At 43.8% G+C, this 72,089-nt stretch overlaps 2 protein-coding genes across 4 annotated transcripts in view; one reads left to right on the top strand and one right to left on the bottom strand.

Moving 5' to 3' along the window:
- Positions 1-12,654, top strand: part of LOC310800117 (ankyrin repeat and IBR domain-containing protein 1-like) — a gene marked incomplete at both ends in the record, with an annotated part of 84,905 nt that extends 72,251 nt beyond the window's left edge. Inside the window, 6 exons of one of the 3 annotated variants that reach the window (XM_083662689.1) lie at positions 1,384-1,529; positions 2,949-3,127; positions 4,488-4,539; positions 7,669-7,780; positions 11,010-11,044; positions 11,722-12,654. In XM_083662689.1, the coding sequence (XP_083518815.1) occupies positions 1,384-1,529; positions 2,949-3,127; positions 4,488-4,539; positions 7,669-7,780; positions 11,010-11,044; positions 11,722-12,654 (1,457 nt within the window). Of the gene's footprint in view, positions 1-1,383; positions 1,530-2,948; positions 3,128-4,487; positions 4,540-7,668; positions 7,820-11,009; positions 11,045-11,701 lie in introns of all 3 variants that reach the window. The other 2 variants (XM_083662690.1, XM_083662688.1) reach the window with 2 other exon arrangements.
- A 15,970-nt stretch (positions 12,655-28,624) lies between these two features.
- LOC310800115 (protein lifeguard 1) lies at positions 28,625-50,425 on the bottom strand (the record flags this gene model as incomplete). The annotated part of the gene is made up of 10 exons (XM_083662686.1): positions 28,625-28,777; positions 31,259-31,306; positions 36,370-36,459; positions 42,963-43,050; positions 43,521-43,558; positions 45,688-45,778; positions 46,511-46,564; positions 48,182-48,260; positions 49,501-49,672; positions 50,318-50,425. The coding sequence occupies 10 exons, from the start codon at positions 50,423-50,425 to the stop codon at positions 28,625-28,627; spliced, it is 921 nt and encodes a 306-aa protein (XP_083518812.1).
- Between the last annotated feature and the right edge of the window lie 21,664 nt (positions 50,426-72,089).

Below are 72,089 nucleotides of genomic sequence, written 5' to 3'. Positions count from 1 at the left end.
GAAGCTCCCGCGGAAGAAGAAGCTGCTTGCTAGCTGTAGCAGTTAGCTAGCTTATCTCGTCTCGTTACCAGCGGCATCACAAACAGACAAAAATGACTAGTGGCAGGGGACAAACGTGGAGTCTGTAATGTTTACTGTTCTATTGACATATAATTGTCTAAAATAAACAGACATAAATTGACTGGTTAAACGACGTGCGTCCATCTTTATTTTCTGAAATGGAGTAACTGGGTGTCGCATAGTGACACGTCATCAACAATGGCCGATGGCCTCAACGTAAACTGGATATTACAGAGTCGGGAGGAAGTCAGTATGGCCAATAACAGAAGGAGATTTCTGCCCACGTGACTTTGGTTGGTGTGGGCAGGACTAGTGGATTTTGGCCTTGTGAACGCAAACCCAACCAGCTGAAAAACAAAACAATGTATCATCCTCTTCTCTGGCCCGAACCAAGGACCCGGACTGAACCAAGGACCCGGACTGAACCAAGGACCCGGACTTTCTGGTGTGAACCCGCCCTTAGACTGCATTCGGTTGATGTTGTTTTTATTGTGTGGAGGAAGCCGCTTTGTCTAGAACTCTTTAAACCCTCTTGTACATAAAAGTATAACCTCGTTAGCATAGCCAAGCTTTGCTCTAATATATTACCGGTATATAAAAAAAAATCCTGTTTTTTTCACTAGATTCTGAGGATTCGAGTGCCATCAAATAATTTATATCATGCTTAGGGATGTTCATTTTGAAAAATTTCCATAATCGAAAATCGGGAAAATTAACGATCAATTATCGATTATCGATCATATTAATAATATTTTTTTAATAAATAAATATATATATATATATATATATATATTTTACAAAATGAATGCCTATGGCAGAAAATACGAAAGACGTGTTCTCCTCAATTAACTCTTTATTTCAATGTGTCTCCTCTCCAACACTCTGCTGTCCCCGGCGCATGCCCAGCCAGAAAACTAGACTATATGAAGCGCCACCTCACGTTAGTCGACTGTGCAATGGAGTGGGGCGAGGAGGAACGAATTCCACCCAAATCTACCTGTCAAAAAAAATAAAAAAAATAAAAAAATTAATAATAACAATAATCGATAAAAATTCCACATGATCGATTCCATTCCTTAACGATCAATTATCGATTTTCGATAATTGATGAACATCCCTAATCATGCTATCTGAGAGAAAGAATATCTGTTGTTTCACTATTTTGCTACTGCCATCTCATCACTTTGTGGTGATCTGCTTAGTTGTGTTGCCAATTGAGGATACAAGTGTATGTTTTTTTCTTCTTTTCTTCTAATATGTTTGTTTTGGTTCACTGCCCCTCACCCTTCGCCTCTTTACCCCTTGCCTCCTTGTCTTTCCCAGGGGAAGGCGGCCCACCCGACACTACGTTCATTGAAGACGCGGTCCTCGAGCTGCTAAAGACTCGCCGCATCCTGAAGTGCTCTTATCCTTACGGCTTCTTCCTGGAGCCCAAAAGCACCAAGAAAGAGATCTACGAGCTTATGCAGGTTCACAGTCCTACTTACTGCGACCAAGAGACATGTTCACAGCTGTCGGTCACATGTGGACCATTAGAGATGTGCAACTAAAGAGTGTCCCCCACCTCATGATGTCCCCATACTGACCCAGTTATACCTGCAAATATGTTGGCTTTGATTGAAATATTTAGCGGTATGTATTAGGGGTGGGAATCACCAGATGCCCACGATACGATACTAAAACGATACTTGAGTCACGATACGATAGTATTGCGATATCGCCGATATTGCGATATCGCCGATATTGCGATATATTGAATATTGCGATATTTCGATATATTGTCTAACTCCTTTTCCTACCTTTTCCTTTTGGAAGTAAAACATGCAGTGTTTTTTTGTTTTGTTTTGTTTTGTTTTTGCCCCACATGTAGGCTACATTATTAAGCTTCTCTGGACTCAATACACCACTGCAGGCGCGGACTGCAACATCGGGCACTTCGGGCAGATGTCCGGTGGCCTGCCATGGCATGGCCTGCATTTTTTTTTTTTTTTTTATATATATATTACTATATATACTTGGCATCCAAATATCGATACAATATCGTCAGGCAACATCGCGATACTATGGTGTATCGATTTCTTCCCCCACCCCTAGTATGTAAATATGCCAGACACGGTGTGCACTCTACTACTGACGTATGTCTCGACTGAGGCTGCTGTTGTGATGGATAGTTATAGGGCCATGTATAAAATTGGCATGGCTCCCACAGGCTTTGAAAACACTTGTTGGTGAATTTGAGAATGTTTTTGAAAACGGGTTTACGGCCGGATTGAAAATGGTTGAATTTACAGCAGTGTGTCCATATAGAGTGCCAGCACCCTTTCCTCATTAAAAGCAACGGGAAGCGGCCGCAAGATGAACTTTTTCCAGTCAACCAATTGCAATGACAGAGACGCTGGCCATTTCCCATATCGTCCATAGCAACAACAATAATGGAGAAAGTCAAAGTGCTGGTGGTGGAGAAATAGGACATTCTAATCATAGAATTTACGTTACTGTAACAGCGATCTTAAAGGCAGTATGGTACCGGACATGTATTGTAAATATCTGGTAAGCCTTTGCTTGGTTCCATAACAGTGTATTGTCTGCTAGAAGAGCTAACCAGCTGGGTAGTAAGCTAGCAGCAGGGGAAGTTATCATCCACTTTTATTTCTCCTCACACAAAGCGCTCCAGGCAGCACACAAAAATGCTGACAAACACAATGTGGACACTCGCCCTAAAGAAAGTCAATGAAATGTCCTTGAACTTGCCATTGGTGTAAATGTTGGGATTATTCTCAGGAATGAATAACATATTTTTATTATTTTATTTAAAACCACTCCTTCACTTCACGGGTTTATCAATAAGTCTGTCGGCCAGCCAACCGATCAGTGCCCTCTGCCCTCAGACGGACCTGGAGATGGTGACGGAGGACCTGGCACAGAAAGTCAACCGGCCGTACCTGCGGACCCCGCGCCATAAGATCATCCGCGCGGCGTGCCTGGTGCAGCAGAAGAGACAGGAGTTCCTGGCCTCGGTAGCCCGGGGAGTGGCCCCCAACGACTCCCCTGATGCCCCCAGGCGCAGGTAACAAACACTCAGTTCACTGAATGCCTAAAGCAGGGGTGCCCAACCTTTTTTGACCGAAGATCTACTTTTCAAGTAGCCAGCCTCCCGAGATCGACCAGTCCAGTTTCAACATCGCAAACGCACACACATCGTTTCCAGCCTGCAGTAACTAACCTCACAACACTTTCTCGTTGTCCCACAACCACTTGACATTAGGGCTGTGAATCTTCACTGGCCTCACGATTCGATTACGATTCAGAGTGCTACGATTCAATTCGATTACGATTATCGATGCATCTTCAATCGATGCATCACTTTTTTTCCCCAATACATGATTTATTTTTTCTCACTTTCTTTTTTCTCACTGTGTGGCTACTTTTAAAATAAAAGTGCATTTGGAATTGCATTGTATTATGATCCATAATTAAAATAAACCACTGCATGTATTTCCATTATATTTTATTTGATTATAAAAAAAAAAAAAAAAAATTATTTTTAAGGAAGTCAAACGCGTGCCGTCTATATAGCCAATCAGACTTGCGCGATACTATGACGTAGTCAGCGACACTAGACATTTCACCAGGTAGCAGACACACACTGCTCGCCGACACTTGAAAGTGTCGACTCAAATCCTCATTTCTGTCGGCGACCGTTTCAAAAGTGTCGGCAGACGAAGCATAAATTGGGCTTAGGCTTAACACACTGGAAAAAAGTACCAACTGAATGAGAAACAGTACTATGATAGTTTGTCCACAGCTGGTACTCCGTAGTTACAGTATTATGGTCCATATGACTGGAGATATTCATATGCTGTCTTTTGATAAAGTCCACAGTTTTTTTTATTATTATCATTATGTGCACTGTTTGCTGCTACCATGCAAGGGTGGATGATACTGATGATTATTATCATTATTGATACTGAGGATTATTATCATTATTTAAAGGAACACTCCGCCTTTTTTCAACCAGCTTTTTTATCATTAGAACATCAGTAGTATATCAGAAAACTGTCAACGGTTTTGAAGTCTGTCATCTAGTTTGACAGTTATTGAGAGTTGATTTGAGTTAATGAGTTATTAGTTTGAGTTAGTGTGGACCAGTGATGTCACTGGTCCACACTTTAACACTCAATAACTGTCAAATTAAATGACAGACTTCAAAACCGTTGACAGTTTTCTGATATACTACTGATGTTCTAATGATACAAAGCTGGTTGAAAATGGGCAGAGTGTTCCTTTAAGCACTTTCCACAAACAAGCCTGCTAAATGTTTCTGTATTGATTACACCACACCTTAAAACATAAAACAACTAAAGACATTGTTATATTCACAGTAACCTTTCTTTCTCTTTCTCCTCGTCTCCCTCCCTGACTTTCAGTTTCGCTGGCGGAACATGGGACTGGGAATATTTAGGCTTTGCGTCCCCTGAGGTAAGATTTTGTTATTTGGAATCATACATTTCTGCTGAACAGATAACGATATAGTTGTTGTTGTTTTTCTTAGTCCCATTTTCACCATGGGACTGCTGCAGTATACTATGACATATGGTGATGCATAGTGAAAACGTTTGAATCATTATGAGATGAGAGATAATTGGCCAGATAATGACCAAATGACCGCCATGTTGTTCCCAACACATCCGACAGAAGCCAGATGGTTCATTGTGCACGCAGTTGGAATAATTTAGAGCACACTACTCGGTCGAGGGCTTAAGCAGGTCGTTCCACATCGTTCAGCATTACAAACAGGAGCTTGTAGTTAACACCAACACTCGTAAAACTGAAGAGCACATAACGCTTTGGTAATTGACCTGCTTGCTCCTGCAGCCCGGTGCTTTACGCCTGCGCAGTACCGTACACCACCACAGCTGTGGTGCATGAAGCCATAACATTGCATCTCATTGCCGTCGGGGCAAAACCTCGCAACTCCCAATTTGAGAGAGCTTCATGTTTGAACTTGAATTGAAGGATGAGGCGGTGCTCTCTGGATTCATGTTTGAACTTGAATTGAAGGATGAGGCGGTGCTCTCTGGATTCATGTTTGAACTTGAATTGAAGGATGAGGCGGTGCTCTCTGGATTCATGTTTGAACTTGAATTGAAAGATGATGGGGTGCTCTCTGGATTCATGTTTGAACTTGAATTGAAAGATGATGGGGTGCTCTCTGGATTCATGTTTGAACTTGAATTGAAGGATGAGGCGGTGCTCTCTGGATTCATGTTTTATTTATTAAAAATATATAAACTCTCCCTTTTCTTCTCAAAAAAGAAGGGAGGGGGCTCCTCCCTTGCCTCACTAGAAAAACCTCCTGTGATATATATATACCGTAAATTCCGGACTATAAGCCGCGGCTTTTTTCCCGTTTTTTGGCCCCTGCGGCTTATATAACGGTGCGTCTTATCTATGGATTTTTTCAGAAAAAAAAAAAAAAATACAAATAAAATCTCTCTTTTTTAGCACTCTTTCTAACTATAAATCCACTTCTGTTTTAATTTCCTCTCTTGCCCTCTTTTCACCACACCGCGGACACTGTGTGCACTGTAAAAATAAACAACGGTGGTGTTGTGTTATGTTGTTTTGTTGAAATGTTACGGTAATACGGTAAATGGGAGCTTCCTCAAACAGCCATCTCTTTCCCGACAATCCCCTCTGTGCGTGACCACTTACATATGGTAATTACGGTAAGCAAACGGCCACTCGGCCATCAACTCCCTCCCCCGACTACCAGGAGAAAATCACAAACTTCGGCGAATTCACACAAAGGAAGATCAAGGAATATTCCATCGAACCGGAGCAGATCATAAATATGGATGAAGTGCCTTTGACGTTCGACCTGCCACTCACTCGGACTGTTAACAAGAAGCGCCCTGGAGGATTCTTTCACCAAAAAAAAGCTTTGCTCGTTCTCGACAGCATGAGAACGAGCAGTAGAAGCAACACTCTCACTTACCATGGGGAAGGTACGCAGAAATTCACACGACGCAGCTTTCAAGTTGAAAGCAGTCAATCTCGCATTAAAAGAGGGAAACAGAGCAGCCGCGCGTAACCTGGGCATCGATGAGTCAATGGTGAGGCGTTGGACGGTGCAGCAGGAGGAACTGTCTCAGCACGGAATATTATAGGAGTGTGAAAACATCCACAATCACCAACGGGTTCCAAAACGCTGGACTGCTGCGGGATGAAGAGGATGACGCCGCCACAGCTGGCGCTGAGGGCCGTCAGAGGCTTCAGAGGCTGTTCGATGCCGACAGTGATGAAGAGGAGTTCGTTGGTTTTGAGTGACAATGAAGGAGAGAGGAGAGTGGTTGACGAAGCCACCCTGAACCTGTTCGTTTCCGACACTGAAGATGAGGACTTTGGTGGTTTCAGTACGCAGGAAGAAGAGGAAGACGAGGATTAGTGACTTGACTTCTCTGGTTACAGGTTTGCTGCACATATAGCCTATTGTTGTGTGATTTTGTCTGGGGATTAGTGACCTGACTTTTGTTTTGTTTTGTTGAAATGTTAATAAATGGGAGCTTCCCCAAACAGCCATCGCTTTCCCGACATTCCTCTCTGTGCACGAACCCTTTCATATGGTAATTAAACATCAAAACACCCGCGGCTTATAGACCGGTGCGGCTTATAGAAGAAAAAAATAGTCAATTTTGGTCCCGCGGCTTATAGACCGGTGCGTCTTATAGTCCGGAATTTACGGTATACTGTATATATAGCTACCCACTTTTCCTTGACCTCGCTGGAAAATGTCATGAGGAGGTCAAGGAAAGATGTGAAGGAGACTTCATAAGGACTTCGGAAAAGACAACCGCGTTGCTAAGAGAATCCAACTGCACTTACACTATTACAGCAACTATGTAGGCTACACTAAGTTTGGCCGGGCTCAAAACGCCACTGGGTGACTAATCTCAACACCAGACCCATGAGAGTTCTTTGCGGTGATAGTGATACACTACAGTACTGTATGCTGCAGTGCAGATCTCTCTCTGGGTCTGGGACACTTCTAGCTCTGAACTGCTATCGGAATCCTTGTCAGTGATTAGTTCCCCCGAAATCTTGCGGGCACCAATCACTTTAGCGATCAGGCGCGTCCGTGCACCCAACTGACTCTGTTGACTTTTGAAAACGGACCACTGTTATTGGTGCTACAACCTGTCAGTCATTCAAATTTGACCCCTAGACCCGCCCTCAAAACAGCAGCTGCGGCTGCGAAGTAGGACAGACTCAATTATGGAGTATGCGGAGAGCAGCCATTCAACATAACATTTGAGACTGCGGAGAGACTACTGAGTGACTGAAACACTAGCTAGCTAGCTAGCATGTACAAGTCACATTGATGTTACTGAGTGACTGAAACTCTAACTAGCTAGGTAGCACGTTACATTGATGCATTTTTGGCAAGACTCAGATTTGAACCTGAGAAAAAAAAAGTCTATGCAATGTGAATAAAAGGGACATAAGACCATCTGTTGCAATGAAAACAACAGTGAAGGATTATGAAGTTGCCATTATCAGTATTTTTGGTGAATTGTTTTTAATTTGGTGTTTTGTTGTTGCTTAAAGGAGTATGCAGAGTTCCAGTACAGGCGGAGACACAGGCAAAGGAGGCGAGGTGACATGTCGAGTCTGCGTAGCAACACTCCTGACCCTGATGACCCTAGCGAGAGCACCTTAGGTATTTCACTGCATTTTTTCACCACATCTCACCACCAGTGTTGAACCTTTCATGAACTCGATGTTTGTTGAAGAATGGTTTTTAATTTACTGATGATAAGAGATGCTGCACCATAACAATATTTTAAATGATTTCCTTTGAAAAATGTATTAAACGCTCGCCCGCCAGTGCTTTCTCACCTTGGTTTGTTTTACAAAAAGGAAACTTAGAACATGTTTGGCCAGCGCAGCGCAGGCCCGAGCCAATCGGCCTGCTGCACGCCAAGGGATCTAAAATATTATGCACAAGCTTGCCACAACATGGTCTCCAAAGTTCCCAGTCATGCTCACAACTCGTTCTAGTTGTGAGATATATATTATACCCCCCTTCTAAAAATGTGCTATAGACTTAGGGTGTTAATTCATATAGTCAAATTGTATTTTTTTATTTTGGCCAACATTGAAATATTCCACAATTGCACGGTGTGGTAAAAATAAATATCATTATTATGTACTGTTACTGAGCTAATTAGGTAGGGCTAGCTCTTTCAGGTTTTAGCAGTGAACAGGATGGGGTGTCGGTCAGGACACAGAATGACGATGAGGAGACATAACTTCTTGGTTGAACAGTACTGCGATCCAGTATTTATTGTTGTGACATGTAGTATTATCATTAGTCTGAAATAACACAAATAAACCACAATTAGGCACTTAGATCTTCAGGGCTACAGAATATAAAATACAGTGAAATTAAAGCTATTTAGAACACGGCTCTCTTGAATACTCGATTCTGATTGGTCAATCAACAATATTCACCGGTCATTATTTCTCGACAACCGACCGCTGCTCTGCCACACCTGGATTAATCAGTTGATAAGAGCCTTTTGTCAGCAAGACACTACTAATTAGGCCAACCAGTTGCAGCTGTGGTGTCTTGTGTGCCAATTACAAATTAAACCGCTTTGTCGTTGAAAACGACAAAGCGTTCCAGCAAGCAACGACAAAGCGTTCCAGCAAGCGTTTCCGACAAGCGTTCACCTTCTCAATCCACCTGTCGGTCATTATTTCCCCCGTAATCACCGCCTCAATATACATTATCCCTTACATATTTCCCGATATTACGAAATTAAACCAAGACCCATTTACAGTAAACATAAAATATAACAATAAGCATTGTAATGCTCCTTTAAGCATAACATAAAGCTGCATACAGCCGAGTAAGTTACTATAGTCGACTCTTAACAGAAATAAACCATTTTAACCTTATGTATGGTTAATACGATCACGGAGGGCAATGTCGACGCCCTGTGGCCAAACAAGGTACTGCTAATGGCGTCCGCACACAATGGAGTTGAGCACACATTCCCCCCATACATAGGAATGCTATCTACTTAACAATTACAGCAGCAGAAATAAACACTTCAACTTAAGCACAGATCACAATAAACTGAATACTCCAGTCAATTAGCTACCAGATAAGCATTGTGACAATTGCAACGGAAACATCTCTCCTCATGCTGAGCACACGTAGACACACGGTGAAACTGGCAAGATTTAACATAAAAACAACAACAGACACTTACTTTACAGCATGGACTCAATCCTAGAACCAATGTCACAAACTGGAACACACAGGACGAACTAAGGAGGTTTAAACGGCAACAGGTAGGTAAAGCTGAACTAAAATGTGGGGCACACTGAAGTGAACTGAACACACTGCCTTAATGAGGTGCAGGTACATGCATTGCATCATCTCACCAGTTAACAATACTCTTAAATACATCTACCACTTATTTAGCTTCATCTGGTTGCTTCCTTGTCAACTTATGAATGCCACAATGCATCTTGGGACATTATGCAAATGTATGTTTGTCAGTGTGTCTGCGTGTGTGTGTGTGTGCGTGTCTGCGTGTCTGCGTGTGTGTGTTTGTGCGTCTGCGTGTGTCTGTGTGCTCTGCTCAAGCCCCACCCGCGGGAGACATTAGGAGAAGGGCTCATCATACTTTGGGGCGGCTGTAGCTCAGGAGGCAGAGCGGGTCGTCCACTAATCGCCTTGGATAAAAGAGGTCGGTGGTTCGATTCCCGGCTCCTCCAGTCTGCATGTCAAAGTGTCCTTGGGCAAGACACTGAACCCCAAATTGCTCCCGTTGGTGTGCCAGCACCCTGCGTGGTAACCTGCCGCCATCGGTGTGTGAATGGGTGAATGTACCTACTGACTGTAAAGCGCTTTGGATAAAAGCGCTATATAAATGCAGGCCATTTACCATTTACTTTTGCCACTGACAGGTTCAACAATGCTTTTCCGCACTGCCCATATGCAGGTTTCCACCTAGCCTTGATTATCCACCTTATTTTTGAATGCCCCGCTGTCAAATAATTATCGGTACAAGGTCCGGTTTAATGTGACTTGATTGTTGCAGCTCCTTAAAACTTTGACGCTGGGAGGTTCTGCACTCACTCAAGCTGCAACTTGATTGTTGCAGCGAAATGCGCTAGCTGCAACAATCAAGTCACGTTAACCCCCCCCCCCCCTCCCAGCATTGGAGTTTTAACGGAATTTCAGACAAAACTTTAGTTAAAATTGGCTAATTTGTGTCTGTGGTGGTGTCAGTCATGATTGTGATGTCATCAGTGATGTCACTTGAGAAATTGTGCTTGAAATATGGAGTTTAAAAATTCTCTTTCAGTCTTTTGTATCAACTCAACATTCCTCTGTTTCTGAAGACACTCTTTAGTATAATAATTTGGGAATGAATTTCTGATTTTCCATTTACATGTACCCAACTTTGGTTATTGAGCTCAACTTTACGGGGGCAAAGTATATGAGCAACAGGCCAGCGTCAAGTTATTTATTGAAGTCCTGTTCATGACTTTACTTTGCTTTTGGCTGTGGGTTGGAAGACGAGATCGAGTTTGCAGTTTTCCAGCAAGCTAGTGTAATAGGTTTTTTGGTGCCAAGAAGGATTAGTGGATGGCAGGAAAATAACTGAATCAATTTCAGATGGTGAAGATATTGAGTGTATTTTCTGGGCAAATGCTGAATGGCACATTGAAAATCCCCTGTGTCAGGTGGCTGATACTTGATCATTCTGCAGCGTTCACTGAAAGGAGGATGATTTCCCTAAACGTGGCGATTGGCAATCGGCTGAATTGCTATCCAAGTGCAACTGTAAAAGTTTCTGTTTAATATGACAATGGAGTTTTGACTGTGGGCTTACCCCCCCCCCTCTCTCTCCTTTTCTTTGACAAAGATGGACAGAATGGCCACAGACAAGGTCCTCTGATGGTGAGTTGTCTCCAAAGTTTCCACTCCAGCATGCGTTTCTTTACATCATCGGAAAACTTTTCAGATAAGGTCAAACAAAAAGCACCTCAGAAATCAATTAGAATTCACTTGTAAAAGTCCTTGCAGCACTAAGTGGCTCAGGAAGGCTGTGGTGGGAAAGATTTTCATAACTCTCTCTCTCTCTTTAACAGATCTATAAAACAATGTCCTTGTACTGCTATTTGGGCACCATGCCAACAAAAAAACGGTTGAATTGATTGTTCCAAACACAGTGGGATTGGGGCTACAGCAAACTACAGATAATCCGCTTTTAAGAGCAACATCTGTGAAACGTTGCCATAGCTGTGCCTATTTTATGCAACGTCTGCATTTCATTTCTCACTTGACAGGATTCCTCTTATTAGGTGTGGGGGCACAGGTACTTTCCTAGTTTCTTTCAGTGCCATTTCCTATTTCATATATATATATATATATTTCCATGGGCATCCTCCCTCACAAAAAATGGTTGAAAAAGTAGTGACACTATAGTTGTCAAACTGGTGCAATTCTAAGCACGACGACGACAACTATGATAATCAAGTAAAAGGGTCTCGCCTTTGCGGTCAGTCTTCCAGATGTTTTGATTGTTTTTCACCTGGTTGCATAAATGCTAAACAGTTTTTTCTGTCCTGTTCCAGGCTCTTGGTTCTTTAGATGATGATGACCCTAACATTCTCCTGGCCATCCAGCTGTCACTCCAGGACTCGATGGCGATGGCGGGCGGGGCCAGCCACCAGTTCCTCGCCAACGAAGCGTCGCTCGGCGCCATCGGCACCTCGCTGCCCTCCCGGCTGGAGCGGAGCGCTCCGGGCGTGGAGGTCCTCCCCAGAGCTTCGCTGAGCAGCTCCGAGCTGCTGGAGCTGGGAGATAACCTGGCCAGGCTGGGCAACATCAACAGCCAGTACTCGGCCAGTGTCTCCGTGGCGTCTCGGCACACGGAGAGTCACCGGCGGAGCTACGGCGGCTCCATGCCCATCCCGGTGGCCCCGGGTGGCGGCAGCAACTCGTCCACGGGCCTCTTCTCGTCCTCCAGCGACACCACAGACTGGACCGCGTGCGACAGCCGCGACCCGTCCTCGTCCTCGGCAGCGGCGGCCGCCAACGCTAACCTGCTGGGCAACATCATGGCCTGGTTCCACGACATGAACCCTCAAGGCATCACGCTGGTGCCCTCCACATCCACCGACACGGAGACGGACGTAGACACACTCCCCCTGGCCGGAGGAGGCAGCCCGCAGGATGAGGAGAAGACGGGGGTCTTCGTCCTCCCCGCTGACAACACAAAGCCTCAGGAAGGGCCGGCGGAGGAGGTGGCTTTCTGCCCTCAGAGACCCGGCCTCCTGAAGGAGAAGGAGTCGGTCGTCGCCCAGAGGCCCACCCAGTTAGATCTGGTAGGGCTGGACGCCATGACGCTGCCCTACATGGCCGCCCTCGACACGGGCGGCGACCGCGCCGAGCGGGGAAGCGCCAAGGTCCGAGTCGACACTCCGGTGGTGCGGTGCAACTCGGTGTCCGACCAGCTGCCCAGCAGCAGCTCCTCCGAGTGGGAGGACCAAGTGCACTTGGTGTGATCTGATTGGTTGAGACAGGAAGGAACTTTTTGTTTTGTTTTGGAAGGCCAAAAACCAATCTGGATGGCAAAGTAGAAGTGAGGAATATGGATAGTCTACCTATTCCTCCAGTAGGACCTGGACGAATGTATACAGGAATGAAGAACATGTCACAGGTTGGTAGCTGGTTGGAAAAGATAGAAGAAGAAGACACTCTGCTTTAGCACAGTTAAGCCGCAGACGTCAGATCCCACCCATTGTTTTAAATGGCCGAACACGCACCAAGAGCGTTCTGACGCGCGTCAAACTGCCTTGACGCCCGTACTCCAAACCTGTTTGCATTTTCGATGCATTTTTTGCATTTCCCTTGTTCGGATCGACTCGGGGGTTGGATTTTTAGATTTCTCGCCCAATTTCATAGTGAATGGTCACATGGGTATGAAAAAAACGGAAGGTGCTCGGATCAAGCTAAAAAGTAGTTTTTCGGGTTCCCCGTAATATTCCCAGTCGTTAGAGTGGTCACATGGCTATGAAAAGAAAAATTCCTTCCAAAAAAAACAAAAAAAAACAGGAAGTGGGTGTAACTCGGGCTAGGAACGTCGTAGAGAGCTCCGGTTGGGTGCGTTGGAATCAGCGTCGCCTAATTAGCATAATGGCGGCTACTTCCGGTTAGCTTAGCATGCTAACATTAGCTTAGCATAGGCTAGCAAAGTTAGCACACCCTAAAAAAATGACTTCCGGTTTTGCCTTCAAAATAAAATAAAATGAACAAAACAGGAAGTAGAATTTCCCTTGCTCGGATCAAGCTAAAAAGTAGTTATTCGGGTTCCCCGTAATATTCCCAGTCGTTAGAGTGGTGACTTGGCTATGAAAAAACTCCTTCAAAAACTCCTTCAAAATAATTTTTTTTTTTTTTTTTTTTTTTTTGGTTAGTAGTATTTCCCTTGCTCGGATCGAGCTGAAAGTTGTTTTTTTGGGCTTTTCCACCTAATTACGAGTTCGTAGAGTGGTCACATGGCTATGGAAAAACACATTTTTTTTTATAAAAAAAAAAAACCCAAGTACTTTTCCTATGTAAAAAAAAAAGTGGTTTCAAGGATAGTACCAGTCGACTCCAAATGACCTGAAACGCACTCCTATCACATCCCCTCAGGACTTTTTACACTTGGTTAAAAAAAAAAAAAAAAAAAAAAAAAAAAAAATTTAAATGGTTGGAATCTTTGGTCTGGCCTCTGTGGCACTTTCTATTCCTTTGAGGAATAGAAAGTGTCACAGAGGCACACAAGCCTCCACGCCACGACAAGGCAGATTCCATGTGGAGGGATTTTTTTTTGTTTTTTTGTAGTTTTTTTGTTTTTTTGGCTCCGCTTACGCAGGTTTTTTTTTTTTTTATGTTTTTTTTGGCTCCGCTCACGCGGGTTTTTGTTTTTTGTACATATAACATACAACGACACAGACATACAACACAACGACACAGACATACAACATACAACCACACAGACATACACAACATACACAACACAACACCGAACATAGAAACACATAAAAAGAAATCATAAACAGGCCATAAAACAAAAGAAAAGCAAGGCCTTCTACCACAAAATAAATAAAACTGAGGCAGGGTTCCAAAAAACAAAGAATAAACAGGGTTCAGTTTACTGGCCCTTCATCTGCTGGCGCTTGCTCCGGAAGGCCTTTTTGGTGCGGACGGCTAGCTTCCTGGACTGGCAGTCCTTGACATAGATCTGGTACGCCTGGTCAGGTGTCCCCTCCTGTCGAATGAGCGAGAGCTCCTCACTGGACCACCTGGTGCTGGTGGAGGCTGGCATCATGATGCTGAGGCTTTGCTGCGGCAAACTCAGCCCGGGGTCCACTGCCTGGACATCAGCGTCCTCCCTCTCCTCCTCCGGCCCCTCCTCCTTCTTCTGCGTCAGCAGCCCCTTCCTCTTTTCTACCACCTTCCAAGGGATGGAAGGGTGGAGCCCCCACAGTGGCGTTTTGCAGGTTGGCAGGTGTAGGGTGAACCTGGACAGGACTTTCTTGTCCTGCAGCTGCTTTGGCGTCCATTGCATTTTGCGAGTGAGCTCCTCTAATTTTGCGAACTCAATGTATGAGCCGTTCATGAGCATTCCAATCGCACAGCAATAGGTTGTGAGGTTCACCCTCTTTTGGGGGTCCCGGCACTCGGGGAGCCTCTGGTTCACCTCCGCCAACCAGGGCATGCCATGCTCCCGGTAGCGCTCCAGGTTTTGGGAGTAGGACAGCCCCCAGCACTCGATCTCATTACAAACGACGGCCAGACTCTCGCCAGCTGTCGCCTCTGGCGAGGGCGCCACACTGGCGGGGTGGAGCTCCACGAAATGGAGGTAGTTCCAGCTCGGTCTGCGGGTCCCCCTCAAATCCCGGTACTTGATCTCTGGGAAGTACCGCAGGCCGAGCTGGACCAAGCCGGCATACAAACACTCCACCGGCTCAAGGCCCCTCACCCTCATGATGGCAACAGCTCTGCCAAAGGCCTTGGGCCGGTGGAAGTAGCTGGCTTTCTCCACCAGGTTCTCGGCAAAGTCTCTGTACTTCCGGGACCCGACCAGGACACCCGGGGCCTCCTTCCCCTGCAGGCTAGACAGGCTGGTTGTCCGAGCGATGTCATATACATCTTTGAGGGCAGTGATCACCATTTGGGCCCCCACAACCCCTGGCAGCGCCTCCAGGTGGTCCGAAAAACCAAACAGGGTCCTGATTCCCTGTTTGGTTTTAGGATCGACCACCCAGTTCTCCAGGGGAGGTGGAGAGAGGTCACAGCTGGCGCTGGAGGAGGGAGCCAGCCCTATGAACTGCCGTTCATAGGTCAGGCTCCTGTACGAGCTGGTGCTGGTGCCCAGGCTCGCAGAGTAGTGGGCGTCTGTGTGCGAGACTGGACACCCATACACTATCTCCTCCAACGCCAGCTCTGCCTGGAAGGCCTGCCAGGCCGCGTAGTAGCCCCCCATGTGGCCATTGCTACCAAATAGCCTCCGCAGCCTCTCCGTGAGCAGGGTCAATACGGCATGCACGACCGTATGGAGACCCTGCCCACGGAGGTCGGTAAAGGGCAGGAGCAGCGGGCGGGCCTCAAGCATCTGCCTGAGGTTGGCCGTGTTAAACAGAACTGCTGGGTCCATGATGGGGGGGACCACAGCACCCTCAAAAAGGACCACCAGCTCCACCCGAGCCTTCACCTCGACGCCGGTCTTCAATAGAAGCCCCTCTGCATGGTTCATGTACACCTGGGCCCTGTGCGTCATTGCCTTGAGACGGTCTGGGTGTAGCAACCCACAGGCAACAATCGCACCACTCACAGGGTGCCTGTACGCGGGGACCAAGTGGCCGTGGGCCGTCTCTGCATAGAATTGGAAGAAATTAATCCTCCCTCCATTTGCCAGAGAACGGACATCCTGTGAGATGTCCACAGGCCGGTGGCTGAGGTCGCTTTGGAAGTTGGCTGCTTCATGCAGCGACCACACTGACCAAAACGTACCGCGCCCGACCACGCTGGCCAGCCCACCCCGTGACCACAGGAGGTTCTGGCCCCTGTCCATTGTGATGTTCGCGGCCACGTGGACACTGGCGCGAACCACCAGGTCCACATTGACCAGCTGGCCAACGTCCAGTGCACCAGGGCGCTGTTGGCCAAACTGGTTAATGGTAACGAGCAGCCTGTGCTCTGGGTCCAGGCCAGCCTCCTGTATGACCTGGTCAAATAACCCCAAGACCACGCGTTGGTCTTGGGGCAACACCCTCAGTTTTGACAGGTTATTTAGGTTCGCCTTCATGAAGGTCGGGCGGCCTAATGCCCTTAAGGATAGCCCTCGTAGCTTTGCCTTGAAGGCTTCCACCACCTTCCCAATATACACTGCAGTGACCCTGGCAGCCACTGCGTTGTTTGCAAAATCTTGACAGGCATGCTTTTTCTCCTGGGGGAGAAGGGTGAGGGTGAGGGAATAGCCCCCATCGATCTTGCCCAGCCAAAACCCTTGGACATGTTTCAGGCTGTCCACTACTGCAGCCGAGTAGTCAGACAGCACCAGGTGCTTCTTGAGTAAAGCCCACTGTGGCCTGACAAAGGGCTCTTCAGGCAGCATCAGCTCGTGGATGCCCCCGACAATAGCACTGAGGTGGCTCACCTCAATGACCACCCCGTCTATGTCGGGAGCAACCACGAGCCTGGCTACCTCCCCTGCATCCAGTGTTGTGCCGTGCACACAAACCCTGACGTCTTCGTCAGCCAGGAACACCTCGACACTGGGAGCCCTGGCATAGGGCTCCAGCAGTGCCAAGGTGTTCTCCTCACCCACCTCCCTCAGTGACATGCTGTTAACAGCCGTTAACAACAATCAAACAATGAACACAAAACAATGAACACAAAACACAGAACAAACAAGGACAAACTGTGACAAAAACGATGTACAAACAACAAACGGGACGCAAACAGGGGACTGACAGGGGTTACAGGGTATGGCAGGGGTTACAGGGTATGGCAGGGGTGACAGGGTATGTGGGACAACAACAGAGCAACAGCAATGGTCAAAAACAGAGAGCAAAACGATCGTGGTGTTGTCTGATGAGAAGCCAGCAACCTAATGACAGAAAACGCCAGTGTGCTATTTATACTATTCCGAAAGTAAGAAAAGTTAGTTATTACATTAATGATTTAAGGACTTAAAACAACTTATTCTTATGTAGAATTTGACGAGGAATCGAATGGTACTAATTAGAAATTTATTGGAGCAGCGGAAATGGTCGAAATCGGCCGCGGTAGTTGGTCAAGTTTGATAAAATTCGATTTAACAGTTTTTAGCAAATCGCGCCCCCTATTGTTGATGTCCGGACTTCACCACACATCCTATTAGACGTAAAATTTGAAGGGCTTTCGAATGGCGTTAGTCCCGTGTCTGTACGTGCTTCCGTTCAAAAGATACGGCCAAAAAACGTTTAGGGACGATTTCGTTTTTGGCAAATAGCGCCCCCTAAAGTTGATGTTGGGACTTCACCACACATTATATTAGACGTAGAATTTGAAGGGCTTTCGAATGGCGTTGGTCCCGTGTCTGTACGTGCTTCCGTTCCGGAGATATGGCCAAAAAACGGCCAAAGAAAAGATTGTTTTTTGCACATTCTTGCTAATAGCGCCCCCTAAAGTTGATGTCCGGACTTCACCACACATTCTATTAGACGTAGAATTTTAAGGGCTTTCGAATGGCGTTAGTCCCGTGGCTGTACCTCCTTCCGTTCCCGAGATATCAGGCGTTGTTGACATGGTGAGAAATCAGAAAAAACGGTTTTTCGCGTATATCTCGGAAACTAAGCCCCGTAGAGCAAAGGTCATGTGTAAACAAAACTAACTAGATGTAAAATCCCTCTCTGCCACTTCCATCCCCGTCTCTGTTATACCGTAGTTTTGAGCCCCTTATAATCCTGAACTGCGGATTATAAACGTAGAATCAGGTCCGACTATCCACCGCAGTGACCCTGCTAGACATGACTCAATAAACTGCTTAATCACTTTCTAAACATGGGGAGAAGCTCCGGCGCGGTTTGGAGCACAGTGCTGCTGCCTGGCTACTGCAGAGGAAAGGTAGGCTACAAAATAGGCTACAATTCTCTCCTCTGGATCAATATGTTTCGAATGCATTTATTCCTCTAGTATTCCTCTCAGAGATCGACTTTGCAGCTGGAAATACAGCCTTTTGTTCAGCACGTCATTCTGGGCAAGCTTGAGATAGAGGCTGTTGGATCATCCTACCTGTCTGTCGGTCTGCCGTGCAGAGGGGGAGAGAAAAGGCAGCGCTGTGGGGGGAAATGATGCAATTCTGTCCAAACTTATTCTAATCTCATCTCATCATGACATCCAGGGATCGGCTATGTTTTGCTAGCCGATGTGTTGAGAACATTATTCTCACGTTGTAGTCTTGCTAGTGTAGCGTATTAATGCCTGCTGTATTTAAACTGCCGTGAGATTTTGAGGAGCACTACGAGACAGAGACGGGGATGGAAGTGGCAGAGAGGGAGGGGGAGGAGCTCAGAGGCTTTGGTCGCTGCTGGAACCTCATTTGACGCTCGAAAATGGAAACAGGTTGGGAGTACGGGCGTCAAGGCAGTTTGACGCGCGTCAGAACGCTCTTGGTGCGTGTTTGGTCGTTTAAAACAATGGGTGGACTTCCAAATGCTGGGATCTGGCGCTCCCTGTGCGTGTGGGGCTTTAGCCGATATTGTTGCAATCCCAACTCCCCCACCCCTCCTCCTTGCGACAGATGGCTAGGCGATCGATTTCATTCCTGGATAGAAAAGCACTAATATATTTCCTAAAATGGATTGTGTGCAAGTTGCTTTTTTCTGAAATCTGTTATAGAAGAGATAAAAAAATTATAAATATAGAGGATTTAGCCTAGAACATATGCAGGCATATACCATATACTTTTTTTTTTTTTTTTTCAACTGGAGTAAAAGCCTACTGTATGTGTTTTGGATTGGAGGTTTTTCAACTGTACATATTGAGCAGAGTGATATTTTGTTCCAATGTAAGGTTTGTAGAGTCAGTCTGAGAAATACTTGTCTCACTCCTCTCCATATCTGCCTACTTTATATAGGTGCCAAAACACTGACTAGCAAAAGCACAATTTGCTATCACCAAGTGGATTCTTCTTGCTACAATCTCATTGACCCAGCTCAAATTCAATGTGAAGGACTCCGTAAGAGAGCCATATGTTCTTTGACATTTCAGCTGAGTGATATTTTCCAAATCACACTAATCTAAAAGCTGTGTTGTGTAAATCTTTAGTTATTTTTGCAAAGACCATGGGGGGACTGTGTGCAACATTCACACTCGAATGTCGAATTCATTTTTCAAAAGAAAGTATTAGGGGTGCACCGATCACGTTTTTTGCCGCCGATTGCCGATCGCCTATGGGAAATATCTGCCCAACCGATCATCGACCGATCACCGATATATAAACTCCTCAAAAAGTTTGAAACGTTATTTCGGTCGATTATTTCTCCCCTTTAATAATACCAATTGGCATTGTATTTTATATCGTTGGAAAGCCTGATTAGTGATAGGGCTTTTTTTTTATTAAAAAATAATAATAATAATAATAATATAAAAAAATATTGGCAATCAGCCGAAATATCGGCAATCAGCCGATCGCATATTTGAGGTCAAAATCGGCCGATACAGATTGCTTGCCGATCGATCGGTGCACCCCTAGAAAGTGTGCTAGCTAGTGAAAAACATTTGAAAATGGAGTTGACAATAACCGTTGTCAAGTCCAAATGTTTTTCGCTGGTTATTCATCTCGAGGCCTCAATACTGAGACACTTTCATGGAGAAGTGTCTTAAAACAACAAATGCTGCCGTCCCAATGCAGCTGCAGAATATCATTCAATTAACACCATTTGTAACAGCATCCTCTGAATTCCATTGTAGCCTGTCTTAAATGAATGTTGTAGTACTGTGGCTGAATGTGGAGCATATCCAAGTGGTAAGACAGACTAAATAGGCAGTGAGCTGCTGTTGATATAATGCAGGAGAAAGGCCAGTAGACAAGATAATCAGGCGATCACATTCAGTCCTGTGAATTAATCAAGCCCAAGTCACTGTCATTTGTCACTGGCTTCTTTGAAACTGTCATTTAGGCTAAGCCTTTGTAAAGCTCCGGGGCTGCAATGTAACACGGGGGGGGGGGGGGGGGGGAAATGAATGTCTCAAAAACATGGGGAGTCCATGTGTTTTGAAACAGTTCTCTACACAATCTATTATAGTGCCTTTATGTCAATCACAGCTATTTATTTGTCTTTCTTTTGATTATTACACAGTAATTAATAACTGTGTATACAAACTAAAACACCTGTTACTTTAAAATTATTTTTCTCACATCAAGTTCTTTTTCTTTTTTTTCTTCATCTAAATATTTGTAGCCTCCCTTTTATGGTCACATTATGACATTGTTAGATTTTGTGTGGGGGTGGGGTTGTAATGTGTTCATGGATCTCACACACACACAGAAACAGAAACACACACACGTTTTATTTATCTCTCATTTTGTGCAGTAGAGCTTCTTGGCTTTGCTCTTTTTGATACAGTTGGTTTGTCTGTGGTTTGGAAACTAAAAACATTGTATTGACTGAGTTGACTTATTGTATGTGTTCCATGTATCATAGCTGAAGACACTAAATGGAAGACACTCACAACATAAAGTTGGTATTTATTTGAAAAAAAAAAAAAAAAAACAGTCCTTGACAATGGATAACCCATTTGAGTTCAAATGTATTGATTGTCTACAAAGTGTGTGGAGTATAATAAGTAAGGTTGGTATTTTAGAAATTACGTCTCACTTATAGATTTTCTTTTCCAGACTTATGTCTGACTGTTCTTTACTCAGTTACCTTTATATTCTAGCCGACTGAGAGAGCCACTGAAATCTAAATGTATTGATTGCTTTGAAATGTGTCTTGAAGTTGTGAAACTGTGAGTGCCATATGGTTAGTGGAGCTAACTTTGTTGGACATGGGTTAAGCAGAGGAGTTAACACATTTTGTCCTTTTTCTGTAACAGTATGCTGTGCATGAAATGGGTACAAATCTAAATGGGATTTGGATTTTCATTTGTATTTCACTTCCAATGTCAAGGTGATTTATTTTTAAATGGCAAACATATTTTGTAATGCATTGAGATTTTCTATTGTAAAACAACTAATCCTTGAAATGCTATTTGCACTTTCATAGTCTATACTTGATACATTCCCTCTTTATATGAAAGAAAAAAAGTTTGATGTGTGATGCCAATAAACTATGTGTTGAGTTTTACTTTCTCTTCAAGTTTGTATTTATTTGTTAGTGTTACTTGTTGATATATGATTGATTCTCTGGAGCCTCTGTTCCCTAGTAGTTTTCCCTCTGTTCTCACGGGTGTTAGTATCTCTATCTCTAATAGCTACTGTGTATCTCTATCGTATATCTCTAATATCTCGTTTGTCTGTCTAGTATATCTAATATTTGTCTTTATTATCTAAGAGATATTTAAATTTTTTATATATTTTATTTTCAATTTTTCAATAACACATTATACAGCGGTGCAGGCCAATGGCATATAAATAGTCAAACCGGGACTACATTCAATAATACAATCAGTTACCAGGTAAGTGTACACAGATAAGGACAAAGTGTATTTGTTGAGATTCACAAATGTGAATGTGCAGGTAAGTAACACAGGAGCCAGCAAAACCTCAATGGGGTCTCACGCAGCGTCTTTACCACCTTATTGGCTCATTCGCTTTCATGTTCAAGCTCCATCTCAGAAATAGGCCCTTTTCACCGTGCCTGGCACAGCTCTTGATTGCACATGCTTTACCACCTCAAAACAACTGCTGTGAAAAGGGTCTAGAAGTCCAACCCTTTACAAACCTCATCAAGCAATCACACAACACACCTGGACCTACTCACACAGCCAATCAGGAGGGCACAGCTGGTGAAATGAACAAATAGACATAACCACTAAATCAACACTTAACAGGCTCATTCTTTCAATGGGTTCAACCTTCAACCACTTTGTCCTTATCTGTATTCTTGCTAGTGTCGTCTTTTATGCTGTGCTCTGCTGGGGGGGGGCAGCATCACGGCTACTGACAAAAGCAGGATAAATAAAACCATCAAGAAGGCTGGATCAGTGGTTGGCCTTCCTCTTGACTCCCTGGAGACTATTATTGCCAGGCGAATAAGGACTAAACTAAATTCCATTCTCTCTTGTGTAGACCCCTCTATAATATATTCCACGCTCTGCGAAGTTCGTTTAGCAACAGACTTCGTATGCCTCCTTGCTCTACTGAGCGTTATAGAAAGTCCTTTGTGCCTGCTGCGGTTAAATTCTTTAACGAGCACTGTTAGTTCTGTTCATGAGGCTTCTTACTTTGTCATTTGTGTGTGTAACCTTGTTTTGTATGTTTTTGTTATTTGTTTGTGTTAATTGTATTCGCTCTGGTGGCAAAACATGTTTCCCCTCGGGGGATAACCGATCAATAACCAAACCATACCAACCTCCAGCTCAGCCTTTTTATTCTTGTGGACAATGTGTTGTTCATATATGATGGTGGCCAATGAAATAAAGGTGTGTGCATGCAATAGTTACATCACATTGCAACAGCAGGGCCCCTCCGTGCAGAGGACCCCACCCCCCCCCGGGGGGTGGGCTAGAAGCCATATCCCATCCTCCTCTTCCCCCCCAACCAGCCATTATGTTGGAGCTTTAGGAGTAGGCCGCCATTTCTGTTTAAGTGAAGATGCTGTCTTCTTCCAGTTTTCGTCCTTAGGTAGGCTTTAACTTCCTAGTTAGTAAAGCTAATGCTCCAACTCATGCATCTGCTTCATCTTATTTAGAACTCAGAATTCAGATTGTGGACAAGAATTCTGAGTTCTAAATAACAAATAAGATGAAGCTGAGCTGCTTGAGTTGGAGGGTTGGCTTCAGAGTAGGCCTGTGCCAAAAATACTCAATAGGAATTGAAAGCTTACCAAAAGAGAAAACCAAAAAACAGCATCTTACCTTAAACGGCAGCCTGCTCCTGCAGCTCCAACAGAAATGTGGCTGGTTGTGAGTAGAGGAGGATGGGATACTTCCCTGAACGCACCTGTGTCTGCTTATTGCTCTCTTTTAAAGGCTGGGCCTCCCCAACACCGACCAATCACCCGCTGGCACCTGACCCAATATTTAGCACTCACACAACACACCTGGAACCCACTCACACAGCCAATCAGGCAATCAGGAGGGAAAATCAACCAGCTGGTGGAATTAACAAGTAGATGCAACCGAACCAACACAACCCATTACATACACTGGTTAAAAAAATCTATCCCAGTAGATGTAATGTAAACTATATGGCAATAATAATAAAAGCAACATTTTATACCAAATACAACCTACAAACAACAAGTCTAATTGTCACATTTCAAAATCATTCAGACTGACAAGACTGATCAATAAGACTTATTTTTAAGAAAGCAAGCAAATCTTTTGTGGCTGGTTTAATGATTTTGCATCTGTACAAAACATGCAACGCCGTGGTTCAATTGAGGAATCTGAGGTAAAGTTGGTTTATAAATAGCAGGTGTTGAATTCACAGTTTTCAACCAAAGTGATGCTTCATATTTAAATAATCTAGCTTTCGGGTAAACTAAATAAGTGACTTAATTCAAAGTACATTGGTGCTACAGGTAGCTTGCATTGAAATCTAATCACATACAGGCTAGACTGCCTAAAAAATAAAAAATTAAGACTAGCCCTTGCCTCATCAGGTGGCTGAGAAGCAATGCTCTTACAAAATTCAGGAACTAGCAATTTAATATTTAAACAGAAATCAATTCACAGTTGGTACAACACAAATAAAATTATAAAATAAGGAAGATATTGCATTAAGGCTGCAACAGCTGCATAACTGTAATGCCCTGTGTTTATGATATGCATCAATAGGATACGGAGTATAAACTGTTGGCATAAAGAGGGGTTTATGCTGTATTGGATTCAGCATGAGTTGTATTAGTACTTAGGAGAATGATAAATATATGCAATCTATATATAAAATTCTTAAAACTAAACAGGGAGCTACTCCCAAACTATGAAGTCCATGTGTTAAACTCTGGGAACGCTAATGACTCCTGGACAAATCTCATTCAAGCAGCAGCAAAGGATAAGGTGTCTCCTTAGTGCTCCAGCTCTTTGTCTCTAGAGCAAACTACACAGGAGTTCAGCAGTTAGAAATTCTCATTTAAAGTTGTGTGAACTGTCGCAGTTTTTAAAATGTAAACACGGTCAGCCGGCTAGAGTCAGACGCTCAAAATCAGGCTCCATAGCCATCCGTTGCCACACAGTGTAAGCAGTGTTACAGCACTGTTACAGTCTGTAGGAAGGGAATACTTATAGATGTGTCAGATGAGGAGGGATGGAGGAGAGGAGAGGAGAGGAGAGCTGGGGATGAAGCGTACCTGGCAGGTTCGGCAGGTCTCTCCTCTCTCCCAGCCACAATCGCTGCCACGGTGGCCTGTGAATGGGGGGCTGCCGCTCAGCAGGATGTACAGGATGACCCCCAGGCTCCAGAGGTCACAGCACTCGTCGTAGAAGGAGGCCTCGTCTGTGAACACCTCCACTACCTCTGGAGCCATGTACTCCGCTGAGCCACACTGAGGAGAGACGGCCAAGACTGAAAACACACATGTACACACACAAGAGTCTGGGGACTGTTCCCACACACACACACTCACACACACACACACATGTACACTAGGGGTGCACCGATCGATCGGCAAGCAATCTGTATCGGCCGATTTTGACCTCAAATATGCGATCGGCGATCGGCAATTTTTTTTATATTAAAAAAATAATAATAATAATAATTTAAAAAAGCCCTATCACTAATCAGGCTTTCCAACGATATAAAATACAATGCCAATTGGTATTATTAAAGGGGAGAAATAATCAACCTAAAATAACGTTTCCAAACTTTCTTTGAGGAGTTTATATATCGGCGATCGGCAATCGGTGGCAAAAAACGTGATCGGTTCACCCCTAATGTACACACACAAGAGTCTGGGGACTGTTCCCTCCCACACACACCCACACACACACACACACGTACACACACAAGAGTCTGGGGACTGTTCCCCAAGTACACTCATATTAGGGCTGGGTGATATGGCCTACTGTCACATTTACTCGCCCCCACCCCCCTCCCTCATTTTCTCCCCAATTGTACTTGGCCAATTTCCCCCCTGCTGCTCCACCCTCTGTCAATCATGGGGAGAGCCGAGACTAGCACCATGCTTCCTCCGACACATGCGCAAGTCGCTTCTTTTCCACCTGACAGGGGGAGCTTCACCAGGAGAAGAAGAGAGGAGAAGTCTGTTATGTTTTGGTCGGCGACCTTTGACCTACCTTTAGTGTGTAGGAAGTGGAGGGCTTGTGCGATGTCCCTGACCACCTTGCTGGCCTCCAGCTCATCAAAGTGCTTACGGTTCTGGAGGGGAGTCAAAATGGAGCCTGAGGGAGGAGAAAGAGTCACTTAGCATTCAGTGTCGGTGTATATTCACAGCAGGGTGTAAATGCAGGAATCCTCAAGTTAAATTCAATACCTTCTTTAAGACTTTTTCCAAGACCTCAACGCCACCTTCATTACATCAGCGATAGTTTCATCACGATACAATATTATATAGATTCTAATCTGCCACGATATATTGATTCAATTCAGGGGTCTGTGATCGATATGGTACGATATCCAAACATAAGTATTACACAAACGACAAACCGTGGCGGTCAAAATCTGCATTGCTCTGCGTCTAGCAACACACTTGTTGATTGCATTCTACTTGCCTAAATAACCCTGTGACTCAAAGGAACCAGGGGTGACCAATTAGTATCATGCAGAAAACCATAAAATGGCTCCTACATGCAATATTATATTTGTATGTAGCTAATAAAATGCATATATAATAAATAAATATATAAAATACATTTGAAGTGGGATATATTACCAAGATATGTGTATAAATATAAATATTTAATATGTCCAAGACCCATGATGCAATGTTCATGTCGTGCAACTGCTGAATTAGGGTAATTGATAGAAAAGTAAAGTTTGTCTCCCGCAAGAAATATCCTTTTGTGGAGAGTGGAAGCGAGCAAACCTTTAAAAAAAAAATCCCACAGCAACACCGGTCTTTTGAGTAGAAAATGTTAAAAAGCCTTTATTTTAAACATGGCTATAGATTAAAAAACACACCAACATGTTTCTGCTCACGCAGGAGCCTTCATCAGGGAGTAAGAGGACATGTGAATCTAAGACAGCCCTTATGTAGACAATCAGCAAGATGACATCATTGGATGGCCATCCAATCAGAATTCCACAATTATGCAAATAGGAAAAGAAGAGAAAATGCAGTCATCTTGGTGCTTAAAGGTACAAGAACCATATAGAAAAGGAATTGCAACAACATTTACAGCTGGCATCGACTTATACCAGAAATAACCAAAGCATCAGCACACATCATGCAGAGAAGAACCCATGAAAACACCGATGTGACAATTATTTATCACTGAAACAGATGTTTAACACCAGAATTATCCAAAGCATCAGCATAGAAACAATGTGGAGCATATTTGCTCTTTTAGTCAAAAAGAATGGGTATCCAATCAAATAAACAAAAACGGAGAACCTCAGACTGCTGTATTAGGGTATTGGCAGATTTTTTGTTCAATTCAGGCACTGGGTGTTCCACAAAGCAGCATCAAGTTACTGAATCATTTTACCACAGAAAAAATAGTAAATATTTCTTTCCATTCAAAGTTACTAGGGCTGGGTATTGGCAAGGACCTCACGATACGATACGTATCACGATACGATTGTATCACGATACATTGCGGTACAATACATATTGCGATATATGGCAATATATTGCAATACAACCCGCTGTGCACCACCCAGGTAGTTTAATAATATGTACATCACTTTATATTGATAACTTAGTGGACAAATTTAGTCAAAACTACTGAGTGTTGAGTGTGTTACTGAACGCACTGAAATAAAATGTATTCTTATTGCGTCACTGAACACACGGCTGTGCAGAAAATTTTTCTGAAATATCGATACAGTATTGCGGAAAAAAGTATTGCGATATATTGCCGTATCGATCTTATTGCACAGCCCTAAAAGTTACCTAGAAACCCACCTGAATTTGATGGAAGTGCTGCTTGCTCAAAAGTCATTGGAATAATGTGCTTCCCGCCTTCCCGGTATCCCAAAAGCATTGTAAGGTTTAATTTAAACCACTGAACAAAATGACAAAACTGGATCTTGTGATCATATCATCCATACTGTGACAAGGCTGGCCCCTCGCTGTGCCAGGGATTAGACCTGTGTCCAACAGAGCAAGGCTGAATTGGCTGACGCACAAGGACATGCAGAAGGACAAAGACGTGCTGGACAGACAAATAATGCAGACATATGGTCACATGGGTGACAGCAGACATCTCGTCTGATGGAGGGGGTGAGTCTCTCCCTCTCAGATCCATCCCATCTGATTCTGTTACATACAGTACGCATGCAGCAATTATAGATACAGGACATTTAACCAAAGATGTGATGATTCCACCCTATTTGGAGAGATCTTGGTCACGTGTCAGATGCCCTGAGACAGTGAGTACCGTAATGAGGGCGTGCCACTATCTTTTCATAAGTGGGTGTCATAGGGGAAGCAGGACAGTACACAGAGAAAGAGGGGTGTGACTCTCTATTAAAATATGAATCTAGACATACAAAAAAAAGAACGATGCAATTTCCGGGCCCAATTCCCTCGAATACAAGGACCCAACATTGCATAGTTTGAGACATGGATGAAGGTTAATTACTGCTACTGCTATGCCGCTGTTTAACCTGCATCGTTCAACTTCAATCACACGTGCACGACGCACGTGACCGTTACACTCTCTCAGGGCAGGTGGCGCCTGAAACAAGGACACACAGACGGTGGGAGAGACATGCAGACAACAGAACATAGCCTGTCCTATTTTATTAACGTTAAAGTGATCATCTCAAAGGTTTCAGTTTCGGCACAGTGGCGACAACTCTGGCGATGAGCAGTAATTGCAGGTGAGATCCAAACAGCACACAGACAGACACCCAGTTCATAAATGCTGCAATACTCAAAATGCAAAGGCTTCCATCAATGGGACGTAGGCTCAATCACCTTTGTGTTAACGCAGTTGTGATAGATACTGACATAACATACATTTATTTACATGAAAATCTTTGAGATTATCACTTTCATTTAAAAAACAAAAAACAAGAAACTGCAATTTCTATAACCTACTTGCACAAAATATATAAATTCAAGCACTTTCAATGACCCGTGTCTATTTCCTTTTCTATTTTCTCCCAAATTCACAAACTTTTCAAAGCTTTCAAAGCTTTCAAGGTCAGCGGCAGAGGCCAATGAGCCTCAGCAGCAGGAGGAACAGCATGACGATGTCCAGGTAGAGGTTGAGGGCGGCGAACACGTACTCCTCTGGAGAGATGGCATACTTCTTGTGTTTCCCGCCCAGGATGAGCTGGGTATCAAACACCAGGTACTGACACAGAGACAGAGACAGAGACAGAAAGAGACGCGCGGAGAGACAGAGACAGAAGGAAAGATGCACAGAGAGACAGACAAAACGGAGATGCGTGGAGAGACAGAGACCGAAAGAGACACGTGGAGAGACAGACAGACAGAAAGAGAGATGTGTGGAGAGACCGACAGAAAGAGAGATGCGTGGAGAGACAGACAGAAAGAGAGATGCGTGGAGAGACAGACAGAAAGAGAGATGTGTGGAGAGACCGACAGAAAGAGAGATGCGTGGAGAGACAGACAGAAAGAGAGATGCGTGGAGAGACAGACAGAAAGAGAGATGTGTGGAGAGACAGACAGAAAGAGAGATGTGTGGAGAGACAAACAGAAAGAGAGATGCGTGGAGAGACAGACAGAAAGAGAGACGCGTAGAGAGACAGACAGAAAGAGAGATGTGTGGAGAGACAAAGAGAGACGCGTGGAGAGACAGACAGAAAGAGATGTGTGGAGAGACAAAGAGAGACGCGTGGAGAGACAGACAGAAAGAGATGCATGGAGAGACAGACAGAAAGAGATGCATGGAGAGACAGACAGAAAGAGATGTGTGGAGAGACAAAGAGAGACGCGTGGAGAGACAGACAAAGAGAGATGCGTGGAGAGGCAGAAAGAGAGACCAGATCAGTTCAGGTGTATAGAAACATAAAGGCACACAGGAGTACAATAATAGTAAAGAAAATACTATTAATAAAGATATTTATTAATTATGCATCATTCTAAGGGGCCTAATAGTCTGCTATTGAAATATTATTAAATATTGAAAAAGCACAGTGGCCAGTAAGGGCGTTGTGGTCGGGGTGGACCCTAACCCCGATGTGTCCAAACTTTTTTTGAATGGGGCCAGGTTAGATAATGCCAGGGGGCCATCTTCTTCTTGCATCATATGGGTTATAAAAATATAAAATCAAAAAATCACATACAATTGTACCCTAAGGATTTTGTTTACCATCTGAAAACATGAGTTCTGCCTGTGCTGTTCCTACTTGGTGCTTGTACAAATTGTATGGTAGTGCTGTCATCGTTAGGTGAACGGAAAAAATGCACATTGAACTTGCTCGACCACATACAGTATAGTATATTTTAAGAGACAAGCCGAGGGCCACTTAAAATCGGTCGCAATTGGCCGCAATTGGCCGCAGGGCCGGACTTTGGACATACCTCCCCTAACCCAAACCAAGATCCTCCTAACCAAGTTGTTTTACTTGCCTAAACATAACCAAAGTTTGTTAGTTGTTCGTTTTTCAAATCTGCCATTTTGTTTCAAATTTACATTGCGATTGTATCCGTGGCTTGCAGACACGTAAATTGGCAACGTTTTACTCGGATGACTGTGTGTGTGCGTGCGCGCGTCAGTTATGAGAATCGTTATGATAGGCGGAAGCTAACGTGTCCGCCATTTCGTGACAAGTCGGTGAGCCAGCTCTATCCATATATACACACGCACCCAGCGCTCTGGCGCCATCTAGTGACCACCCGGTAACCCTACACTCGTATGCAGAGGTCATACCTTCCCTCACATTTTCCCTCCTATAGGTCAATGATTTTGAATGTAACTTAGTTATAGAAGAAACTTGTTGATTGTAATGTCAATATCCCTCTTTTATTTTACATATAATAGTGTCAACTTTTAATTGAATTCAACTGTTTCAGTGTGATTTTGGTACAATTGTGGTAAATCACTGTTTAAGGATTTAAAAGACTGCACTACTTCAGAAAGAGACTAGCTGTGATTGATTAAGCTGGCCTGTTGATGAACAGGTGGTGCCCATAGGTTAATCCTTATTAAGGATTAAATATTTGATAATTAATCATTTTATAAAATATTAATAATTTTCTGATTATTAATATTTTATTTTACCCAGCTTAATTTAATCCATATAACGAGCACAACATGATTGATGACGTCCAAATTCGCCAGCGGCAAACAAGCCGCAACTCGCCGCCTACAGCCCTGCTGGGCTCCATGTGCGCTGGCGCTTCGTTCCGCCGGCGGACGGGTCGGGTCACAACATTTGCCATTAATGCCAAAGGCGTGCAGAGAGGTGGCTGTGAACATTTAGCCCACTGCTGCTAGGTGCTGCGTCATTGAAACCAAAGGCCACGGGGACATTGGAGTTTCTCTCTTTTTCAGTCAGGCCACTCATTGAACAGCAGGCCAGGCGCCGCCTACTGGTTTACTAGTGGTTTTATTACTTTATTCAGGGTTAAATTGGGTGCATCTCATTGTAAAATTGGACTCGGCCCAAATTGGGCTTCAAACGGCCCAAATTGGGCTTCAAACGGCCCAAATTGGGCTTGAAACGGCCCAAATCTGGCTTCAAACCTTTGGTCGCCGGCACGCATCGGCCTGGCCTGCTTGGTATCTAATGCCCGGCCTGAATTATGATCCCAGTCCGCCCCTGGTCGGGGGACAGCGTTTCCCTTGCACAATTTAGAGTGTACTTACAATGGAGAACACCAAGGTTCCCAGGCAGGCGTATACAATGTAAAGATACTGTGGAAAGAAGCAGAGATACAAAATCAGCGGAGGGAGTTTTGTTTTGCCATTAAACAGAAGTTTCATAGAGGAGTGACTTTTTCCTAACATCATAACTATGACATCATAACTATGACTAGTGGAGTACAAACATTAGATATGACTGCTCTGCTGCACCCACAATAAGCTCCTAATTCACTGACGCTGCAGCCGTGTCCACTTCTGGCTACTTTTTGAAATTCCTCATTGCATCGTATTTACTGCTCTGCTAGTCTCCTGCTCTGCTATAGCACAGAGGAGACTGCTGGCGTGGAAGTCTCCTGCTACACCTTCTTTTTCTGTCTGGCTAAAAGATGTTGTGTATTTCTTAAGACTTGGTGGAAAAACATCACATTTGCACTTAAGAGGATCTAACAAACGTTTGAATTTGCAATGGCAACCCTTCATTACATATTTCAACAAACTGTGAAATACCACCTGACAAATATGCAGCAGTCTCTAATTTGGCTTTTTTTTCATCCGTCTTCCCCCCTTTTCTTATCTTTATTGTGTATTTGAGCAGGGACAGTACACAATAAACATGTTGCACCAGAGATACCTAAGAGCTCATTTGCATCTGTAGTCCCCGGGCACACAGAGTCCTGTGCGCACACAGTACCGTAAATTCCGGACTATAAGCCGCGGCTTTTTTCCCGTTTTTTGGCCTTTTTTGCCCCCTGCGGCTTATATAACGGTGCGTCTTATCTATGGATTTTTTCCAAAAAAAAAAAAAAATCTCTCTTTTTTAGCACTCTTTCTAACTATAAATCCACTTCTGTTTTAATTTCCTCTCTTGCCCTCTTTTAACAACATAACATAACATAACATAACACAACACAGGTAAGCAGAAAGAAAAAGACGAAGCAATCACGCCATGAATGAGGAAATGACTCACCTGCTGGAGGCTGGAGATACACGCTTGGGCTAAACTTTTACTCCGTGAAACACTATCGATTAAGTCCGACATCGCTCAGAGGTTTTGAGCAGCTTGAAAACAAGTTTGAAAACGTGCAGAAGTCCATCCACTCACTCACTAAAGAAACTAAGGCAACCGTGAACAGAGTTTATAATGCGGAAAAGCGCATCCGCGCACTGGAGGACAAAAACAACACAGTGAGTCCGAAAATGGATAAAATGCAAAATCGAAACCCTGCACACGCAGGTTGATGACTTAATCAGCAGGAGTAAAAGAAATAACATTCGCCTGATCAATGTAAAAGAGGAGCTGAGATTGGTGACATGGACGCTTTTGTGGCAAAATCCTGTGTTACATCCTGGACCTGAAGGAAGGCGAGAAACCACCAGAGGTGGACAGGGCACACCGGGCGCCTCGGCCACGTCCAGACCCCGGCCTGCCACCGAGGGCCATCTTCATCTGCCTACTCCGCTGGCCCGACCGTCAACTCATCCTCCAGGCTGCGGGGAAGAAGCCCCTCACCTGGGAGGGTACGCGCTTTTTCGTCCGGCAGGACCTCTCCGCGTTGGTGCAACAGAAACGCGCAACATACAACAGCATCATCGAGTCAATGGATATCGCTTTGGCGTACTGTACCCAGCGAGACTCGTCATAACCAGACCGGACTATCTTTAGCACTCTTTCTAACTATAAATCCACTTCTGTTTTAATTTCCTCTCTTGCCCTCTTTTCACCACACCGCGGACACTGTGTGCCCAGCGGCGGAACAAGAGCTCAAAGTGAAACTGCCGAATATCTTTTGAGTTGGACTGGTCAATAGTACTGTGAGTAACTAAAATAAAAAAATAAAAAACGGAATTCTCTCTTCTTTAGCACTCTTTCTAACTATAAATCCACTTCTGTTTTAATTTCCTCTCTTGCCCTCTTTTCACCACACCGCGGACACTGTGTGCACTGTAAAAAAAACAAAAAATACCACAATGTGTGATTTTGTCTGGGGATTAGTGACCTGACTTTTGTTTTGTTGAAATGTTAATAAATGGGAGCTTCCCCAAACAGCCATCTCTTTCCCGACAATCCCCTCTGTGCACGAAGCCTTACATATGGTAATTAAACATCAAAACACCTGCGGCTTATAGACCGGTGCGGCTTATAGAAGAAAAAAATAGTCACCTTTGAAGGTGCGGCTTATAGACCGGTGCGTCTTATAGTCCGGAATTTACGGTACATATCAAATACAGAAATAAAAGAAAATCCTAGTGTCTAAACAATCAAGATACATGGTACAAAAAATGATAATACTTACTATTAGTAATTATTATACTAGTATTATTAGTATTATTTAAACTTAATGGTGTACCTGGTACACCAGTAAATATAAGGGGATAACACTATACAGCAGTGCTACTCAACCCACGGCTCCTTTATGGGTCGTTGCGGGACTGGGAATTGGAGTTTTTCTTAGTGTCCATGGGTTTGTGACAACATCACAATTCAAAACGTCCAATTTGCAGCTCCATCATGAAACAAAGCACCCAAGGTTCAGTACCGACTTCAGAATCAGAATCAGAATCACTTTTATTGCCACAGTATGCAAGTTACATACGAGGAATTTGTCTTAGTGTCTGTATGCAGCGTAGCGGTCACATCAATATTGATGTGACCGCTACGCTACCCTAACCCTACCCTAGGGATAAGAAGTAGGAAGATAACTAACGGCAATCGCAAGGTTGCAAGTGCAATCAAATCGAGTCAAATTGAGTCAATATATACAATATGTACATGAGCGGTGAAGTGTTCTGTGGATGATAAATATGAATTTACGTTGGATTTACATGAGATTTACAAACTGAGTTAAATAGATGTTAAATAGGCAGTGGATTTACATGAATTTACAGTCGGAGTTAAATAAGAGTTTACATTGAATGTACATGAAATTTACAGGCTAAGTTAAATAGGCATTAATGTGCAGGGAATTTACATCAATTTACCAGTCCCAGTTAGACACTGCGGTCACGCCATCCGCACTTTGAGGAAGCGTAGTCGCGCTATCTGCACGTAAAATTAACCCTTGTACCCTGCTATCTTTTTATAACTCATTTTATTGTTGGTCCAAGCAACTACCCAAAATATGAATAATTAATAAGATTATTATTAATTCTTTCCCAAACATTTTTTATATATTTTTTTTATTCATTGGTAACTTCATCCCTCATTATGTGTACCAACATTTCATACTTAGTCAGAACTTTAACCCCTCAAATGCCAGTGTCCAGTAGTACTGTAAGTACAGTAAAAGTACAGTAAAAACACAATTTCCCATACATTTTTGTTCCCATAAATGCAAAGTGGATTTTTCAAGGGGGGGATTTCATAGCCTGGGATAGGTCAAAGATTGGCAGCAACATTCAGTATACAATGTAATTTCTATCTGTAAATTCAGATTACTTTTGTAATCAGGTTACTCATTGTAATCAGATTACTTTTGTAATCAGATTACTTTTGTAATCAGATTATCATCAGTGATGTCGTAAGATGTTTTTGGTCACTAATGATGTCACTGATGACATTCATAGACATTGTGACATCATCAGTGGTTTTCATATTTACTGCATGATTTGAGCCAAAAAAGCAAAAAGTGCCTGTTTAGGACTTCCAGACTTTTTCCCCAAAAAACACAAATGAGCTTTAGTCCAGCATCTATCCTGGTCTAAAGGCTTCAAATTAGTAGTGTGCACTGTAAAATTCTGCTTTTGAATATTTTCCCATGTTCGGCATACAGATCAATTTCCTGTACATTTCATGAAAACTGCATGTAATTGGTTGTTGTGCCAAAACTGGGGGAATAGGGGGAAATAGCGAAACACAATAGAAACTAGTAATTACAAGCCTTGACTCAAGGTGAGATGTGTAACATCAGGGAAATAATCTTTCTTGGGGAAAAAAGCTGGAGGTCCTAAAAAAAGTGTTGTTTTTGTTCAAAATTAACATTGAAACCAATGGGAAAACTATGCAATGGACTTTGAGGCCATGTAATTCCCCCAAATTTTCAGCCAACCACAAAATTCTATTTCAAGGTCAAATTTCAAGGTGTTTGGTCCAGGATGATAGAATAAAAACATAATGTGAGTGCATTTTTTTTTTCAATGGCTGGAGGTCCCAAAAAAGTATGTTATAATGGAAGTCAATGAGAATTTGCGGTCCATGCAACAACCGCCAACAGTAAACCTGTGAGTATTTTCGCTACAGGAGGCCACGAAGTGTTCTAACATGGTGAGAGGGAGACTTTTGTAAAACACACAGAAAAAAAGACCTGAGCACACTTTTAGCCTCAGACCACCAAAAATGTCAAAACCCCATCCGCGCGAATGTAAAAACGAGCCAACCGTTGGACTAACAGGGTTGAGCGTCTACTTCGCTTTGTATGGTAAAGAGTGGGTGAAGCCCTCATGGTGCCTTCAGGTACGCCTCGTACACTCAGAAACAGATACTAATGGCCACATAGCTTGTTGTAAACAGCACAGATAATGTTTTTCTTATCATTTTCCCCTGTTGAAATGCATACATCTGTCATTAAGGCTACTTTATTGTTCTTCAAGACAAAAATTTTAATAATTACCTCTGTCAATGAGATTGTTTGTGGTGCCAGGCATTAAATTAGATACAGTATGAGTTCCAGTTTTGTGGGGGGGGGGGAGTTCAGTTGAGTTTAGGAGGAGGTAGTGAGTTTGTGTGTGTGTGTGTGTGTGTGTGTGTGTGTGTGTGTGTGTGTGTGTGTGTGTGTGTGTGTGTGTGTGTGTGTGTGTGTGTGTGTGTGTGTGTGTGGGGGGGGCTGTTGGTGAGGCCCTTGGCGGAAGAGGTTTCTGGGCCTTGTTGGTGAGGCTGATGGCGGTTGGGACTTCCTGAAAGGCGAAGAGCTGAGGGTTGAAGAGCTGGCGAGACGACTCGAACAGAACAGAACTGGTTTCAGGAGGAAAGGGACGCTTTTGGATTGTGGCTCTTGCAGAAATCTATATTTTTTTGTCAATGTGGCTCCTCCTGATTAGGGCACGGTTGAGTACCACTGCTATACAGTCATGTCAGAACATTCTCAGTGTTGGTAAAAGAAAAGGTGTACTTGACTTACCATCGAGCGCATGATCCCACAGAGCAAGGCAAAGGAGAAGAGGGTCCAGAAAAATGCCCACATGCAGCCATTTAATGCGGTGAAGTCCCACTGGCGCACACGGGGCATGGGGGGAGAGAGAGAGAGCACGGGGCATGGGGGGGAGAGAGAGAGAGAGCATGGGGCATGGAGGGAGAGAGAGAGCACGGGGCATGGGGGGGAGAGAGAGAGAGAGAGAGAGAGAGCACGGGGCATGGGGGGGAGAGAGAGAGAGAGATTGAATGTGACGAGCCTCTCAAACACAAAATGCAGCCAGAGTATCTCTCATTTGTGCTCATCAAAAGTGAGGGCGCTCATGGTCCTCTGCATTGCAGCTGTGCTGTGTAGCGCTGCGGACGGCTACATCACGGGCACATTGCAGTTCAACACATCTAGAAGACGGCATGAACCCTGCTAGGTTCAAGGCCTATGGGCCTGCTTCTTAATGAATAAATAGACATGTAGCTGTAAGGGCGGTCCCCTTGCCTTTTTGCCCTAGGTGCTGTTTTTATGTTTGGGGGCATCAAACTCCAACCTGACCACTATTATGTAGGCTGGCAAATGTCTACAGCAGAGTGTTATGTTCAATAAACTTTTTTTACATAAAAAATAAAAGAGGTCTGTCTGAAGGCATTTATTTGCTTCTGACTCTGGGAAAGTGGGAAAATCTGTAAAATTCCACAAAACTGCTGTATCTCTGAACTATCTCTTAACCAAATCACACACATTTAGGCTATTTTGATAACAAATGTAATATTTTTTCACTTCCATTCACTGAGCCTCCCCTGAAATGGTTTGGAGGCCCGGCTCCCACGTTGAAAACCTCTGGGGCCGGTTGCACCAACTGGTCTTAACTATGCCTGGTCGTAACTCCTACGTCGGTCTTAGTTAAGACCATGGATTTACGCCTGTTGCACCAACACGGCTTACTCTGGTCTTAACTACGCTGGTCGTAGCAATGCGCGTTCATGTGAATTGTCGGGGAATGCCCTCTGATTGGCCCACATGTGCCTCGCGCCGTCACCCACTACTGTATGTGCGTCACTACACCCTCCCTCCTCCCACCCCCCTCCTCCTGTGGAAGCCCCGGGGGAAAATGGCGGCGGCGATTAGTGTCAGGGAGTCTGAATGAAATTGAATGTAACGTTCCCAATTCTATGTATTACATTCTAAAAAAGTAACGGCAACATTTGGGAAGGCTAAGCCACACAACTAGTTAGTTATAATCTAACGTTGTGCTTTCAAAGACGGCGAACTGGCGGTGTTACGACGATGACGGTCAAAAAGGTCTCCGCGGAGATCTCTGCTACGCCTCCTCCTGACGAGGCGTAGGAGTTACGCCTGGTCTTAGTGAAAATAAGGCTTAAGTCGTCTTGGTGCAACCGGCGTAGCTGTTAGGTCGTAAAGTTACGACCAACTTAGCCTAAGACCAGTGTAAGACCAGTTGGTGCAACCGGCCACTGGTCTACAGCCAAACTATCAATAAAGTGATTCTCAAAACACCTCCTCACTTTCCACAGCTTAGTGCAAGTTAAATGATCCCATCCCAAGCAACTTTTCTAAAGTAACTTTAGCTACTTTTGACATTTACACAAGTAGACTTTTACTTCTACTTAAAGGATGGCTTTACCGGTAATCAAACCACTTTGTATCATATATAATATTGGTAATATAAGCACATGGGCAGTGTTTTACCTTCTCTCTCTGTTTACCTCACGGAGAAAAATGCTCCTGCTGCCGCCTGCAGAATCTCCGCCCCCACCAGCTGCAACTCATTAAGGCTTGTTAAAGTCGAGCTGAACCCAAAAATTACTTTTCTTTTATTTTAGTTCAAATACCTGGGTATGCAGTGCACCTATTTAATAATGTATGCAAAAAAATCACAAAAATCTAATTTATTTCGTTTTTGACACTTTTTCACATCAAAAGTTAATTTTTCAAGATTTCATTCATAACAGTAATCTACAGTTTGCTGACGTCACCTAGTACTATCAAATTTCTACCCCATTTCAACCAATCATATCACGACATGGCGGCTGTCAATCAAATCTTCATTTCAGGATCATTTTCTCTTCCAAATGAAGTAGAAAATGCCACCTAGTGCCTGTCATCTGCAGAATTCATATCCCATAAACTAACTACTAACTTGACCAATTGTATGAAACATGAACAAAAAACAAAAACGGTACTATCTAAGAATGCAAAGAAATGTAACTGGCTCGTTAAAACTCGCATTCCAGGAATATTGTATTTACTGCAATATCGATAATGGCGCGCGCTTGAGAGCGTGGTAGTCAGGGGTCTCCCCTCGGAGATTCCAGGCGGGCGGGCAGCACCCATGCATCAGATTGTCCGCTCATTCCACACAGAAGTAGCTGGCTGCCTGGTACTCGGCGGATCCCACTCGCGTAGCACGACAACACGCTGAATCCCACTCGATTTGGGGGTGGAACACGACAGGATTGGCCAATGCCAAAGCCAGTCCCCAGAATTGTCAAATCAAATCATCGACACCGTATATGGTCCGCCTCTCAATTTGTTTTCAGTCTCCGATGCTCGCGCTAGCTTTAAGGCTCTCCATGCAATGTGCACATACTTAAAAAATAAACAATAACAGCCGCCCTCAGAGCAGATTCTGCCTCTCCAGCAGAACTTCGAGCGAGACGTACTTACGGTTTCTGCTGCAGTCCGACTCCAAATAAACTTCCATGCTGTATTATGCACTCGGCACTTGCCCTCATGTAGCTTACTAGGCTAACGAATGCTATAGCTTTAAGTTTAGTTTACTGGATTCAGTGGGTTGGTGTCATCGTATGAGAAGATATGAACGCGTTCTCTTTCCAACATGTCAGCGGAGTCTCCTGTGAGGTTCTGGTGACATCATTGACCATATGGAGCTGGAGAGGAGGAATATCCCTTCGCGTAGCATGGCTCTTGTTTGTGTCTTGGGTCCTTCGGGGGTACTGCTAACGCACAATAGACGGCTAACAATCTGTCTGACGAAAAATAATGAGTCAGTCCATATTTTCTATAACAATATGTAAGGGTTAATGTACGACGAGGTGTACATTATCACTTTTTAAGGGACGACGCGGAGGCGTGAACCGTCCGAGGCGAAGCCGAGGATGGTTTGCCTCCGCGAAGTCCCTTAAAAAGTGATAATGTACACCTCGAAGTGCATTAACCCGCTTATACCATGGTCACTTGCCAACAAAACAATAAGACCAGTCATTTATATTTCCATGTGTAATAAATAAAGCAATCTAAATGGCTAAATGTCTGTTATTCATACTGTAAATCAGTCTTCCACGAAATAAAATAGTCCCTCCCACCTGCACCACCCTCCGTTTTAAAGCCGACTCAAACGTTAACTTTATCACAGGAATGCAGGTTTAACGATGTTTTGCGTTCTACATTAAATGAAGACATTACCGTTTGGCTGCTTGCTTTATTTTGTATGATAGATACGTATTGGCCAAGTATATTAACATTTAAGAGCGAAGAGTTTCAGGAAGTCAAACAGTGCAGCGGGGGCTCGCACTGCGTGTGCTGTATGTGGTGAAATGCCTCTCTCTCTCTCTCTCTCTCTCTCTCTCTCTCTCTCTCTCTCTCTCTCTCTCTCTCTCTCTCTCTCTCTCTCTCTCTCTCTCTCTCTCTCTCTCTCTCTCTCTCTCTCTCTCTCTCTCTCTCTCTCTGCACGAGCCGAGGGAAATCTTGTCGCCGAGAAGAGCCTGGTGACGCGAGGTTAAAAATCTCCGAAACGAAAATCAAAATTGTAAATAAGAGTTATTTTTGATAAACTGAGCACACAGGGGTGATTTAAATAGTTACTTTGACCGACTCAATTTTTTTCTCAAGTTGCAAAAGTACCTTATTAACCCTTAACGGGGTTAAAAAACTCAAACTGCTCTCTTGATAACACTGTTGAAACTATGGCGCATTGATATGAATGGTGAACAGACCATTTAGCTAGGTGTCCATTATCACTGTACAATATCACTTTTTAATGGACACCTTGCAGCCAATCAGAATCGAGTATTCACTCAGACCATGGTATAAAGCCTAATTACGCCACTGTCACTGCCCATGTGCTTATATTACCGAGATTATTAATGATACAAAGTGGGTTGATTACCCGTAAAGCTATCCTTTAAGTGAAATAACAGCAAATTAACAGTAGGACATTCTGGTACTCGGGGCCCATGAGTAAGATGGGACAGATAGGGACTCAGGTAGATAGAAACTGACTTCTGATTGCAAAGAGTGCAGAAAAGAGTATTTGACTGGGTAGCCAACAGATCTCAGCATTTAAGTACTTAGTTTTGTATGCATAGCAAAAACAGATCCGCATTTTAGACATTTACTGCTGACTGCATAACAATCTGCTCACTTTCTAAAAAAAATCTGCCTGGCACTGGGTATGAAAATGTAACTGACTGCATAGCTGACCCCTCACCGTTTATGAAATTTCACTTTTGACTGCACTGCAAACTGAGGTCAGAGTGACAGGTCTTACATTTGACTGCACTGCAAACTGAGGTGAGTGTGTGACAGGTCTTACTTTTGACTGCACTGCAAACAGGTCAGAGTGACAGGTCTTACTTTTGACTGCACTGCAAACTGAGGTCAGAGTGACAGGTCTTACTTTTGACTGCACTGCAAACTGAGGTCAGAGTGACAGGTCTTACTTTTGACTGCACTGCAAACTGAGGTCAGAGTGACAGGTCTTACTTTTGACTGCATAGCAAACTGAGGTCAGAGTGACAGGTCTTACTTTTGACTGCACTGCAAACTGAGGTCAGAGTGACAGGTCTTACTTTTGACTGTACTGCAAACTGAGGTCAGAGTGACAGGTCTTACTTTTGACTGCATTGCAAACTGAGGTCAGAGTGACAGGTCTTACTTTTGACTGCATAGCAAACTGAGTGACAGGTCTTACTTTTGATCCCACTGCAAACTGAGGTCAGAGTGACAGGTCTTACTTTTGATCCCACTGCAAACTGAGGTCAGAGTGACAGGTCTTACTTTTGACTGTACTGCAAACTGAGGTCAGAGTGACAGGTCTTACTTTTGACTGCACTGCAAACTGAGGTCAGAGTGACAGGTCTTACTTTTGACTGCATAGCAAACTGAGGTCAGAGTGACAGGTCTTACTTTTGATCCCACTGCAAACTGAGGTCAGTGACAGGTCTTACTTTTGACTGTACTGCAAACTGAGGTCAGAGTGACAGGTCTTACTTTTGACTGCATAGCAAACTGAGGTCAGAGTGACAGGTCTTACTTTTGACTGTACTGCAAACTGAGGTCAGAGTGACAGGTCTTACTTTTGACTGCATAGCAAACTGAGGTCAGAGTGACAGGTCTTACTTTTGATCCCACTGCAAACTGAGGTCAGAGTGACAGGTCTTACTTTTGATCCCACTGCAAACTGAGGTCAGAGTGACAGGTCTTACTTTTGACTGTACTGCAAACTGAGGTCAGAGTGACAGGTCTTACTTTTGACTGCACTGCAAACTGAGGTCAGAGTGACAGGTCTTACTTTTGACTGCATAGCAAACTGAGGTCAGAGTGACAGGTCTTACTTTTGATCCCACTGCAAACTGAGGTCAGAGTGACAGGTCTTACTTTTGACTGTACTGCAAACTGAGGTCAGAGTGACAGGTCTTACTTTTGACTGCATAGCAAACTGAGGTCAGAGTGACAGGTCTTACTTTTGACTGCATAGCAAACTGAGGTCAGAGTGACAGGTCTTACTTTTGACTGTACTGCAAACTGAGGTCAGAGTGACAGGTCTTACTTTTGACTGCACTGCAAACTGAGGTTAGAGTGTGTGACAGGTCTTACTTTTGACTGCACTGCAAACTGAGGTCAGAGTGACAGGTCTTACTTTTGATCCCACTGCAAACTGAGGTCAGAGTGACAGGTCTTACTTTTGACTGTACTGCAAACTGAGGTCAGAGTGACAGGTCTTACATTTGACTGCACTGCAAACTTAGGTCAGAGTGACAGGTCTTTCTTTTGACTGCATAGCAAAGTGAGGTCAGAGTGACAGGTCTTACTTTTGATCCCACTGCAAACTGAGGTCAGAGTGACAGGTCTTACTTTTGACTGCACTGCAAACTGAGGTCAGAGTGACAGGTCTTACTTTTGACTGCATAGCAAACTGAGGTCAGAGTGACAGGTCTTACTTTTGATCCCACTGCAAACTGAGGTCAGAGTGACAGGTCTTACTTTTGATCCCACTGCAAACTGAGGTCAGAGTGACAGGTCTTACATTTGACTGCATAGCAAAGTGAGGTCAGAGTGACAGGTCTTACTTTTGATCCCACTGCAAACTGAGGTCAGAGTGACAGGTCTTACTTTTGCTCCCACTGCAAACTGAGGTCAGAGTGACAGGTCTTACTTTTGACTGTACTGCAAACTGAGGTCAGAGTGACAGGTCTTACATTTGACTGCATAGCAAAGTGAGGTCAGAGTGACAGGTCTTACTTTTGATCCCACTGCAAACTGAGGTCAGAGTGACAGGTCTTACTTTTGACTGCACTGCAAACTGAGGTCAGAGTGACAGGTCTTACTTTTGACTGCATAGCAAACACACTGAGAGAGAAGGACACCAGCGCCGTAGCCCCCACAGCCCAGAGAACAGCTTCAGCATCAAAGAACCTGCAGACAGAAGAACACTCAAACACATGCATATGGGAACAGAAACCGACGAGGCCATGTCTAAGCAGTCGGCAAGCAGACAGAAAGAAAAACATGATTTTCATTTTATATCACTAAAAGCTTCAGTTATGGCAATATCCTATTAATACGATCGTTGGACTGAATTATTGATAGTGAGGTTTCTGTGATGCCATCTCTATCACAGTGACAAGCAGCTGAGAAAGCAAAGCGTCTCTCTGATGGAAAAGGTGGCTTATGTTTACAATCTGTTTACACTGCTGCATAACAAGTGGCTCTTCAAACAGTTTGTGACTGATTTATATTCTGCCAAAACATGGACAATAGGATTCCATCATTTGTTAACCAGCAACGATAACATCAGGTCTCACACAGCTTCATCTCTGGATGACCGGCAAACTGTCAAGATACAAATCACATCCAGGGTCCCACCCAAGGACGCACGCACTCACACTGCCACAGATCCAAGCATCAGGCCCTCTGCAACAGTCTGAGAGAGAGAGAGAGAGAGAGACAGAGAGACAGAGACAGAGAGAGAGACCACAAATTGGCAATCGAAACAGGAAGATATAAGAAATCATGGCAACCAAAAGAAAACAGAACATGTGGTCACTGTTTGACAGGTGACGTCGAAACAGAGATGCACTTCCTCCTACAATGTAAAACCTTTGAAGAAACAAGGAATATTTACTTCAATAAGTTCAACTCTGTAATTCCTGACTTCAAAGAACTTAATGAGCTCTCCAAATTAAAACTAGTCCTAGGCGAAGGAGACAGGGCTTACCTGTCTGCCCAATATGTCTCAACAAGCCACAACCTGAGGGACAGTGAGTGACCTACACTGATGTGTCTCAATCTCAATGTTTCATAATTAATGTGTATTATTATTGCATTGTGTGTATTGTATTACTGTATTATTGTTTTATTCATGAGTAGTGATGTTGATTGTTTAATGTGATTGTTTCTTGATGCTTTGGCAATATTGTTGTTATGACATTCATGCCAATAAAGCAATTTGAATTTGAGAGAGAGACAGAGACAGAGAGAGAGAGACAGACAGAGAGAGAGGCAGAGAGAGCCAGAGAGAGAGAGACAGAGACAGAGAGAGAGAGAGGCAGAGAGAGAGAGACAGAGACAGAGACAGAGAGAGAGAGAGAGAGAGAGAGGCAGAGAGAGCCAGAGAGAGAGAGAGAGAGAGAGAGAGAGAGAGACAGAGAGAGAGAGAGACACAGAGAGAGAGAGAGAGAGAGAGAGACAGAGAGATGGAGCAGGTGTGGAGGGGTTTAGGCCCTGCAGGCTCTAAATGGAGCAGGTGTGGAGGGGTTTAGGCCCTGCAGGCTCTAAATGGAGCAGGTGTGGAGGGGTTTAGGCCCTGCAGGCTCTAAATGGAGCAGGTGTGGAGGGGTTTAGGCCCTGCAGGCTCTAAATGGAGCAGGTGTGGAGGGGTTTAGGCCCTGCAGGCTCTAAATGGAGCAGGTGTGGAGGGGTTTAGGCCCTGCAGGCTCTAAATGGAGCAGGTGTGGAGGGGTTTAGGCCCTGCAGGCTCTAAATGGAGCAGGTGTGGAGGGGTTTAGGCCCTGCAGGCTCTAAATGGAGCAGGTGTGGAGGGGTTTAGGCCCTGCAGGCTCTAAATGGAGCAGGTGTGGAGAGGTTTAGGCCCTGCAGGCTCTAAATGGAGCAGGTGTGGAGGGGTTTAGGCCCTGCAGGCTCTAAATGGAGCAGGTGTGGAGGGGTTTAGGCCCTGCAGGCTCTAAATGGAGCAGGTGTGGAGGGGTTTAGGCCCTGCAGGCTCTAAATGGAGCAGGTGTGGAGGGGTTTAGGCCCTGCAGGCTCTAAATGGAGCAGGTGTGGAGGGGTTTAGGCCCTGCAGGCTCTAAATGGAGCAGGTGTGGAGGGGTTTAGGCCCTGCAGGCTCTAAATGGAGCAGGTGTGGAGGGGTTTAGGCCCTGCAGGCTCTAAATGGAGCAGGTGTGGAGAGGTTTAGGCCCTGCAGGCTCTAAATGGAGCAGGTGTGGAGGGGTTTAGGCCCTGCAGGCTCTAAATGGAGCAGGTGTGGAGGGGTTTAGGCCCTGCAGGCTCTAAATGGAGCAGGTGTGGAGGGGTTTAGGCCCTGCAGGCTCTAAATGGAGCAGGTGTGGAGGGGTTTAGGCCCTGCAGGCTCTAAATGGAGCAGGTGTGGAGGGGTTTAGGCCCTGCAGGCTCTAAATGGAGCAGGTGTGGAGGGGTTTAGGCCCTGCAGGCTCTAAATGGAGCAGGTGTGGAGGGGTTTAGGCCCTGCTGGCTCTAAATGGAGCAGGTGTGGAGGGGTTTAGGCCCTGCAGGCTCTAAATGGAGCAGGTGTGGAGGGGTTTTGGCCCTGCTGGCTCTAAATGGAGCAGGTGTGGAGGGGTTTAGGCCCTGCAGGCTCTAAATGGAGCAGGTGTGGAGAGGTTTAGGCCCTGCAGGCTCTAAATGGAGCAGGTGTGGAGAGGTTTAGGCCCTGCAGGCTCTAAATGGAGCAGGTGTGGAGAGGTTTAGGCCCTGCAGGCTCTAAATGGAGCAGGTGTGGAGGGGTTTAGGCCCTGCAGGCTCTAAATGGAGCAGGTGTGGAGGGGTTTAGGCCCTGCAGGCTCTACTCACAAACAAACCCAGGGCGAAGAAGTTGAGGGGGACTTGACGACGGAGGTTGTCACAGCAGGACAGCATCACGATGAGCACGATCACCACCGCCCTATTTCACAGAATATAGAGTGCATCATAAATAGCAAAGTAAACAGGGATAAACTCATAAATAAGCGCTGCGTTCAAAATGTGAATTGGTCCAGTGGCATTATGTATGCACACTGTAGCTTGTTTATTGTGGGATTAGAAATCAGAGTAGGGTGGCAGTTTTACATGGGGGACATTTTCATGAATGGAAGATTTGTAAGTGGTCGACTAGACCAGGGATACTCAACTTGCTTTGCCCGGGGGCCACTTTCGTGAAATGATAGAAGGCCAGGGGCCAGTTAATAAACAATCAATATACATTTTTCTGTAGCGGATTGTAGGTTTTTGGGGTGTCAGCCGGAGTTTAGTCTGACAATGTTGTGCACACCGGATAGTTAGTTAGGTTAAGTATATACATAAGTGCCTGGGTAGCGAGCAGATGGCGGTATTTGACAATTTAGCAGCTAAATCATAGATTATTGAAAGATATTCCATATTCCAGACTGAAATGCTATAAGTATTGGGCAGGAGTATTGGCCAGAATGACATGAACATTTGGACACGTATTCAGCGGGTATCTTGCATGTTGCATTCAGGTGCACTGTAAAAAAAAAAAAAAAAAGATTGTTGCAATTCCATCGCGGGCCACACAGGGGGCGCCCGCGGGCCGCATGTGGCCCGCAGGCCGCCAGTTGAGTATCACTGGACTAGACTATCAAACCAAATGTTTTCCGTTTGGCCGTGGATGGCTTACATCATGCTGTAGTTGAACCAGCTGTTGGACAGCGTCCAGTCGTTGAGAGCTTCCCTTTAATTCAATAAGAGAAGAGGGGAGAGGGAGAGGGAGATTGCTTTAGAGCTGTGCAATTTCTTTGATAGAAACCAGGAGAATGAATGTATTAAATATTAACAGAGGACAGTACATCATGCACATGGGAGCAGAATACAATGTGTGAAAAGGAATGACTGAAGCAGTGGCCTTACACATCCATTACATGAAACGTATAATGCGAATAATACTTCTACAAGCAAATTAATATATAATGTGTCAAAAATGTTCTTATGCTGAAGGGAGGAGGGGTATTTTCTATATACAGTGGGACAGCTCTATAGAGTAGGCTACTGCAGGGAGCACGTATTTTTGGAGGCTTAGGCCTTGGCCACACTGATCCGTGGTGTCTGTCCGTGTGCGTTCATTTCTCTGTTCACTTCCATTCATTTTCAATGACAGCTGTCCGACTGTCCGTGGAGCACTCAGAAGCGTACGTATCCAGAAGATTTGCATACGTTTTGATGGACAGAAAGTTGAAGAGGGATGAACTTTTTCTGGACGGACGTATCGGATGGTCGGATAGTCACTGTCCGTTTAGCCAATCAGAGTCGAGGTCTCGAGAGGAGGCGTTCCGAGATTTGTTTAAACTTTTCAAAGAAGATTGCGGCCGAGGCGGTGAAGGAGGCTATCATTAATGCTGTGTGTACACCATCCTGCTGTTGTACAACGTGACTTCAAAAGATTACAAAAACAAAAACAAAACGGAGACAGCCTGGCATAATGTCGGGATGATTGTGGGATTACCAGGTCAGCATTATAGGCTGCTACAGTGCTAGTACTGTATTTTAACATGTTAACATCTGTCCGTTAAAACAATGCATCGGACAGACATCTGTCCGTTCAATAATTCTGTCCATTTTCTTTTCTTTTTTTTTAAATATTTTTTTCCCGATTTTTTATCCCATTTTTATCCCCCATTAGTGCTAATTTAATTTATTTATCCTGGTTGCTGCTCCACCCTCTGCCGATCTGGGGAGAGCCGAAACTGGCTCCATGCTTCCTCCGAGACATGGGCAGTTAGCCAGCCGCTTCTTTTCACCTGACAGAGGAAGCTTCACCGGTAGGACACGTGGGAGGATCACGCTATTCCAACCAGTTCCCCTCCGTCCGAACAGGCGCCCCGAACGACCAGAGGAGGAACCACATCAGCAACCAGGATATTGCATGTTTTTGGTGAAGGGAGGAAGGAGGCACGGTGAGAACATGCAAACTCCACACAGAAAGGCCCTTTTGACGACCCCACCCGGGCGGCGGGCACTCGAGGACATGCGGACGGGCACGCACTCCTTCAGCGTTCACAGCGTCCCAGGTGGGAATCGAACCCAGGACCTTCGAGCTGTGAGGCGACAGCGCTGCACCACTGCACCACTGTACCCCATTCTGTCCATTTTCTGACGGATCAGTGTGGCCAAGGCCTAACCCAGAAGTCCCTGCACTTACTGAAACTTTGCTGTTTCATAAACTTTTGTTAACCACAGACCGTATTTCAAGCCTTTAACCAAAATCCCCGTACAAAAATCCCAGTGACTAAGAGCTCTTACATGACGACGGGCTTCAATGGATGAAGACTTATGTGATGTAACGGTGACTCACCAGTAGAGAAAGGCACAGATGATCCCAACAGTCACCAGGAGCTGGATCATCAAGGTCAAATAGACCTTCCTTATGAAAGCTGCTCAGACAGAACAAAAAAACACCCAGATAAACAGCTGACAGAGACGGTAGAGATAACAGATAGTCCTGTCTGTCAGAAAGGTCCTGTCTGTCAGGAAGACAGACAGGAGGCAGAAAGGAAGGCAGGGCGAGCAGACAAGAAGGCTTGCAAATAAACAAAAAAAGAAAATCAGTCAGGCTGATATACTGTACGGAGAGAGAAACAGTGGAGGCGGACAAGCAGATAGAGCTGTTTACGCCACACGATATTTCAAAAATGTTGATTCTGTATTCATTGAACCCACACTTGGTCTTCGTCTGCTCGTTTTAAATGATTTGCGTAGTGTGGGAGGTGAAGAGCTGAGCAGCGTACAGCGGAGAGCGCGCGGGGGGGGAACCATTTCCAATTCCAAATATCAATTTCAGGAAAACATTGCGAAGCAATTGAGAGAGTAAATATTGCTCATTCTGGTTTGGCTCTGAATGCACAAACAGAAAACACACACAGACTCTTATTTGCCCCCCTCTAGGGCATTCACGACTAGTGAATTTTACTAGTTGACTAGTCGTCCCTAAAGGTAGTCGACTAGTCGTTTTTTTTTTAAATCTTTAAGAAAGAACATGAGGTATTTACACGACATACATGGACTATCATATCCCATATCCCCCACAAAGAATTGGACAAACAACCAAACAAAAACAATGCATTCAGCTCCTATCCTGATAAGCCTAATGACACTGGGGTAAAAAGTTCTTAAAGTCAAACTCTGTATGTGGTTGCCATATTTTGGGGATGTCTAAGAATCTGCCTTTGCTCTTGCAGTAAATGTTATCCAACGTATGGTAGCTTGAGAGTTCATTCCACCAGTGAACTACAGCTGGGGGATTGGATGCTTTCCAATTTAAAGCTATGCATTTCCTAGCTGCCAACAGGGCAAGATCTATGTATTTACTTTGAATGCATTGTTTTTGTTTGGTTGTTTGTCCAATAGTCTTGTTTGTTCTTGGATTATTGTGTATCTTATGCAGTTTTCTTGTTTTGTTTTGTTGTGTTTTGATGTTCTTTGTGGGGGATATGGGATATGATAGTCCATGTATGTCGTGTAAATACCTCATGTTCTTTCTTAAAGATATAAAAAAAAAAACGACTAGTCGACTACTAAGCACAGTGTCGACTAGTGGTTTTACTAGTCGACTAGTCTGTGAATGCCCTACCCCCCTCTCTGTCTATTCCTCCCTGAGGCTCCTCCCTCTTTCACCTCTCCTTATGGCGGCATCGCTGAACTGGTTGTCCTCCTGAAAGCCTTGGGAGTAGTCGGGCGGCGCGTCGCCAAGCTCCTGGTCGCCTCCAGCTGCCTGCTGGCTCTCAGGGTGGAGCGTGTTATCATAGGGCCCAGGAGGAGAGACGACTGCAATGTTCCCCTTTCCGACCTGGCGAATCCCAAACCCAGACGGCACAAACACCAAAGCCGGGTTCAAACAACCTTCAATCCAATTACTTCTAGACACTGGAGCTTCGCCAAACATCCCCAAACTGAAAAGACCTTCAACCGTATCCATGTGTCAAACTCATTTTATGATCACTTTCTGTTTAGGCTACTGTCTTGATTTGAGTGAATGGAAGGGAATTCATACATACATACACATGACATACACATGACATACACATGACATACACATGACATACACATACAGACACATGACATACACATACCACATGACATACATACACATGACATGACATACACATACATACACATGACATACACATACATACACATGACATACACATACATACACATGACATACACATACATACACATGACATGACATACACATACATACACATGACATACACATGACATACACATGAGATACCTACATGACATACACATGACATACACATGAGATACCTACATGACATACACATGACATACAGTAGCCTACATGATTTTACACTGATTTTCTTGCTGACCCAGTCCTTACACTTTGAGACTGTGGGTGGATAGTTCAATGCTTTTTTGTCCCTTGTCAAGCCTACTAAGATGTTAGACTAGTAGTAGGTCTACTACTAACCTGATAGCTCGTCCCTGGGTAAGGACTCTGTCCATAGTCCTGGAAGTTATAAGGCGGGGGATTAGCTCCGTAGTCACTGTTGTTGTCTTTGCCATTAGTTTGCTCCATTCGACCCAAATGCTACCTGAAAATAGCCAGACATTGAGTAGAGACATGAGGTAAAGGTCACTTAAGGTCACGGCCTGGACGGTCATGGCACACAGTCATCCATAACTCATCCATAGCTGTGGCCTTAAAGTCCCTGGAAACCAGATTTTTTTTTTTTTTAATTTAGCATTTTGAGTTCATCACATCACAGCAACCTATGTTAATAAGCCACCAGCCAAATTTGAACGATGATGAACGTCGCAAAGTATATAAATTTAGGTTTGACAGTCATGGCAAAAGTCATGAGAATCAATTCGATTTTAGAGTGTATTTTCTCCCGCGGACTGTGTGGGTGTGTCCCGTCTGCAGCAGGGAAATTTCTCTCTGTCTCTCTCTCGGAGAGACTGTACATTCATTTATTATTATAATTTCCTTATTGTTGTACTGTTAATATGTGTATTTGCTTTGGCAATATAAGCACTGTCTTTTCATGCCAATAAAGCTATTTGAAATTGAAATTGAGAGAAGGAGAGAGAGAGAGAAGATAAGAGAGATTGGGTGAGTGTGTGTGTGTGTGTGTTCGCGCGTTGCTCTGCGCATAGCGTACTGAGAGGAAGAGATCTCTGTCCGTTCTTTGCCCCCACAGCGCTCGCTTAGTGTCTGTCTCCCTCCCACTTTGTGTGCTCTCTCTCTCTCTCTGGACTAGTGAGAGAGAGAGAGAGCAACATAGCGCTCGACACAGCCTGGTGACGCGAGGTTACTCTCACACACACACACACACACACACAGTAGGGCGGGTTGCGCGCGTGTACAAAGGTTATATAGAGCTTATGACGTCATAAGCTCCTGCATTTTAGCACCTCGCGCACTGCTCTCTTCAATGAGGAAGTACCTTGTAGAATCGGGGGTGGCTTTAGCTCAGGAGGTAGAGCGGGTCGGCCAATGACGGTTGGCGGTTCGATCCCCGCTCCCTCCCAGCTGCTGTCGTTGTGTCCTTGGGCAAGACACTTAACCCTCCTTGCTCCCGATGGTGTGTAGGCACCCTGCGTGGCAGCCTGCCGCCATCGGTGTATGAATGGGTGAATGCAGACTACCTACTGATTGTAAAGCGCTTTGGATAAAAGCGCTATATAAATGCAGGCCATTTACCATTTAACATTTAGAAACTTGTAGAAAAGTGTCGATTTTAAGGCTTTGGGTTGAAAGTAATGTATAATAATTTCTGAGGCACACAATTACTAACATAAGACCCTAAATAACATAGTTAGAACGTTTTTGTGGATTTTGGTTTCCAGGGACTTTAAGCTTCCATTCATGACGAGTGTGTGTCACGGTGCTTGACTGATCTCAAAGTACAATTCAGTTGTTATCAGTTGTCAGTTTGGCATTAATCAATCTCACCGCAACGCAATTCATTAATCATATAATTTATTACCTGCAATAGAGCAAGCAAAGGTATTTCACTTCCTTATAATACAGGTGAACTAATAATAACCTATGAACTCATGGCAGTGCCAACACGTCCACCACCTAAAATCACATGCTCCTCTCCCTTTGTCCAGCTTTCCCTTCACCAAACACCGCAAAACCAGAACATGTGAAGGACACACTAGGGCAGTGCTGACCAATTTGGGGCCCGCTCTGTTTGTTTTGGCCCGCAACGGATTTGGGAGACGAAGAAAAAAAAAAAAAAAAAAAAAATATATATATATATATATATATATATATATATATATATATATATATTTATTTATCCCACAATTTTTTTTATCCCATTTTTTATCCCCCATTAGTGCTAACTTAATTTATTTATCCTGGTTGCTACTCCACCCTCTGCCGATCTGGGGAGAGCCGAAACTGGCTCCATGCTTCCTCCGAGACATGGGCAGTTAGCCAGGGGGGAGGAAGAGCCACAATAGCAACCAGGATATTGCATGTTTTTGTCAAATTGTCATGGCAAATTGTTTACAAAAGATGGACAATAAAGCTGATTTTCCAAAGTACCTTGAGGATTTTTCTAGTTGTGAATTAAGTCAAATTTCTCTCTTGATTACAAAGGTGGAAAATACAACTCTTTTTAACAGGGTGTTTACTGATTAAATGTTTAAGCTCCCCACAAATGCAGATGTTTTTTTTTAAATATATATAACCAATTGCAAATTATTACAATTACCAAACATATAAAAAGTAGATTATTATATTGAAATGTTATTTTAGATTTAGAATGTTAATTTTCTATAAAACACAATACATTTTAATGTAATTCCACAACGTTTATTTTTGGCCCTCGGCCCTTCACCCAGATTGAGTTTTGGCCCTTCATGGGAAAGAATTTGGGCACCCCTGCACTAGGGTGAAGATCTACAAAATCCGAGCACAGTTTCCGATATTGGTCTACTGGCTGGACTTGGTTCCCAAGCGGTCAGATCAGCCTGAGCGGTGGAATATCACTTGCGAGATGTGATTAATCGAGCGCATCTGAATCCTCCTGTGTTTCGAGTAATCAAAATGTGATCAATTGTTGTTTGCCTTTGGTCTGTTTCACATAAATCAACTCATAACAGCACTAATCCATTATAATGTCACGACAGTCCCTTACCTCTGGCGTGACGTCCAGTAATCTGTTTGGCTGCTCTTCCTCTTCCTGTAGAGTTGGTTCCGCTCCAGGGCAAAGTCTACCTGCTATCTATCAGCTGGTTCCCACAGAGACAAGACTTTTGCTGTAGGGAGGAAGGATGCATCACTCATTAGGCTCAATGGGATATTCAGATGAAGTTCTTCAAATGTCATTAAACGAACCAGGCTGCCACTCTGTCAGAGCAAAGCCTCCCTTTATCTTTTCTCCTGCCAATGCCGATCCACAGGCCTTTGGAATAATTATGTTAAGATGGGAGCTTTCATGCACCGCAGCAATCATTTCTTTAATCTCTTTTAATTTCCTGTGATGATTAGTCTGTTATATGTGATAAGAATGTAACGTTTCATCCGGTAGATGGGAGTGTAGCTCAGCTGAAGTCAAGTACAGTACACTGACACCCTTTGAAATCCGGCAGGGTCATGTGACCTTGGTTACACATTGATAGGACGCCTCCAACCTACAACAAGGGATTGTGAATCATGCGCCTCTGTGGGTAGTATACTCGAGTAGGCTACAATTACTAGGTTACATGTATTAGGTTACATGTATTTTTTTTTTATAAATTGTACTTCTAAGAGTCGTTTTTTGTGGGATACTTTTTACTCTTCCTCAAGCTCAGCTACTCTTACATTGGGCCATTAATACAGGGACGTCTACAGAACAAATCGAATGGGAGGGCGATGACTAACTGAACTCTGAACTTCCCAACAGCTGTGCAACAATCTCGGACACCGGGGACAACTGTTGCTAAAATACTTATTCTGAAGGAATGGAAGTCCTCTATCTGGGACTATCCGTTTTTGGCCTACTTTGACGAGGTTAAGAATGATAAGTGGCTGAGGTGAGGGGTTGGTGTCTCGTGGACCCCTTGCGTGGGATCTCATGCGCATTGTCTTTTGCAAGCACATAAGCACTTTGTGCGGCTGATAGCACCAAGTTGTAATGATGAATGCCAATGATGTAGGCTATGTATTTTTTTTTCAATTTCTTTTCTTTTTTCCCCTGTGTCTGAGCCTGTTTGTCTTGTTCGCATGTTCTATAAAAATTAAAAATTGTATATTATATATATATATATATATATATATATATGTTCTTCAGTTCTTTAAACTGTCCCGAGTCCCGACTCCAGATGGTAGGCTATATTAGTCCAACCTGCCAGAAAACCACAAAATAAACAACAATGATGATGATGCTGATAAGAATAAAATGATATTATAGGGATATGATTCAGTTTCAGTGCTCTAGCCTAACAGCACGACACGAGAAAACTGCCTCAGAAATTAGTCTATCCACCATTTTTGACCACTACAGCACTGCTCCACAGAAAATAAAGAGCTGCCTGACATTTATAATTGACGAATTATAGGTTCATAGTAGGTAATGTTAAACTTCCTTTTTTCCCCTCCAGATATAACATGCAATTCCGCAATCATCCTATGTAGGCTGGCTACACCATATTTTCCCTGAGAAGGATCAATCAAAATACCAGAAAAACACACTCAACCCTCTGTGGGTGCTGAATCCTCCAAACAATGTCACAGAAAGGAATTACTCCAAGACAGCACTCCAATAACTTTGATATTTCAAGTTTTAATATTTATTGCCTGCACACTGCAAGGACAAGACACCGGACCCTTCTCTCCCCAAAGTCATGTGAAGCAAATAAGGGGGAATCCGGGGGAATCCCCCCCCCCCCCCCCACATTTTATATATATATATATATACAAACTGCCGTCAACAACCAACAGACACCAATGCAACTCCAATTTCAAAACATGCTCTAAGTCTCCATATTTCACACACACAATGCACTGCACAAGATATAGCCTACATGCACATCTGAGGTGTCTCACTCTCTGTGGAAGCGAAAACAGGCTATTTGAAATAGACTACCGTAAATTCCGGACTATAAGACGCACCGGTCTATAAGCCGCACCTTCAAAGGTGACTATTTTTTTCTTCTATAAGCCGCACCGGACTATAAGCCGCGGGTGTTTTGATGTTTAATTACCATATGTAAGGCTTCGTGCACAGAGGCGATTGTCGGGATCGATGGCTGTTTGGGGAAGCTCCCATTTATTAACATTTCAACAAAACAAAAGTCAGGTCACTAATCCCCAGACAAAATCACACATTGTGGTATTTTTTGTTTTTTTTACAGTGCACACAGTGTCCGCGGTGTGGTGAAAAGAGGGCAAGAGAGGAAATTAAAACAGAAGTGGATTTATAGTTAGAAAGAGTGCTAAAGAAGAGAGAATTCCGTTTTTTATTTTTTTATTTTAGTTACTCACAGTACTATTGACCAGTCCAACTCAAAAGATATTCGGCAGTTTCACTTTGAGCTCTTGTTCCGCCGCTGGGCACACAGTGTCCGCGGTGTGGTGAAAAGCGAAAAAGCTGCTTCTTCCCCGCAGCCTGGAGGATGAGTTGACGGTCGGGCCAGCGGAGTAGGCAGATGAAGATGGCCCTCGGTGGCAGGCCGGGGTCTGGACGTGGCCGAGGCGCCCGGTGTGCGGGAGAAAGGAGGAGGAGGAGAAACCGCCACCTCCACAGCCAGCCACCTCACACACCCCAACTGTTTAATAGTGCCCGGCTCGCATGCCTCTCGGTCGGCTGGCCGGACAATATGCACCCCGCTCCAGCAGCAGCTTCGGGAGGTTTTCTCACTGTGTTCGGGACTTCGGCTCTAACTCGGCCAGATGGCTGGACACGAGTGAAACTCTTCACGGTTGCATTATTTTCTTTAGTGAGTGAGTGGATGGACTTCTGCACGTTTTCAAACTTGTTTTCAAGCTGCTCAAACCTCTGAGCGATGTCGGACTTAATCGATAGTGTTTCACGGAGTAAAAGTTTAGCCCAAGCCGTGTATCTCCAGCCTCCAGCAGGTGAGTCATTTCCTCATTCATGGCGGTGATTTGCTTCGTCTTTTTCTTTCTGCTTACCTGTGTTGTGTTATGTTATGTTATGTTATGTTGTTAAAAGAGGGCAAGAGAGGAAATTAAAACAGAAGTGGATTTATAGTTAGAAAGAGTGCTAAAAAAGAGAGATTTTTTTTTTTTTTTGGAAAAAATCCATAGATAAGACGCACCGTTATATAAGCCGCAGGGGGCAAAAAAGGCCAAAAAACGGGAAAAAAGCCGCGGCTTATAGTCCGGAATTTACGGTACATCACTTGACTATTAATATGACAAATAAATAAATAAAAATAAAAGTGACAGCGCTTGCCTGGCGTGTGGGAGGGCACAATAACTCATTGGGGGGGGGAATGGCCGTGAATGACCCCCTCATGACCCCCACCCCACATTAATAGGTAGAGTAGTGAGAAGTGTGTACAGTACACACCCCCAACTCTGCAACTTGGATTTGAAAGACGACGAAGGATGTATAACGCAGTGGTTCTCAAATGGGGGTCCGCGGACCCCCAGGGGTCCGTGGCATTTTGCCAGGGGGTCCGCGAAAAGTTTTCAGGTAAAAAAAATATATATATATTTTTTTTTTAAAGCAAATGCTACATGTTACTTATTCCTTCTCAAACTACTTCCTACATGGTGCTAGTCTATCAAAATATCTTGGCTGTCATTGATTGTGTTGCATAGTCATTTTCTGTACTGTTGACAAATTGTGATATTGTAAGTCGCTTTGGACAAAACAAAAGCGTCTGCTAAATGACTTAATGTAAATGTAATGTAATAAAAAATATATATATATATATTTTTGCTAAATCTTCATAGTTCAACGAAAATAGTTTATGCTTTAAATCTAAAATGGTTCATGGATTACATTCTAATAACAAACCTATCAAATTAAAAGTCAAGCACGTTACCATGGAAACAATTAAGCTTAGCCCAAAAATCACAAATCAGAATGAGGGGGTCCGCGGTATATTTTCTATCTTGTAAGGGGTCCTTGGCTGAAAAACATTTGAGAACCTCTGGTATAACGTTACCGTAATAGATTGCATCTAGTTACTCATGAAGTTACTCACTACTTGAGTAGTTACTCATAATGCATCACAGTAGGGAAGAAAAGCAAAACGCAAAAGACATACTGTAAGCTGAAACTACATGAAATAATGTAGGCTAATACAGTCTTACCTCTGTGGAGAATTGCCACTGAAAGCAAAATAGCGAAAGGCTTCATCCGTGAATGAGAACCCAGCTGAGGACGACTGCATATGAATAGATTGCTGGGGCGGCTTTAGCTCAGGAGGTAGAGCGGGTCGGCCAATGATGCAAGGGTTGGCGGTTCGATCCCCGCTCCCTCCCAGCTGCTGTCGTTGTGTCCTTGGGCAAGACACTTAACCCTCCGTGCTCCCAATGGTGTGTAGGCACCCTGCGTGGCAGCCTGCCGCCATCGGTGTATGAATGGGTGAATGTAGACTATCTACTCATTGTAAAGCGCTTTGGATAAAAGCGCTATATAAATGCAGACCATTTACCATTTACCAATAGAAAAACACATGCTCAAGTCATTTCCAGCTCTTAGCGTTGATTACACTTCATTGTACTTGAAGCTGATTAGGCCCAGATACACAACAACTACACACTAGACCAGGGGTGCCCAACCTTTTTTGACCCAAGATCTACCTTTCAAGTAGCCAGCCTCCCGAGATCTACCAGTCCAGTTTCAACATGGCAAACGCACACACATCGTTTCCAGCCTGCAGTAACTAACCTCACAACACTTTCTCGTTGTCCCACAACCACTTGACATTAGGGCTGTGAATCTTCACTGGCCTCACGATTCGATTCCATTACGATTCAGAGGGCTACGATTCAATTCCATTACCATTATCGATGCATCTTAAATCGATGCATCACTTTTTTCCCCCTAATACATGATTTATTTTTTCTCACTTTCTTTTTTCTCACTGTGTGGCAACTTTTAAAATAAAAGTGCATTTGGAATTGCATTGTATTATGATCCATAATTAAAATGAACAACTGCATGTAGCCTACTTCCATTATATTTTATTTGATTATTAATATATATATTTTTTTTTCTTTAATAATCGATTTTTGACACCCCTCGCGATCGACCTGGGGTCAGTCCGCGGTCGACCAGTAGACCGCAATCGACTGGTTGGGCACCCCTGCACTAGACACACACTAGATGGCATTCCAACATCTTTTGTAGATGTCGTAGATGGACATGCAAAGAGACCCGCCTTGATTTCCCTTCAAAACATAAAGCTTATGGAACTGCTACTTTGTCACCGGAGCTATAAATAAAGTTGATGCTGAAATAAATACATTCCCTGCATCAGTGGGGATCACTGCAAAGAGAATATCAACTCCTTCTGACACAATCATACCCACACATCTAACAGCAGCACAAGTATTCATATAGCAAACAGACACTGGGGGGCACTAGTCTCCTGTGCTTCTCCTACTAATTGCTGTGATTTGGCTGTGAACCCCGCACCCACCACCAGCACCTCCAACAACACAGTATTCTCCACAGAGCAGCCGTGACTGACCGCCTCTTCATTTTAACTACTGGATCAAACCTTATTCTATTCACTTTTGCATCTACAGTGTGTGATGTGTCATCTTTCCATTATCCTTAAAGCGTGGGGAAAAAACACAAAATTTGTTTTCCCCCTGTTTAGACAGCAATTAAAAAAAGAAAAAACATAATACTAATACTGCACTACTACTAGTATTACTACTACTACTAATAATAATAAATACAACAAAAAATTAGATTTGAATAGGTGTTCATGAGATGTGAGTGAGATTTGAATAGGTGTTCATGAGATGTGAGTGAGATTTGAATATTCATGAGATGTGAGTGAGATTTGAATAGGTGGCAAAACAAACAAGGTCACATTTGAGCAGACAGTAGACATCTAGCCTGTGTTGACACAGCAGTTTGCATGGAGCCCAGTGTGAAGCCGTATTGAACACAGATCTGATTGTTTCGGAGCTGGCCAAACAGGATCAACACACCAAGCAACCAGGATAAATAAATTAAATTAGCACTAATGGGGGATAAAGAAATCGTGAAAAAAATATATAGAAAAAGAAAGACTACGCACAACCAGTCGCATAAGTGACATCTCGCCCGCCAGTTCATGTTGTTGATGGTGTGATGTAGATTGTGCGACATGAGGATGTTGCTGATTGACAAAACTAAAACCTTATGTTTCAGTTTCAGGACAAACTGGGACTTTCTGGACATGCAGAATTATCTTTTAAATGGACAAAATGTTACATGTGTACCCCGTGGCACAATTCAAACGGGATCAAAAAGGTAACGTCTGTCTCCGTTCACCACCGTTGGATTCTTTCGGACGCTGGTACAGGGAGAAAGGCAGGAAGTGACGTTCACTTTGGCTCTCTATAAACTTGATGCATGCTCACCTGGCATGGCTCATGGTTGTACAGAAAACAACTGTCTCTTAATGCTACTGCAGAGTATAATAGTAACAAAGCATCCAGGTTGGCTGATCAGTAACGTATGACCTCTGACCTGCATGGATGCAGCACTAGAGGTCACATTACGTATGACCTCTGACCTGCATGGAGACAGCACTAGAGGTCACATTACGTATGACCTCTGACCTGCATGGATGCAGCACTAGAGGTCACATTACGTATGACCTCTGACCTGCATGGATGCAGCACTAGAGGTCACATTACGTATGACCTCTGACCTGCATGGATGCAGCACTAGAGGTCACATTACGTATGACCTCTGACCTGCATGGAGACAGCACTAGAGGTCACATTACGTATGACCTCTGACCTGCATGGAGACAGCACTAGAGGTCACATTACGTATGACCTCTGACCTGCATGGAGACAGCACTAGAGGTCACATTACGTATGACCTCTGACCTGCATGGAGACAGCACTAGCGGTCACATTACGCTCCCAGCTCCAACAACTCATTTTGGGAAATTGACCGTTATCTCGGCTATAGGTCAATAGCACTCTGGAACTCTCTGCCCAAGGACATCAAATATAGGTTTAAAATACATGCTACAGCATGCGCTGGGACGCGTCATCAGTGATGTTAACTGGGGTCGTAAGGTGTTTTCGGGTCTCACATCATACACCCTCGCCCATTTTCAGGAGGCTGATCCGTAGCGTTTGTGGATTTCTCCCTCATGAGAGAGCCAGGCTGGGGTGCCAAACCCATCCCGGATGCCTCAGAAAGCTTTATAACATGATGGCACATTCATGTATGTATGTCTGATTGTTATTGTTACTTTGAATATCCTGTCTTGTTTGCTTCATTGTATTGTTGTAGTTGACTGACTATTCTACACGTGTCTGTATTGTCTACAATCGGCATGTCTATTGTCGACTGTAGTCTCTTACTGTATGTTTGTACTGTAGAAATTCAGCCTGGCTGATTGTCTTTTTATCTTATGTTGACTGTACTTTTTTATTATACGTTTGTATTTTCTATGTTCAGAAGCCCAGGAAGACTAGAGGTACATCAGTGTGCTTCTAATGGGGATTCCATAAATAAATTAACTAAACTAAACTAAACTGGACTATGTGGTTATGATCTGTGTTGTATTCAAATGTAAAGAGGGCACACTCTACCTGCTGTGGTCTTCTGGACTCTGTCGGCTGGTCGTGTCCTGAAGAGTCTGAAGTCTCATCCAGAGTAGAAGGAGACAGTCAGAGGCCGAGTGAAACCAGGACCCGTCTGCATAAAACCTGTCTCTATGAACTAGTAAGCCCTTAAAATACTCTTACATTCACAGTAATTCACCCCTTAATTCATGATAGATCCACTTAAAATGAGTTTAGGGAGTAATTAATGGAGGAGATCCCATCAAAACCCTAAACTCCACTTCATGTTTGTCTGCTTACTTTCTATTTTAATGTCAAATACAGGGAGACTGGAACTTTCCCTTAAAGTCAATAACCTGAAAACCATGGTACAATGGACAGGGAACAATATAGCTCAATTCAACATCTCATACAACATAATTATGACAATTCATATGGTGGGTCAGAAAAACTAATGATATTAGCTCCATCATATTATGCTGCTGTGGTAGCCTAATCACAAATGAGACACTTAACCATCACACATTCTTACATTACCATTTCTAGAAATCCAATGCCAAGTTTTATGGCTGAGAAATAAACACAATTCTGCAGTCAGACTTTGCCGTCACTGAACTTTTATTTTGTTTTTTACAGTTGGATAGAGATTTTTCTCTCCATCAAAAAAAACTCAGCCACCAGGAAGTGCAGCACTTTTCTGGTGTCCTTGCACCATCAGTCACAGTGGTGACAGACACTGGTGGAGTGCAGGCCTCATAGAACCACAGAGTAGCCTAATTACACATCTTAAGGTGCGTTCACACCGACCTATTAAAGTTTTTCGCTGGCGTCGAGTTTACATACAAAGTCAATGCAAACGAGCGATTGAGCGTATATTCACCTGGGAGAAAAATCGCTGGGCGTCCGAGCAGCAGAGACAGAGCGATAGGGAGAAAATTCGCTCGTCGCTCGAGATGAAATATCCCAACTCGAGCGAAATTACGCTGGCATCAGTCGCTCGCCGCTCAACGCTGATTGGCTGCCATGTGAGAGTGAGTCAAGGATCACACTGGCTTGGAACAAACCGCTGGTTTATTGTGTGGCAACAAACCGCATTGACAGGCTGACAGCTGACATGAAGTGAAGTCTGTCCTACCGGTATGGAGCTCGCATTAGGAGCACGATGATAGGCTTTAGCTTGTAAACAATGACGGTGGCTCGTAGTGGACAAATATCATGACATTGCGTAACGTTATATCTCCCACATGTCCGTCATTTCGTGTGCCTGTTGATGAGCGATTTAAACAGAGCGACAGAGCGATTCCAAAGGGTTGACTTGAGCGACAGAGCGAAAAATAAATATCTCGATGTGAACGCACCTTTAGGCTACTTTCACAAAGTCACGTGAACAGATTTTAAAGTAAATGAAAACGAGATTATATACAAACTCAACGAAAATGGACGAGTAGTGATTTTGCTCCAGGTGAGGTGAGTGACTACGGTAATCTATATCACAGATTTTTTTTTTTAACAATAACAATAAACAATAAATATTCTCATCTATTTTCTACTGCAACTGCAGGATTTTATGAATATAACTTTAGACAAAAAAACAGAACAGGAGAAAAAACAGACACATACAGAAACAACTCAAAACGGAAAACTGATTCTAGTGTTGTGTGTGTCTGTTGCGTGTCTGAACGCTGCCTGAGTGGCAGGCAGTGGAGGCGCGTCTGAGCAGGTGTTTAGAAGCAGCGGTGTTTCTTCAGACGATCAGCCCGATTGAACATTCTCTTACAGCCATCACACCAGTAGCCTGCTCCAGTGTGGATGAGTTGGTGTGTTTTTAGGCTACCTAACTCACTGAACCTGCTCCCACATTGGTCACAGCTGTAGGGTTTAACTCCAGTGTGGATGAGTTGGTGTGTTTTTAGGCTACCTAACTGACTGAACCTGCTCCCACATTGGTCACAGCTGTAGGGTTTAACTCCAGTGTGGATGTGTTGATGTTTTTTTAGGCTACCTAACACACTGAATCTGCTCCCACATTGGTCACAGTGGTAGGGTTTATCTCCAGTGTGAATGCGTTGGTGTGTTTTTAGGCTACCTAACTGACTGAACCTGCTCCCACATTGGTCACAGCTGTAGGGTTTAACTCCAGTGTGAATGCGTTGGTGTCTTTTTAGGCTACCTAACTCACTGAAGCTGCTCCCACATTGGTCACAGCTGTAGGGTTTAACTCCAGTGTGAATGCGTTGGTGTCTTTTTAGGCTACCTAACTCACTGAAGCTGCTCCCACATTGGTCACAGCTGTAGGGTTTATCTCCAGTGTGAATGTGTTGGTGTGTTGTTAGGCTACCTAACTCACTGAAGCTGCTCCCACATTGGTCACAGCTGTAGGGTTTATCTCCAGTGTGAATGCGTTGGTGTGTTGTTAGGCTACCTAACCGACTGAACCTGCTCCCACATTGGTCACAGCTGTAGGGTTTATCTCCAGTGTGAATGCGTTGGTGTGTTTTTAGGCTACCTAACTGACTGAACCTGCTCCCACATTGGTCACAGCTGTAGGGTTTATCTCCAGTGTGAATGCGTTGGTGTGTTGTTAGGCTACCTAACCGACTGAACCTGCTCCCACATTGGTCACAGCTGTAGGGTTTATCTCCAGTGCGTTGGTGTGTTGTTAGGCTACCTAACCGACTGAACCTGCTCCCACATTGGTCACAGCTGTAGGGTTTAACTCCAGTGTGAATGTGTTGATGTTTTTTTAGGGTACCTAACTCACTGAACCTGCTCCCACATTGGTCACAGCTGTAGGGTTTAACTCCAGTGTGAATGCGTTGGTGTGTTTTTAGGCTACCTAACAGACTGAAGCTGCTTCCACATTGATCACAGCTGTAGGGTTTATCTCCAGTGTGAATGCGTTGGTGTCTTCTTAGGGTACCTAACTGACTGAAACAGCTCCCACACTCCTGACAGGAGTAAGGCTTCTCTCCTGAGTGAACTCTGTGATGTTGCTTTAACAGCTGAAGTCTTGTGAATGTTTTGTCACACTGATCACAGCGGTGACATCTGGGTCCACTGGTGCCTGTCTGTTTCCATAGAGAAAGATACAAAGAAAGAATCAGGAATAAGAGACAGTGTGTGTGTGTGTGTGTGTGTGTGTGTGTGTGTGTGTGTGTGTGTGTGTGTGTGTGTGTGTGTGTGTGTGTGTGTGTGTGTGTGTGAGTGTGTGTGTGTGTGTCACACAACATCAGTGATACAGGTGCAAAATACAGGAGTTCTCCAAGACCCCTTGATTGACACTGGAAGCCTCTCTGGGAAAGTCTGCCGTTCTGGATGAAATTGTATTGTAAAATATGTCTTCTTTAGAGTCAAACAGGGTGTAGTGTAAATGACTGGTTTAAGTCCTCCCACCACAGAATAAAGCAAGTCTCTCATTGGTGGGGCATGGTTATTACATCACCAACACACAGCCAATGAAAGGTTAGCACATAGCCTACTCCCAACGCTCCCAACGCAGAACAGAGGAAACTGTGATCAACATCTCCGGGACAAGCCTCACAGATGAGGAAAGGTCTGTGCTCAGTAAAGGCCTCAGCTTCTCCTCTACTTTTTATTTTATTTTTTATTTTTTATTGATGTTTATGCGTAAATCACTTGACATACAGAAATCAATTCTTATATGGTATAACCCATCCATCATCACATAGATTTACAATTTTTTTTTACATATATTATATAAAAACAAGATAAAGACATAACAATAAACAGAAAAAGAAAAAAGGAAAATAAATTACAACAAACGAAATATGTTGACAGAAAAGAAAAAAATATATATATACCACGTGGTCAGATCTTATATCTCATAATACTTGTTATCTTATCAGAAGGGAAGAACTTCATTTAGTCTTTAGACCTTTCGGTTAACTTAAAAAAATGACCCCATATCTCAGTGAAGACATCTTCTCTTCCCGTAGCCCTATAGGTTACCCTTTCATAAGATGCTGTACGACACATTAGTTCCAACCATTCCTCAAATATAATGGGAATAAGTGATTTCCAATGTCTTAATGCAATTCTACAACCAGATATCATGGCCATTCTATACCACATCCCTTGATATTTAGGCAATATGGTATCTTTTGGTAACAAACCCAATATGCATGTCGCAGGAGATTTATGTAGTTTTTTATTCAGTATTTCACTCAAAAATACTACAATTTTGTCCCACATGTTCTTAACCTTCTCACATTCATACAGCATATCGTCGCTGTCGTTCCAGGACCTCGAATGTGCCTTTTTTCACTTTTTTATTTTTTTTCATGAATCAATGCCATTGGTCACCCTTCACGTCTCTGTGTGGTTTTTAACAAATGCAACCAATGGAAAAGCATTAAAACGAGCTTGTGAGTAAATCTCGTAACGCCATTCGCCCTCAATCTGTCAGTCAAACCTCGAAATTCCCCCCCTACCTCCGTGTGTACCCCCCCACGCAGGACAATAAACCCGGTAAAGACACACGGCAGACGCGCTGTGTATTTCTCATATCGTTTTGACTAATCCTGGCTTCCTCTGACGTTAATATATCAATCAAATGTTTTCCAGTTATTCCTAGGCTGCAAACTTGTTTTAACATGCAAATCGGAGTGTTTTCTGACGAGAATAAAGTAACGTTAACGTTACGTTATGTCAGACTATTTCTCACCCCATGCCAAAGCCCCCATTCGGCCATGAGAGGCGAGGGGCAATTCTGCTGCTCCTGCGCGCGCCCCCGCGGCCCGGAGCTTGGGGGCTCGTGCATGAGGATGCGACTCTCTCCCGCTTGACTGGCCGTGAGAAAGCGCTTCCAAGTCGGACTGATAATATAAACAACATCATTTGAGCTTATCCAGGTAAGATATTTATAAAGTAATGACACATTCAGCGGGAAACTAACTATAATTAAGACATGTGCCAACTTGGACGACATTTGGTTCAGTAGTTTAAGAGCAAACAGGTTTTTTTTACTTCCTGAAAAGTTTCTGTTTTGGAAATTCAAGGTCCTGGAACGACAGCGGCGATATGTACGAGCGTACCCACATCTTTATCACATCTCCAGCAGGTGTCATTATTTCTCAACTTAAGTTTGGCTAGCTTACTGGGGGTCCAATAGCTTCTATTTAACGCTTTGTAAACGATAAGTTGTGACTGTGCTTCTCGAGAGCATTTATGCCATTTGGCTACTAACTTCTTCCAAGAGTCTTCAGAAATGTCTTCACAAATATCCTTCTCCCAGCTTAATTTCAAGCCTGTCAGGTTGGGTGCCTGATGATCTCTGATGACATCATAAAACCTTGATGCACCTCCTCTTTTATAGCAGTCTTGATAAAATACTCTTTGAATCTCAGTTAATGGGTCAAGTGAGGAACCTGTCACAGAGGATATACAGTGCCTAATCTGCAAGAACCTATAGAAATGTTTGTTGTCCAAACTAAAGTCATTCTTGATGTCCTCAAAGGGTATTACCCCATCTTCTCCTGCTATGTCCCCTAGGACATGAATTCCCGACTTGACCCAGTCCTCCCACATGAAAGAGTTCCCATCAATTTTCAGTTTTTTATTAAACCAAACGGAGGCTCTTGGTGTAAGATATGGGTTAGCTCTAGTTAATTTGTGTGACTGGTTCCAGGTTTCTCGAACAAAAGACAGAAGAGGGTTCTTAAAAGGTATAGGTCTGTCTGATTGTGTTAGGAAGGATTCTAAAGATGAAGGAGACACCAGTTCTTCCTCAATCTTGACTAGGGATGCACCGATCGATCGGCACGTGACCGGAAATGGCCAATTTTCACGTGATCGGCCTCGATCGGTGATCTGCGCCGGTCACTCTAAATAGCCGATTCTGTGAGCCGATTTTCACATGACGTGCGCGCACTCCAAAGCACCGAGACAGGCACCCAGCCACCACCACACACACACCAGCATACCTTCCTCGTTGTGGAATTTTTTCACCGTCAGTGAAGTAGACAAAGCTCGCAGTTTGTCACACATGCAAGTCGAAAATAAGCCGCGGAGACAGAGATGCGGCCGAGTCCCGCTCGGCTGGAGTCGTCTGAGCGGCTCGCTTCACCTCACTGGCCCCTCTCTCTCTGCTCTCTCTCCCCGGGAAGCAGTGCTGCTGCACCCGGCCACAGTGCACAGCCGGCTTGGCGAGGTGAACGTGAGCATTGTGTCCAGTATAACCATTCCCCGACCTGCATTCTCCATTCCACATCAGCGCTGCTGCCTCAGCCTGTCAGTCATGTTGCAACGTGGTGGATACAGGAGAGACTATTTGTTTCGTATTGCAAATAGAACGACATGAGAACGACGGACATAATAATAAAAATGCATCGGACTCAAGTGTGCAAGGTTTTCTGTGCGTGACGATATTTTTTCGGATGGCAGATAAAAATACGCATACCAAACTTCGGACTGTGTGTAAACTCCGCCTGATATTCAGACTGAAGATCGTTACTGTAACTCATAAACTCATTTCCCCTCTACTCAAGAGGACTGGTCTGGAGCCAGTCTATAAACTCCTTGTCCATGGATTATTTTGATGTTCTGTTGCACCTGTTTTCTTTTGGAAAAGTAAATGCATGATAGCTGGGCTATTGGATTTAATTTAATTTTTGTATTCATTGTATTTGCACAAAAAAGCTCTGTCCAGTAGCCTAACCTGGAACACTTTTATTTTGAGATGTGTTTGAGTGAGATGGTCCTACTTCATGCAAATGATAAGAATTGTTTATTTGTTTATTTGGATCCCCATTAGATGTAAGAATTGTTCTATGAATCTTAATTTTCAAACAAAGTTACAAAAACGTTTGTGTAAGCTGTCAATTGTTGTTTTTAGAAACAAAAATCGGAATCGGCAAAAATCGGTATCGGCAAGTCAGACTATTCAAAAATCGGAAATCGGCCAAGAAAATGGCAATCGGTGCATCCCTAATCTTGACCCAGGCAGGTACCTGTTTTACAGAAAGATTTAACTTGGATAGCTGTGAGAGTGAGAATGCATAATGATACCAGATTATTTTAGGCAAAGATAAACCACCTTTTTCCTTCCTGCATACATTTTGGCACCACTAAACATAGGTCTTTTTCCCATCCACAAATAGTCACTGATTACTTTATCATATTGAATGAGCAATTGAGGTGGGAGAGTTAGGGGGAGCATATATAGAATATAATTTAATTTAGGGGCTATTATCATTTTCACTAAATTTATCTTACCAAGAAGGGATATACACATTTTGGCCCAGTTCTGTGTTAAAGTTTTAATATATTCAATTATTGGGGCGATGTTAACTTGCATTATATCTTTCAACCCTGGGGCTAGTTTTATCCCTAAATAAGTCAGACCTGACGGCATCCATCTAAACTGCCAGTCCTTCCTAATGGCTGGTGGACAGAACCTAGATAGAGGCTTAGCCTCTGATTTACTCCAATTACCGTAAATTCCGGACTATAAGCCGCGGCTTTTTTCCCGTTTTTTGGGCTTTTTTGCCCCCTGCGGCTTATATAACGGTGCGTCTTATCTATGGATTTTTTCCAAAAAAAAAAAAAAAATCTCTCTTTTTTAGCACTCTTTCTAACTATAAATCCACTTCTGTTTTAATTTCCTCTCTTGCCCTCTTTTAACAACATAACATAACATAACATAACATAACACAACACAGGTAAGCAGAAAGAAAAAGACGAAGCAATCACGCCATGAATGAGGAAATGACTCACCTGCTGGAGGCTGGAGATACACGGCTTGGGCTAAACTTTTACTCCGTGAAACACTATCGATTAAGTCCGACATCGCTCAGAGGTTTGAGCAGCTTGAAAACAAGTTTGAAAACGTGCAGAAGTCCATCCACTCACTCACTAAAGAAAATAATGCAACCGTGAACAGAGTTTCTAAAAAAAGCGCATCAGCGCACTGGAGGACAAAAACAACACAGTGAGTCCGAAAGTGGATAAAATGCAAAAACATCGAAACGCTGCACACGCAGGTTGATGACTTAATCAGCAGGAGTAAAAGAAATAACATTCGCCTGATCAATGTAAAAGAGGGAGCTGAGATTGGTGACATGGACGCTTTCGTGGCAAAATCCTGTGTTACATCCTGGACCTGAAGGAAGGCGAGAAACCACCAGAGGTGGACAGGGCACACCGGGCGCCTCGGCCACGTCCAGACCCCGGCCTGCCACCGAGGGCCATCTTCATCTGCCTACTCCGCTGGCCCGACCGTCAACTCATCCTCCAGGCTGCGGGGAAGAAGCCCCTCACCTGGGAGGGTACGCGCTTTTTCGTCCGGCAGGACCTCTCCGCGTTGGTGCAACAGAAACGCGCAACATACAACAGCATCATCGAAAAGGTTAAAGTCAATGGATATCGCTTTGGCGTACTGTACCCAGCGAGACTCGTCATAACCATTGATGGACAGCGGCGGAACAAGAGCTCAAAGTGAAACTGCCGAATATCTTTTGAGTTGGACTGGTCAATAGTACTGTGAGTAACTAAAATAAAAAAATAAAAAACGGAATTCTCTCTTCTTTAGCACTCTTTCTAACTATAAATCCACTTCTGTTTTAATTTCCTCTCTTGCCCTCTTTTCACCACACCGCGGACACTGTGTGCACTGTAAAAAAAACAAAAAATACCACAATGTGTGATTTTGTCTGGGGATTAGTGACCTGACTTTTGTTTTGTTGAAATGTTAATAAATGGGAGCTTCCCCAAACAGCCATCTCTTTCCCGACAATCCCCTCTGTGCACGAAGCCTTACATATGGTAATTAAACATCAAAACACCCGCGGCTTATAGACCGGTGCGGCTTATAGAAGAAAAAAATAGTCACCTTTGAAGGTGCGGCTTATAGACCGGTGCGTCTTATAGTCCGGAATTTACGGTAATTGTATATCCAGATATAGCTGAAAATGAGTCTATGACTAATCCAATGTTTACAGCTGCTGTTTGAGGGTTGCTGGAAACCAATAAAATATCATCTGCATATAAAAGCAGTTTATGCTCCTCTTGCCCAGTAATTACCCCTTTGATGTTTTGATTGGCCCTCAATGCAATGGCCAGTGGTTCCAGAAATAGCGCGAACATTTGAGAAGAGAGTGGCGACCCTTGTCTGGTCCCCCGACCTAGGTTGAAGGACGATGACATAATTCCATTAGTCAAAACTGAAGCCATTGGATTAGCATACAACAACTTCACCCATCCAATAAATGATGGACCAATTCCGAATCGCTCTAGGGTGTAAAACAAAAATGAAAATTCAACCTTATCAAATGCCTTTTCAGCATCTAGTGAGAAGGCTACTGTAGGCTCTTCATCATTCCTAACTTTCCACATAATGTGTAACAGCCTACGGAGATTGTCAGCTGAGTTCCTTCCTTTCACAAACCAACCCCACTTGGTCAGGGTGCACCAGGCTTGGTAGCACTATTTCGAGTCTATTTGCAAGAATTTTTGCTAAGATTTTCTCATCTATGTTAAGGACGGAGATGGGTCTATAACTTCCGCAACACTGAGGGTCTTTACCTTTCTTCTGCAGAAGTGTAATAGTAGCAGATATCATGCTAGTAGGCAAGCTGCCCTTCAGTAAGGAATCCTGATACACCTTTAACAGTCTTGGAGATATTGTCTCACTGAATCGTTTATAGAAGTCCGGGGTAAACCCGTCTTCACCTGGTGCTTTCCCCAGTTTGAGACTCCGGATTGAAGAGTTTATTTCTTCAATAGAAATGTCTCCTTCAAACTATTCATCATTCATCTAGTTTGACAGTTATTGAGAGTTGATTTGAGTTAATGAGTTATTAATTTGAGTTAGTGTGGACCAGTGATGTCACTGGTCCACACTTTAACACTCAATAACTGTCAAATTAAATGACAGACTTCAAAACAGTTGACAGTTTTCTGATATACTACTGATGTTCTAATGATACAAAGCTGGTTGAAAATGGGCAGAGTGTTCCTTTAAGGTTGATGCTTTTAACTTCTTCACAATGTTGCACCTCAAACACTTCTTCTCAGTTAGAGCCCCAGTCCTGTCTAATGGGAAGAACATGAGTAGAAATTCAGTTGCAGATGTTATTTCTGATGTCAAAGTCAGGGTCATCTTTTCTTCCCTTCTCTAATCTCAACCCCACTATAGTCACCTACAGTCAGTTAGTGGGGAATGACTTGGCCAAACTGCCTCAAAATAGTTTCTATTTTGTCTAAAGCTGAATGAAAAGCACTCCATGACTTGGAAAAGAGACGTGATATCATTATTAAATCTGCCGACAAGCGAGGTTCTATAGTCATCATGAATTTTGAGCAATATGATGCCAATATTAAGATAACAGTCTATCCTGTTTCCTGTGATGGTTCTGTGTTCTCCCTATTGCTGTGTTATTTCTCTATATGTATTGTGTTTAAAGTCAAACTGAACCCGTTCGTCACGCAGTCCGTTTCAGACTGAAAACATAATTTGCCTGAGATGACAAGTTGAGAGGCGGGTCATAGTATCATGTCGATGATTTGATTTGACAATTCTGTCGACTGGCTTTGGCATTGGTCAATCATGGCGTGTTCCACCCCCAAATCCAGTGGGATTCAGCGTGTTGTCGTGCTACGCGAGCGGGATCCGCGGAGTACCAGGCAGCCACCTGCATCGTGCGGAGCGAGCGGACAATCCGATGCATGGGTGCTGCCTGGAATCTCCGAGGGGCAACCCCTGACTACCACACTCTCAAGCGCGCGCCTTTTACGCTATTTCTGTAAATACGATATCCCTGGAATGCGCGTTTTAACGAGCCAGTTACATTTCTTTGCATTCTTAGAGATTATAGTTTTTGTTTTTTGTTCATGTTTCTAACAATTGGCCAAGTTAGTAGTTAGTTTATGGGATAGGAATTCTGCCAGATGACAGGCACTAGGCACCATTTTCTACTTCATTTGGAAGAGAAAATTATCGTGAAATGAAGATTTGATTGACAGTTGCATGTCGTGATATGATTGGTTGAAATGGGGTAGAAATTTGATAGTACTAGGTGACGTCAGCAAACTGTACATTACTGTTATCAATGAAATCTTGAAAAATGAACTTTTGATGTGAAAAAGTGTGAAAAACTAAAGAAATTAGATTGTTGTGATTTGTTTTGCATACATTATTAAATAGGTGCACTGCATACCCAGCTATTTGAACTAAAAGAAAATAAGTCATTTTTGGGTTCAGCTCGACGTTAATCATGTTTTGCACTCCTCTTTTCCTGGAGTAAGTCATGTGACATGTTTTGCACTCCTCTCCTCTTGGAGCTATGTGGTAACCTTTCATTGGCTGTGTGTTGGTGATGTAATAACCATGCCCCACCAATGAGAGACCTGCTTTATTCTGTGGTGGGAGGACTTAAACCAGTCATTTGCACTACACCCTGTTTGACTCTGAAGAAGACACCTGTGTGTGTGGAAACGTCAGTCTTCTGTGTTTGCACCTATTCAAATTGCCTAACTTTGACCGTGTGCTCCAGATCCT

Source organism: Poromitra crassiceps (genome assembly GCF_964638095.1).
Source record: "Poromitra crassiceps genome assembly, chromosome: 29".
Classification (NCBI taxonomy): Eukaryota; Metazoa; Chordata; class Actinopteri; order Beryciformes; family Melamphaidae; genus Poromitra; species Poromitra crassiceps.
This window is presented reverse-complemented; position numbering and strand designations above follow the sequence as displayed.